At 34.1% G+C, this 54,322-nt stretch overlaps 2 protein-coding genes, 1 long non-coding RNA gene and 1 other non-coding gene across 8 annotated transcripts; all 4 read left to right on the plus strand.

Annotated features, from left to right (window-relative positions):
- Positions 1 to 1,608: 1,608 nt before the first annotated feature.
- LOC132642168 (protein VERNALIZATION 3-like) lies at positions 1,609 to 4,155 on the plus strand. The gene is made up of 3 exons (XM_060359432.1): positions 1,609 to 1,994; positions 3,426 to 3,466; positions 3,937 to 4,155. The coding sequence occupies exons 1-3, from the start codon at positions 1,879 to 1,881 to the stop codon at positions 4,140 to 4,142; spliced, it is 363 nt and encodes a 120-aa protein (XP_060215415.1). The 5' UTR covers positions 1,609 to 1,878; the 3' UTR covers positions 4,143 to 4,155.
- An 18,337-nt stretch (positions 4,156 to 22,492) lies between these two features.
- On the plus strand, positions 22,493 to 26,371 carry LOC132640065 (uncharacterized). Of its 5 annotated transcripts, XR_009582153.1 has the most exons (6): positions 22,493 to 22,899; positions 23,138 to 23,204; positions 24,414 to 24,721; positions 25,161 to 25,337; positions 25,842 to 25,884; positions 26,048 to 26,371. It is a non-coding gene; the product is annotated as an uncharacterized LOC132640065 (long non-coding RNA). The 5 variants fall into 5 exon arrangements; XR_009582152.1 differs by having other exon boundaries at positions 24,414 to 25,337; XR_009582156.1 differs by lacking the exon at positions 24,414 to 24,721.
- LOC132643106 (small nucleolar RNA R64/Z200 family) lies at positions 23,692 to 23,777 on the plus strand. Its single transcript, XR_009583549.1, has one exon. It is a non-coding gene; the product is annotated as a small nucleolar RNA R64/Z200 family (small nucleolar RNA).
- Positions 26,372 to 33,358: 6,987 nt separating the features above from the next.
- Positions 33,359 to 37,068, plus strand: LOC132640067 (protein VERNALIZATION 3-like). Its single transcript, XM_060356491.1, has 4 exons — positions 33,359 to 33,611; positions 34,392 to 34,453; positions 35,701 to 35,741; positions 36,485 to 37,068. Exons 1-4 carry the CDS (start codon positions 33,417 to 33,419, stop codon positions 36,706 to 36,708), a joined length of 522 nt encoding a protein of 173 aa, XP_060212474.1. The 5' UTR covers positions 33,359 to 33,416; the 3' UTR covers positions 36,709 to 37,068.
- The last annotated feature ends 17,254 nt before the right edge of the window (positions 37,069 to 54,322 follow it).

Below are 54,322 nucleotides of genomic sequence, written 5' to 3' on the forward strand. Positions count from 1 at the left end.
GCATGGGGAAGAACATAGAGATTCCCACATGTGGATGGAAGTTCTACATACCTTAATTGCTCCAAAACTTGAATTAAAGACTTGGATTTTGGAGAAGATTTCCTAAATCTTGATTCTTGAATCTTGAGATGGGTTTTCTTGAAAACCCTAGATTAGGATTGATGATTTCTTGTTTAGATTACAAGGATATATGTTAGAATTGAGTTGAAATAATTAGAATGGACTTACCTTAGTGTTCTTGATGTTGGAGGAGAGTAGGAGGTCGTTCTAGGGTTTGAAGAAATGAAAAATAATGAGTTGAACTGATATGGATGAATATATACTGTCCTGTGAAATTGCAATTTACGTTCTGAACAGTGCTGGTCGTAAATTCAGTTTACGGGTCGTAAACGGCAATACGTATTTTGCAATACGGACTGCACTGCGTCTCTTCAGTAAAATGGCCATAACTCTTTGCACAGATGTCCGTTTGACCCCCGTAAGATACCGTTGGAAAGGTATTTCAATGCTATACAACTTTCATCAAGGAAGTTTTCCCAAATTCCAAACAAGTTTTGAAATACGGGCCGTAAAGTAAAATACGGTCCGTATTTAACCATATGACCTCAAAATGTCAAATTCCAGAATGTTCAGAAATTCTTGGTTTCAGTTTACGGGCACTGTTCATGGTCGTAAATTGGAATACGACCACTGTTCATGGGCATAAACCACCATATCACAACTGAACGGAAAAATTTCAATTCCCACATTCTTTATCTGATGTTCTAAGTCTAGGATCGTGGTCAAAACTTTCGTTAAAGGTACGGGGTGTTACAATTATCTTACAGAGAATCACCATAAAATGAGAATAAGGTGTTCTAGTAGTAGAACGCCATAAAAAGGTTTAGATTCTTGGCACCACACAATATCAACAGACTACTCATATAAATTGCCATAGCTAGCCCTCAATTTGATCAATCAATGCAATACCTTTGAAAAAGAAAAAAAAAAAAAAACACTAAACTATCCCATTATATTATCATGTCAAGAGTACATCCATTGATACTTGGTCGTGTGGTAGGAGATGTTTTAGATCCATTCACAGAGTCTGTTGATCTTAGAGTTGTTTACAATAATAGGGAAGTCAACAATGCAAACGTGTTGAAACCTTCTCAAGTTGTTATGCAACCTAGGGTTCATATTGGAGGGGATGAACTTCGCAACTTTTACACTCTGGTAAATCATACTTGCTCACTCTGTCTTATTTTATGTGGCTCTAATACTATTTGATGAGTCAGGTTTTAATCCGATCACGATGATTTTTACATACTTCCATTAATGTTTTGAATTATTAATTATTTCGCTTATAGTACTTTATACTTGCTCGCTCTATCTTATTTTATGTGATGTTATTATGATTTGGAGAGGTAAAGAAATTTTTCCCCGATCACAACGATTTCAAATGTTTTTTTAATGTTCAGAATTATTAACTATTGCAACTTATAAATTTCTGAATATGTAAATTTTATTCTTAAAACTTTAAGAATATATGTCTAAACTCACAGTCTCACACCGATCTTTAATAAGTTTGATGCCGGTATGTAGTGGCGGATCGATCCACGTGCAATGAACGGGATTAATCATCCCCTTTGTCGAAAAATTTATATTGCATGCGCCAATGTAGTTAAAACAATTTTATGATACATTTATAAAGTTTTGAATCCCCTTAACATAAGAGAAGTTTGGGTTTAAATTCAAGGGGTGATATTTTTGGATTTTTTTAATTTTCTTGTTAGAATTTCTGACTCCACTACTAATTATTATTCTTACTTCAGATGACAGCATAAAATGGAATGGAGGGATATACACAATAGTGTTTAGTTTTGTTTATTTTTCTTAATGTGGAATGTTGTGATGACATTTGTGCTTTTTATTTTTTATTTTTTTATGAAGGTTATGGTGGATCCTGATGCTCCAAGCCCAAACAACCCTAACTTGAGGGAGTATCTACACTGGTAGTCTACCTTAATTAGTTCATCATGTGGTCTTTTAATTTTAGGAATCATTTAATTAAATTGCTGACATGGCCTCTTATGTGGCATTTTAGTGGACACAGTGGACAAGCCTGGCCCAAGCCATTGGCCACGGTGGACAGGGGTTAAAAATAGGGGCAAATATTTCAACTATTGCAACGGTAGGGGTATAAGTGGGCTAATAGTATAATGGGGGGTAAATATGAACCTTTTCCCAAAGTAGAGGGGTAAATCAGGCCTTTTTCCCTGAGAAAATACAACTTGATATATAACTAATCAGTATGGATTTTTTCAATCAAAAATCCTCATGAGTTTGCAAATTCGAGTACCCTTGTCATATATTTACGGGAAAAGGTTTAAATTTGTCCATGTACTATATGAAATTGATCTAATCCTTCATTTATACTTTGATCATCCATTCCTACACTTGTCGTTGGCTAACTTATAGGAATTTCGGATACACACAAAAAGCAATTACAAGTACGCGTTCAATTAATGTAAATACTAAGTAACATAAGTTAATAAAAGGGAAATTTTCAAAAGTATACAGCCCAACATGAAATATTATGTCAAAAATCAAAGTATGTCATACATTTTTAATGAAATACTGATAAATCCATAGGAAGTTTGAGATGCCTATTAAAGGAAATATCATGCTTTTATATAAAATTATAGTATAAAATAATAGTACTCAAAAGAAATTAAAAGAAAACTAATTAATGCTACTAAAAAGACAAGAACGACTTACATTTTATTATTAAAAAAATAAAAATAAAAATAGATTTTTCATGACTCTTATGTCATAAAAAGTGTAATCAAAATGTACCGCATAAGAATCCTAATGTATGTGCAAGACACATGTACTTCAAGAACCCATAATTGTTCTAACATAAAATCATAATGTCAAGTCAAAATATAACCAAAACATGTGTATTTTAAACCCTATAATTTCTCTCATAACGCAAGTGAAACATATATATGTTTAATCAATACATATATATATATGTTTAATCAATATACCAACATCAGTCTCAATGCATGGTATATGACAAAAGAATCTTTACTCAAAGGTCTCGGGTCCGCGTCCTATATATAAAAAAGAATTCTTACTAGGAAGCACTTTTTCCTTTAATGGATTTTATGTGGCATGAATCCGAATTAATCTCGGGCCCCAGTATATCTAGGTACCAGACACCAAATGAGAAACAAAAAAAAAATAAAAAAGTGTGGCATTGTACTAGTTTCTTTTTCATAAAAAATATATGTTTTAATGCTCATTTAAACTGTTCATCATCATAATATCTCTCTCTCTCTCTCTCTCTCTCTCTCTCTCTATATATATATATATATATATATATATATATATATATATCTCCATTTTATTCTAACACTTGCTTTAATAATATTTTTTAGGTTGGTCACAGATATCCCAGCAACTACAAATACAAGCTTTGGTAAATCACCTATATTTTAGATAATGACTTACCTCATTTGTACAAAAATCCATTCTGCATTTGTTTGTCAATTCCACAAACATATATTTCCCGTTACGTTCGATGCGATGACGTTATAAACAATAACTGCAGAATCACATCATTTACAAAATATTATTATAATAATAAACATTTTTACCTCATTCTTTATTTTGTCGCAGAAAAGTCACTTTTCACACTAAAATTATTTTGGACAGTTATGTGAATCTTCCGACACTCAACTCCTTATTAGGTATTTATATCAGTCCAGAGAGTACTACTCACTATCAATGGGTTTGGAGCAATTTTCTTTAAGGTCTGGGGTTATGTCGACACGTGGACTGTTATAAATGCCAAATCAGGAGTTGGGTGCTGAAGAATTCACAAAACCGGCCAGAATGATTTTTCCTTATTTATTAAGTTCTTGGATCCCTAATGGGGTTCTTATACAGGCAAAGAAGTTGTATGCTACGAGAGTCCAAGACCTTCAATGGGAATTCATCGGTTTGTTCTCGTGCTATTTCGACAATTGGATCGTGAAACTGTGTATGCCCCAGGTTGGCGTCAGAATTTTAACACAAGAGACTTTGCTGAGCTTTACAATCTTGGTTTGCCTGTAGGGAGAGTGGTACCGGTGGACGTCGCACATAAAAATTAATTTTTACCTTTATATGTTTATAGTAAATAAATTTTTTTCTACTGTGTCGTCGCAAAATTTTAGTGATGTTATAAGATTCAGTGGCGACATCAAATCGAAAGAGTGTTACAAGAAGATAGATATACACTTTGCTAGCAATAATGTGTGAAATTTCAATACAAGGAGTCTAATCACTACTACAAGAATCAGAATTTCCGACAAATTTTTCGTCGAATTGTACTCGTCGGAATTGTTTTCAACGGATTTCCCATTGGAAAATCAATGTCCGTGGAAACTTTAGATTTTTCTAGCAGCGACTATTTTTATGTAAAAACCAATAGATGATTGGTGTCTAGTTCTAAAGGGGCTCTCTCATGCTATGATTAAGATATATTGGTTAGCATATGATAATTGTATGGCTTGCAATAATAATATTTTTGTGTCACATATTAATAAGCCTTGCCCATTGCGTCGTTCACTGTCTCCGTCATTAAATAGTTACTTGATTAATATGTGGTTACTAGGTTTTTTGTAAACCGAGTAATCTCTACACACACATATATATTATTTTACTATATTAGAAATGGGAGCTGGTGTACGAACATGGACAAACAGGGGCAAACCTAAATCAACTGATTTAATTTTACTTTTCTCAATTGCTCCCTTTCTCTCTCCTGTTAATTAAAATTTTATGGAAGAATGATAAAAAAAGTTAAGAGCAGTATACTTTGTAGTCCTTTAGAGCTAAACTTTAAAATCTCCATATGGTATTGGTTTTTTCCATCATGTACAATACATTCTTTCTTATTTACTTCTGATGGACAACATTAGTAAACACCATATTTCAATCCTTTATAAGTTGTAAATTAAAGAAATATGTTTCAAATATGTGCCATTTGTTCCTATCTGTCTTTCTGTTAGAGTAATTTACTATTGTCCAACTTTTTTATTAACAAAAAACTAAATCAAATGCATGATTTCCAGATTTTAACCTATAAAATTAATTTAACAACTATAAACTATTTGAAACAGGTATATATGAAAACAAAGACAGCGTGACTTTTGCCGCGGAAACCCTCAAATACCATTTATATGTGACTCTTTCTAATTTTTATTTATGTGCATTTTTAACTTCTATGCAATTTTCTTTTGCCAACAGAGATTTATTCATCCATCTTTACCATGTAAATGCTTATTGATATTCTGAATGGTCATATCTCAGTTCAAGGTTTGAAGTCGAGCTTTGCATTTTGTGTTCAGGAAGTTAATTATATTTCAGTTGCTTACTTTATCTATCCTTAAATGCTAAAATTGCAGAAACATGGAGTATTTCATTTGGTTAAGTTGTGGTGTGCGAACACGGATACATTGGGTATTTCAAAAAGTTTAAGGGTAAACTGGTAATTATCATGTCCTTCCAGTGCGACACGTGTGGCACAAATAATTCTTACAACCCACTTGTAGTGCACGCATTTAATATTTGAAATCTGCAAGAACCATCGTCTCTGTTAGTATCTCACCTCTATTTGGTTGCTTGGTGCATTTTCTAAATACATTTGTTTCAGATTTATAGCTGGGAAAATTTGTTATACACTGAATGTCATATGGTAGCTCAATCTGTTTTGAACTAGAGCAAGTAACTTCTATTTCGCAATGGTAATGGGGAAGTTACATTTGTGCTCCACGATTTTACCATATAACATGTATCTGTGGGGATGAAGTATTATTAGTGAAGCAGTGGTGATTGAATTGATTAGCAGAAAAAAATAAATAGCCACAAATATGTAGCTTTCATATATTCTTTGTTGCATCTACCTGTTGGGAATAAAATAGACCCGCAAAAATAATATTTACTGTATTAGTGATAAACGCGAAACACTAAGTTATGGTTAAGTCAGCAAGAATAAAATGAAGCAATAATGACACCAGAATTTTACGTGAAAACCCTTCTGAATAAGGGAAAAACCACGGTCAAGAGGAGCAACTGATATCACTATAGCAAAGAATTTTACACTGTGTAGTAACGAGTACAAATACTCCTAAGACCACTACACCCTCAAAAGAAATAACACTCTTTTGATTTTCCCACCTCACTACAATATCACTCACACTCTATTTTTCTTCACAGACTATTTTCTTACACAGTCTATGGTATACCTCACTTTGCTCTCACTCAGATGTATTGTCTGAGATTTTTGGTGTATATCGAATGAACCATAAGCTACCTATTTATAGGAATGAATTGCTCCTCCTAATGTCATCAATGACATCACTTTTATGCAAAAGTCTTCACTTGCAGTCTGAATATATCTTTGGCCAATCAACCAAATCTGCACACCATTGAAAATCTCATACCAAAAGGAAGAAAAACAACTTCCTGTATATGGGGCTGGACCCCACAAATCTCCCCCTCCAGACCTATCTACCTAAAGGAGGCTATATTGGGCTTCTAGTTTGAGTATATCCCGACAAGTTCCTTGCATAGCTCGAACTTGTCTCTTAGTACCACCTTGGTCAACATATCCGAAGGATTCTCAGATGTAGGGATCTTTTTGACCTGCATAGATCCGTCCTCTATCTTTTCTCGAATCCAGTGATATCGCACATCTATATGCTTTGTTCTTGCATGGTACATGGAGTTCTTGCTCAGGTCTATTGCACTCTGACTGTCATAATAGACAACATACTCCATCTATTGCAATCCAAGTTCTTGAAGAAATCTCTTGAGCCATATCATCTCTTTGCCAGCTTCAGTAGCCGCAATATACTCCGCTTCAGTTGTAGACAATGCAACACACTTCTGCAACTTCGACTGCCATGATATAGCTCCCCCTGAAAAAGTAAACAAATATCCAGTAGTGGATTTTATGTTATCAAGGTCACCTGCCATATCAGAATCCGTATAGCTCTTCAAGATTGGATTTGATCCTCCAAAACACAAGCATTCATCTGAGCTTCCTCTTAGATACCTGAGTATCCACTTCACAGCTTCCCAATGCTTTCTCCCTGGATTTTCGAGAAATCTGCTAACAACACCGATTGCATGAGCAATATCTAGTCGAATGCATACCATTGCATACATCAAACTTCCGACGGCAGAGGAATAAGGAATCTTGGCCATTTTATCTTTTTCCTCCGTTATTGTAGGACGCATCTCTTTGCTCAGTTTTAAATGACCAGGAAGAGGTGTGCAAACCCACTTAGCACTTTTCATATTGAAGCGCTCCAGTACACGTTCTGTGTACTTTTTTTTTGCGCCAAATAAAGCTTTTTTTCATCTCTTGAACGAGTAATTCTCATGCCTAAAATCTGCTTAGCATGACCCAAGTCTTTCATTGCAAAAGACTTACTCAATTGTTTCTTCAACTCGTCAATCTTGGAAGCATTCCTGCCTACAATCAACATATCATCCACATATAGCAGGAGGATAATAAAGTCATCATCAGAAAAAATTTATGCAAACACACAGTGATTTAAAGAAGTCTTCTTATAGCCTTGCTCCCCCATAACAGATTCAAACTTCTTGTACCACTGTCTGGGAGCTTGCTTCAATCCATATAGACTCTTCTTAAGTTTGCATACAAGATTTTCTTTACCTTTTGCCTTGAAGCCCTCAAGTTGTTCCATATAAATCTCCTCTTCTAAGTCACCGTGAAGAAAAGCAGCCTTCACATCCATCTACTCAATCTCCAAATCAAGACTAGCAGTCAAACCAAGAACTATCCGAATGGAGGATATTTTCACTACAGGAGAAAATATTTCGTCAAAGTCAATACTTTTCCTTTGACCAAATCCCTTAACAACCAATCTAGATTTGTATCTGGGCTTCAAGCTGTGTTCTTCGGCTTTAACTTTGAACACCCACTTGTTCTTCAAAGCTCTCATGCCCTTAGGCAATTTCACTAACTCATAAGTATGGTTTTCATGCAGAGATTTCATCCCATCTTGCATGGCTTCAATCCATTGATCCTTGTGCTCATCTTCCATGGCCTCCTCATAACATTCAGGTTCTCCCCCATAAGTGAGTAATACATACTTATTAGGTGAATAACGGGAAGAAGGAACATGCTGTCTAGTAGACCTTCTAAGTGGAATATCTGACTCATCCACGACTTCATGAGTAGGAGCATCTACCTCATCAATAGCAGCATCGTTATCATTATCAACATGCTGATCTTGAACCTGATTCTGGGAATCACCATCGTCATCGAGCCCACCAACGTCATCAACATTTGTATGAGGGACTTGATCAAGATTAACTAAACCTTCAGAACTTGAAGATTTTATCTTCTCCGTTTTTTTAATATCTTTAATGGTTTGATCCTCCATGAAGATAACATCACGACTTCTCACGACCTTTTTCTCAATTGGATCATATAGCCTGTAACCAAACTCATCAAGGCCATAACCAATGAAGATGCACTGCCTTGTCTTGGCAGTTAATTTTGACCTCTCATCTTTAGGCACATGTACAAAAGCTTTGCAACCAAACACTTTTAAGTGGTCATAGGAAACATCCTTGCCATACCAAACTCTGTTTGGAACATCACTTTGCAAAGCAACCACAGGGGATAGATTAATAACATGTGCAGCGGTCAACAATGCCTCACCCCAAAAGGAATTCGGCAACTTTGCTTCAGAAAGCAAACATCTAACTCTTTCCATCAAGGTCCTGTTCATCCTCTCTGCTAAACCATTAAGTTGAGGAGTCTTAGGAGGAGTCTTCTGGTGTCTGATACCCTGTTGCTTGCAGTATTCGTCAAACGGTCCACAATATTCACCATCGTTATCAATACGAATACACTTCAGCTTCTTTCCAGTTTCTCTTTCAACTGAAGCCTGAAACTGCTTAAAGACACCCAACACTTAGTCTTTAGTCTTCAAGACGTAGACCCAAAGTTTCCTTGAGCAATCATCAATAAAAGTAGCAAAGTAAAGTGCACCACCCAGAGTCCTTGTCTTCATTGGACCACATAAATCTGAATGCACCAACTCAAGCAACTCTGTCTTTCTTGAAGGAAGATGAGACTTGAAAGAAACTCTATTTTGTTTTCCAGCCAAGCAGTGCTCACACATTTCTAATTTAGCACTTTCGAAATTTGAGAACAATTTCTTTTTTGCTAGAACATTTAGTTCTTTCTTGCTAATGTGGCTAAGCCATTTATGCCATAACGTTGAAGAGTTATTGCTCTCAACTGCATTCACCATATCAACACAGGTAGAGGCCGTAGTTCAGTATAGACCACGACGCTTTTCGCCACGAGCCACAATCATGGAACCCTTGGTGAGCTTCCACTTTCCAACACCATTGGTACTGACATATCCCTCATCATCCAAAACACCAACAATGATCAAGTGCAAACGAACATCAGGTGCATGCTTTACATTGTTTAAAACTAGTTTAGTTCCAATACCAGTTTCCAAACAAATCGTTCCAACACCAGCCACCCTAGATACAGTCTCATTCCCCATACTAAAAGTTCTAAAGTCACTCGGAGTATAGGATGAGAAAAATTCCTTCCTTGATGTCACATGAGATGCGGCACCACTGTCCATAACCCAGCTTGACTCATCACAGGTAATATTTATCAAATCCGCATCAAGGATAGTAATAAGATCTTCTGTAGTGATGGTGGCCACACGATTGCCATCTTCTTTCTTTTCCTCCTTATGTCTATTCTCCTTTTTCAAAATCCGGCAGAACTTCTTTGTGTGCCCTTTTTTCCCGCAATGATAGCACTCAATATCTTTAAGTCTGCTTCTGGATTTACTTCTATGATGTTCTCTATTTTGAGAACCATGATTCTTGCCTCTCCCCCTAGTGTCAGTCACCAAGACATCTGATGAGGAGGAACCTTGAGATTTTCTTCTCATCTCTTCATTTAAAAGACTGCTCTTGGCAAGATCCATAGAGATCACACCATCCGGAGCATAATTTGATAATGAAGTTCTAATAATTTCCCAAGAATCTGGTAGGGAACCAAGTAGAAACAAGCCTTGAATTTCTTCATCAAAATTAATGCACATAGCAGATAACTGGTTCATGATCCCCTGAAAAATATTCAGCTGATCTGTCATTGCGGAACCATCGTGGTATTTTAAACCCAGCATTTGCTTTATCAAAAATATCTTGTTGTTACCAGTTTTCCGAGCATACAAACTTTCAAGATGCTCCCATAGGGTCCGAGCATGTGTCTCCCCAGAAATATGGTTCAACACATTATCGTCAACCCACTATCTAATAAAGCCGCAAACCTGCCGATGCAACAAATTCCACTCTTCATCTTATTTATTATCGGGCTTTTTAGTGGCAAAGACAGGTCGATGAAAATTCTTGACATAGAACAAATCTTCCATTTTGCCCTTCCAAATGACATAATTTACGTCACTCAAAGTAACCATTCTACTAGTGTTGGCTTCCATCGTTTATCACAAATACAAATACTATTTATTCAGAGACCAAAGTAATTCTTTTCTGATGTGGAAGTTCAGACTGTGCTGCAACCACAGAGCATACTCAGACAGAACTTTGGCTCTGATACCACTTGTTGGAATAAAATAGACCCGCAAAAATAATATTTACGGTATTAGTGATAAACGCGGAACACTAAGTTATGGTTAAGTCAGCAAGAATAAAATGAAGCAATAATGACACCGGAATTTTACGTGGAAACCCTTCTGAATAAGGGAAAAACCACGGCCAAGAGGAGCAACTGATATCACTATAGCAAGGAATTTTATACTGTGTAGTAACGAGTACAAATACTCCTAAGATCAACACCCTCAAAATAAATAACACTCTTTTGATTTTCCCACCTCACTACAATATCACTCACAGTCTCACACTCTATTTTTCTTCACAGACTATTTTCTTACACAGTCTATGGATACCTCACTTTGCTCTCACTCAGATGTATTGTCTGAGATTTTTGGTGTATATCGAATGAACCATAAGCTACCTATTTATAGGAATGAATTGCTCCTCCTTATGTCATCAATGATATCACTTTTATGCAAAAGTTTTCACTGGCCAATCAACCAAATCTGCACACCATTGAAAATCTCATACCAAAAGGAAGAAAAACAACTTCCTGTAAATGGGGCTGGACCCCACACTACCAGCATGTCGCGGATGGTACTTCCTATTTTATGGCATTGACCGATTTTTAAATTAGACCTATATTGTTTTGAGTTAATATTTGCCTATTTCATATCCTTTTAGAGGAAACTGAAATACTGCTAAAAGAAGCTATTAGGCCTAACATTGAGTTGGTTAGCTTTTGCTAAAGGCAAGTTTCAGTACCTTTAAAATTGCCATCGAATGAGAGTGAAAGCTCGTAAAGAGGTAAACTAATATTTCATTAGTAAAGAAAAATATTACTAACGATTACTAAAGAGTTCCCATCAATATGGCTTTTTCCAATTCCCTGCTGGCTAATTGTACTACTATTGTTCTAAATTTTCACTTCCATAAATGTTGCTGGTATGAAGTTTAATTATATACTGTCTCAATGATTCTACTATGTAAAACTGACATGCAGATATGAACATTCTCCGCAGTTTTAAGACTCTCAATGTTTTCATGCGTTTGCCCAAAGCTTTTGCCTTTCTTGCGTTGCACTTCGGCATCGCCAATGGTGACAAACGCTCCTAAGACATCTAGCATTTTGGGATTTGGCTGTCATAACAGTTTTGATGTTAACTTCAGTGTGAAGGACAGTTTGATGATCATAGTGCTAACTTCTCTGGGTGCATTATTCTGGCCCTAACCGTCTATGTACTTTTTGTCAGGTACCTCATTATTGGACTAATAGTTTGGTTCAGACAAAAAGAATCGAGAATGGATTACATGATCCGTACAGTTTATTGTTTCAACAAAGAAATCTTCAGATCTAAGACACAGAAATCTCAAAAACTATTGAACTTAGGAGTAGTTAAGAAGTAGGACTAGGAATTAGCAATTGTACTAGTGGAAGACATAATAGGCTTTGGCCCTTGTGTTAACCAATTGCAAGAAAAAAAAGTAAGTCTCCATCTTGAACAACTATTTTCCTCTTCCTCTTACCCGTCTTATGCGTTTGTTTTGCTTTTGGCTTGAATTCTGAATTCTTTTTAAAGTTTTTACATTTTAGTTTCGGTCTTATAGGGATATTTGAATTTCTTTTCGAATTAGTTATTGAACTCTATTTAGTGTAGTTATAACTAAATCGACGGTACATCAAACACTTTTTCAAAATAATTACAACACCCTAGGCCCGTGCCTGTGACTGATTTTAAAAATTTTACATATTTTTTTGTTAATACACACATCACTATTTGGGTTTATAGCCTTTATACTTTATTGCTAGCTTCAACTACTCTTTGCTTTTTCACCACCATTTTGAACATTAACTTTCTGGTGAGTTCCTTAATTTGTTTGAGCTTTCCTTTTTCCGTAACTCTTTTAATGTATCTTTATTTTGCTGAGTAATTTCTCTTTCATTCATTTTTATCAAATGACAGAGTTCTCCGAAAGAGCCCGGTGTTCATCATCCATCAATGTCGCCTCTTTACTACTGACTCCCAGAGAAGGTGCGCATATGCTCATTTGAGTATTTTGTGAATTTTTTTTATGATAAGTGATTAAGGGGGCATTTGTTTTCATTAAGATTAAGACGTCTGAATCTGAATACAGATCTGAATTATTAAGATGTTATCCATACGTCTGAATATTAAATAATTGAGACTGATCGGAATGAATATAATTTTATTTTATTTTTAAATTAATAAACATAATCAAAAGAGGGAAAATATCCACTCTTAACTAGTGTCGGACACGATCTCATTGCCGTAGTCTTGTACATCCACCAGCAGTGTTCAGGAAAGCGGGCGCTTCACCGCTACGCTTCGCTTAAAGCGGTGAAGCGAAGCTTTGTCGCTTCAGGTAAGTGGAGCGGAGGCTACCCAATAAAGCGGACGCTTCTGAGGCTGAAGCGTACGCTTTATGTTGTGGGCTGTTTTTTGAAAGGACAACTTTAATAAAATAATAAGTCCAGGTCAAAATTTTAATAAAATAATACTAGAAGGTCAAATCTTAATAAAATAATAAGTCTGGGTCAATTTTAATAAAATAATAATTGAAGGTCTAAATCTTAATAAAATAATAAGTCTGGGTCAATTTTAATAAAATAATTAGTCCAGTTATTTGAAATCCTCAGACTTTGAGAAATTTTATTACTCACAATCAGCTAGGGTTTTGCAGCAGCTCTTCTTCTCCACTTTCAGGTAATTTCTTTCCTCCTCCTTCTTCTTCTTCTTCTTCTTCTTTCAAGCTCTTTTCTTTGCTCTGTTTTTTTCTCCAGGAAAGCTCTGTTTTTTTCTCGAATTCTAGGGTTCTGCTCGACTTTTCTTCTTTCTTTCTTTATTCTTCTTCTTCTTCTTCTTCTTCTTCTTTCAAGCTCTCTTTTTTGCTCTCTTTTTTTTCTTCACATTCGTTATGTTTTTTCTTTCCCGAATTCTAGGGTTCTGCTCTGTTTTGCTATTTTTTTGGCTCTGGTTTTGAGGGAGATTCTGATTTCACTTTCGGTGTTGTTGCCGAGGCAATGGGGGTAGAGGAGAACCAGTATGGTTTAAGGGGGAATACTTCAAGCCAACATAGGAGGGGAAAAGAAGTAGCTACAAGTCATTCCCTAATTGATGAAGTTGAAGAAGATGATAATGAAATTGAAGAAGATGTTGAGCAATATTATGATGATGTGGGAGTACAAGATTTTGACAATCTTGTAGAAGAATAAGAACTAGATGTCGAACTATTAGTAGCTTTGATTTTGTTTGTCCTATGGTCTGGAGGATTTTGTGATATCCACTTTAGTTTTTTATTTGAACTTTTAGTCTATGGATATCTACTTTAGTTTTGAATTTGAACTTTTGCTTATATATATATTCTCTATTTATTTTGCTATTTTTTAAAAAAAATTGCGCTTCACCTCAATGAAGCGGGCGCTTCGCTTCACGCTTCGCTTAAAGCGTGAAGCGGGACCTTGTCGCTTTTTTCTGCTTCACGCTTTCCTGAACACTGTCCACCAGCATAACTGAACTTTCAGACCTCCATTGAAATCAATCTTGAGCTCCAAAACTCAAATTTCAAAGAAAAAGAAAACAGATCCAATTATTTTTCCAAATCCTCAAAATCCACCCCCTGCCTACTGTACTATCAGGGAACCCATAATTTTTGCCGTCGTAACTGAACAAGAAACCATCACCGTCAAGGTGGTGGTGAAACGATTATCAATGCGTTTTCCGGAGAAGTTCAAAGGTTTTCCAGATCTTGTTCATGATTGTTTCCATCAGATGATCAGTAATTATAATCAATCTAGCATTGACTCATCGGCTTGATTTTCTTGTCAATGGATTTCCCTTATATATTTTTCTGGCGAATGGTAGTGTGATGATTAGGAAGAGGAAATAGTAACTAATGGAAGTTAATATAAATCATTGCTGATGAAGAGGTAGACGTGAAATGAAGATGCAGGTTATTAGTAGTAGATGTAGTGCTTCTGTAGGGTGATTATCGGAGAAGAAAACAAGTTTATAATAATTATATTTAACATTAAAGAAAATAAAAGAGCAATTGTCTGAATGGTTTCCAGACTTCGTACAAGATCTGATTCGGTCAGATGTTTTCAGACGTATTCAGTGGTTAGATTTGGTAAAAAAACAAATGCACTTAATGGGCTTACAGCTGAACCATTCAGATTCAGACCTCCATTAAGTGCAAACAAATGAGGCCTAATACTATAATTCCTCACATTGTGGGATTTCACTGGGTATGTTGTTGTTGTTGTTGTTGTTGTATTAATACTACAATCAGATTGTGTAATTTTGTACTTACTGTTGACACCCAATTTTGTCCCGCCTCTCCTCCAAAATATCTGTTTACGCTTCTAATATTTTTGATAACTTTAAAAAATAATTATTTATATTTTACTATAATTATTAGCTTTTATTAATACCGGTGTTTCATTATTCTATTGCAGTCACTAGCTGTTATTTTTTTTTTTGTTACTTATCCTTATCATTATTATTATTATTATTATTGTTATTATTATTATTATTATTATTATTATTATTATTATTATTATTATTATTATTATTATTGTTACCAGTATTATTATAATTTGCATTATAATCATTTCAGCATTTTTTTACCACCTTATGCATACGCATCGCAGTTAAATAATAGCGTTTATTTACTGATATTATCGCACGACTATTATGACGTCATATAATTTTATTTTTTATCCGAGCACTAATAAATACATACGTTTATATTAAAAAATATTTTGGTACACGTAATATATAATTAATTAAAGTAGGTCTTTTACTTAAATTTAGAAGCCCAAATTATTTCTTTCATTCAGCCCATATTTTAATTCATCTAACCCAAACCCAAGCCCAATCAACTTATAAGCATTTTTCGGACCAGCCCATATTTTTAAATCAGCAAACCGGCTAGCCCATATTTTTAACTCACCCAGCCCACATTTTCAGTCGACCTAGCCCACTACCCGGTGACCCAACCCGATTCCCTCAAAACAAATGAAACCACTAGGGTTTCTATCCCTTTCATCCGCCGCACACCCTCCTCTCTCTCCTCCTCCCTCTCTCTCCCCCCTCTCTCTCTCTTTGACCGACGCAAATAGCAAAATCACAGGGCCCCTTTCCTATAAATAATCGGTTTTTCCAGTCATTTTGGAACAAGTTGAGCAGCCGCCGTAAAATCCCCAAAATATAAGTTCTTCGAGCCGCCTGGAAATTCCTTTAAAAATTAGAGTCCTTTTTTAGCCGCCTCAAAACCCCCTGAAAAAGAATCCTTTTAGCCGCCTAGAATCCCCTAAAATACTAGTTCTGTTAGCAGTTGTAATATTATTTTAATACCGAGTCAAAAATCTAAATTCCCTCTTTTTGCTTCCTTTTGCCCTGGGTATTGGTTCGAATCTATACAAACTCGGAGTTGGTAGCATTCGAGTGGATATCGAAACCCCCGCACCCTGTTCGCTGCACCCGAAGAAGGTAATTTCCTTCCTTTAAGTTATTTTCAGTATTTGTTTGAACTTTTGAAACTGTTTATGCGATTTGTTTGCCTGGTTGTATTTCAGTTTTGTTTGTAGTTATTCTAGTTTTGTTAAGCATGTTTAGTCCTGTTTAGTTTAGTTTTTTGTGACTGTTTTAGCTTCATATGCAAGTTTAGATTAACCTTGTGCTTTAAGTTTACCTTTGTTTGCTTGTATGTCATTGGATTAATCATATGTTAGTTTAGACTAGATGATCTGTTAATCATGTTTGTGTGCATTAGCCCTTTTTTTATGATTAGTTAGCCTGAACAAGTTTATTTTGGTTATGTTTTGATTTAGCCATGTGTAGTTTGGGTCTGCAACTACTTTGTTATACTATATAAGATTAATTTATCTAGTCACATTCTAGGTTAGCCTACAGCCTGCCTAAGTAGATCTTCACATGCTTAGTTTTCTACCAACATAGTAGCTCAAATCCATTATTGTCCTATATGCTTGGTTCTGGATCATGCTATTAAGTTTATGGTTTCATGTGTTCAAGTATTATGACCTGGGCTCGGATTAGGTGTTTTAATTGCTTAAGTCTGTTGTAGGTTAGCATAACCCTCGGAAGTTCATTGACACTTGCTTGTGCTCAGTTTTAATTGGTTTCAGTCACCTATGATTTGTTTAAATGAAGTTAGTATGATTTAACCTGTTATTAGTATAGTCCATAGTTCTTGTTCGATATTGGAGTAGCTTGGGAATGCTATGTTGGTTCTGTTAGCTAAATCATGGTTCTATATTGACTCGTAATTTATGAAAATATGATTAGTTTAAACTTCAATAATGTAGAGGATTTTGCTTAGTCCATTCCAGTTTGCACATGTCACTCTAAATTGGTCTTTTGTGGTTAAATTCGTGTGATGAATCACCTGCAATTTTGTGGCATATTTGATTAAGACATTCTGCCTAATACTTAGGACTGTAGTTGTTTTACTTGTATCATGTTGCACCTCTCCCTTCTCCTCTGATATGCTCTTCTGTTGCTAAGCACTTGGCATATGCCCTGTTAAATGTGGATCCAGTGTGCAAATCAGGTTGTTTGTCTGCTGAATGTTGTCCCCTTTTTTTTAGCGCTTTTTGTATGTCTTGAAATGATGTCTTAAGTATGTCAACAAGTTGAAATTTGCTGCTGTTTGAGTATTCTGTGTCATCATAGATAGGGTATTACCAAATAGTTTCTTAAGTCTAAAATATAGGTTTGGTTGGGATCAGTACGTTTAGTTATAATGGTGGTCTTTTCGCTTTTTTTTTTTTACTCAGTTTATTGTAGTGACAGATCCTGTTGTCCCCTGTTTGGTTTATTCATGGCTGGTTATTATGTCCAAATCCTTTTCTTTGTTTAGCATGTTTAATGTGGGTGCTTGGCATCACTGTTTTTCCCTGTTTTAAATTTCCATGACTAGGCAGTGTCTAATTCTCATCATTTCGGGTATGTCATAAGATGTAAAGACCCTTAGTTAGTTTGCTTAATCGGTGCCAACTGATTCGGAGATAAATCTCAGTTCCGTACACATATCATGTTTCTCGAACCTATTAACTTTTTTTTACATTATAAGTATACCATGTTTGATTATGTGTATATTTATGTATATTACTGGTATATTTTACTGAAGTACGTTAATGGGGAGGTTAGATTGGTCATTATGGATCAAGCTTGAACCCTCCCCGGTGTTAGCCATGCTTGGGATTCATGAAATCCCTTGGAACTTGTGCAACATCGGGAAAACGGGGGCAAAAGCTTTCCAATAGTAACCTTCTACACATCCTTACGAATGTATATATGGAGTATACTCAAATATACATAATATATACATAATCCACTGGTCTATTTTGAATTTACCTTATATATATTTAGCCTTACTGATTATGCACTAATCTTTTTCCTTTCATTTTATGCATGACCATCGCATACGAGTCTGAGGGACTCGTCTTCTTCCGCATCCGGTGTTGGGCTAAAAGCCCAACGCAATTTCTCTCGAGTCAGCCTCATCAGCCCATCCGCAGCAATATATGAAAAAATGAAAAAAATTGCTGGGCCGAAGCCCAACAGCAACCAGATTGCAGCAGTCCTATAAAATGGGATAAAATGGGCTGAGCCCATTTAATTTTATTTGCTCCTTATTTTGTGCATTTAAGTTGTATTGTATAACTAATACTTGGTTTGTTCTCTTAACTTAGATGAATTCTAGTAAAATTAATGGGTTAGCTTTAGTATAATGGGTAGTTAATTTAAGAGAGAAACTCACCATTAGTCCCATAGATTTCATTCCCTTTTTTTAAGTTAAAAATTATTTACAATATCTATAATATTTATTTTTACTAGAATAATTGATTTTCAATAATGAGAATACATGTTTTGAATTAGAGAATTACTTTTTGTTTCTTTATCATCTTAAAGATTTGAAATACCGTGGATATGTAAAACATGAATTTATGTATCACAAGTTTGATTTAATCACACATTTTTTTTAAGTATAGTTAAATAAAGTTAATTAAAAGAGAAAGAAAACTCACTTCCTTTTGCAACCCATTTATAAAAAGTAAGTCTAGATTCTCTATATAACCATACTCATATAACATAATTTTATTCAAAGTTCAAATTTGCTAAATCCTCTCTTAAAAAGCCATCACTTATATGCAAACTATTATATTTTCCGCAAGTCTTATTTTAAATAGTATTATTTTCATGTAATGCCTTAGCAACATTTATAAGTCTTATTTAAATAGCATTATTATTTAAAGCCTTATCAACATTTACAAGTTTTATTTTAAATAGCATTTGGAGTCTCCTTTTATGCCAATTATTATATTTTTTACAAGTCTTGTTTTAAATAGCATTTTTTTTATTTATAGCCTTAGCAATATTTATAAGTCTTATTTTAAATAGTATTATCATATTTTCCTTTAAAACCTTAGTAACATTTACAAGCCATTTTCTTAGAATTTAAATACTATATTTGCATCTTTTAGCATTAATTAATTAACCTAACTTTGGACGGTAACCATATTTAATGGATTCTAAAGGATGTCTAACCCCTTCCCTTTAGGATAATCTAGAACCCTTACCTAGAATCACTAATTAAGTAGACCATTAACGGAAGTTTAGTTTTAACTTTGCCTTAGTTAATAAATTAGGTGTCCTAATTCACCATTAAATTAATTAGGTGGCGACTCCTTAAAATAAAACAAAAAGGAATCACCAATATGTTTTACTCTACTTTAACCTGTTTAAATGGGGTAAAACACTTACTGTATATGTTTCAGACTTTAAGCTTCTGATATGATGTATGTCTTATTTTCTTTTGTATTGACATAAATAAAGGTAGTTGTATTTTTATGGCTATTTCGATTTTAATTTGAGATATTTTTCCCATTTATCTCTCTTTGTTATGAAAGTATGGCTGTTTTGTTTGTGAGAGCTAACAAAGTTGTCCCAATTTATCTATCTTTAATTATAATGATTGTAGTTCCAGGAGGTTGAAAATATGAAAACGAAATAAACCAGAGTATTTTTCGTATTATTTATTACTTCTTTTGTTTCAATTTATGTGAACCTATTTCCTTTTTAGTCCATGCCAAAATGAATGGCCTCTTTCCTAATTTGGAAACAAATTCACTTTATGAAATTATTTACAGCCACACAAATATTCAAGACTTATTTTGAACCATAAGTTTCAAGAGTTTCACTCTCTCTTGTGGTTAAACATATAGAAGAGTTTGATTATTATATAAGAGGGTATATGCCTTACTATTTTTAGGTAGGTCTTGTTTTGCAAATCTACACATAATTTGCTCGACTCAGTCAAACTATAGAGGAAAATAAGCAACTTAATTGTCATTATCTCACTATGCATCTTCTGGAAATGTACACACCTTTAATACGGTAGGGAATTAACTGCTCAAATATTATACTCCATCCGTCCCAATTTGTTTGACACTTTTTACTTTTTGAGAGTCAAATGTTGTTGGAATTAAACCAAGATTACTAATCCAAAGTTGTTTAGGATTGGTATTTGGTATTTTATTTAATTCATAGTTAGTTAGGATTTATTTGTCTAGTTCATATTGGAATAGGTTTTCTAGTCCTAGTCTATTTTGGTTTCTAGTATTATAAATAGGGATGCTATATCACATATTTTATTGTTGTGAGATTCAAGAGTTTTGAGTTATTAAGTAAAGTCTTCTACCTTCTCTCTCTAGTTTGATAAATTTCTTCTATATAGTCATTGTTGAGTCTTCCGCTTGTGCTTATATTATTCATTTGAGTATTTTTATTTCCTTCAAATTGGTATCAGAGCCTGTGTGAGATCCGATCAAAGTCTCGTGTGAGATCCGACACATATAAAAGAATATGGATATTCCCTATTTACCAAATTGTCCCGTTTTTGTGTTTGATGGAAAAAATAATTTTGAGAGTTGGTATCAACAGATGAAGAATTTCTTCAATGTTGTTAGACTATGGTCCATTATTGATGAAGGGTTCATGAAAATCCCAGAAGGCACAACATTGACTGGTGAAGCAGCTACACAATTGGAGAAAAATATGCAATTGAATTATAAGGCATTCTATTACCTCAATAGCAAAGTCCAATTGCATGTATATAACAAATATTTGCATGCAAAATCAGCAAAAGAGGCTTGGACAATATTGGTGAAATCATATAGGCGTGCTGCAGATGTGAAGAGAGAGAAACTGCAAGAGCTTTGGAGATAGTATAAGTTGGCCCAGATGAAACTAACAGAATCTGTCAAAGAATTTTTTACAAGAATTATAAAAATAGTTAATGTTATGAAGGTCAATGGAGAAGTATTGGAAGATGTTAAAGTTGTTGAGAAGATATTGCAGTCTCTAAGATTAGAATTTCACATTAAGAAAACAGATATTGAGGCAACCCAGGATCTTAATACGTTGAGAGTTGATGATCTAGAAGATGAATTGGTGGCATATGAGATGTCATTGAATCGGCAAACACATGAGATAGTAGATGAGGCATTGCAAACAAAGGATGAACCAAAAGATAAAGAAGAGTCATCAAATCTGGCAGAAATAAATGAAGAAGGCCAGAATACAGAAATTATGAAGAAAAGAAGAGAAGGTAGAGGTAATTTTTGTTGTGGTATAGATGTCTTTGATTGCAACTCAGAATCCAATAATGTTCAAATTGATTTATCAATGATTTCTGGGATAGCTAAAAAGGATAATTTGATTGGGACTGATGCTCTTTCGGTAGAGACTACTAGTGTTTTAAGTAATGAAATATGTAATAAATATGATTGGTCTATACAATGTAGGGCTATTGAAAAAAGAATAGAAGTACCCGCCATTATCACACAAAGAAAAATTGTTTGAAGGTATTGAAGCTGAATCTAGTGATGAAAAAAGCAAAGGAGTTCATCAAGAACAAGTTTTTGATGATCTACCCAAAATTGAAGCAGAAATAATTAAGGGTCCAGATCCACAATTGACGTGCATGATTCTGGATATTGAAGACAGAATCAATTTTGAACCATTATCTGAGATTGTATATTTTGAGGAGCTTGAAGAAAAATTATTTGTTGATGATACTGCTCTACCACCTATTGAAGAGTCAACTAGAGTCGGATGGGCACACAAGACCAAGTACAAAGCAAGTGAAGAAGAAGATGATTTTAAATCAAGACAAGTTATTGAAGGATACAAAAAGAAGAACAAATATGCTCATGATATTTTGAAGATGGAGAAAGCCAAATTAACTTTGAATCTTGTTGAAGAGAAACTGAAGCTGACTAAAGATGGCACTCGCAAGTTTGTTGATGCTACGTACTTCAGGAAATTGTTCGAGAGTCTGAGGTGGTTGACTTCTACAAGATATGATATTGTTAATGGCACGCTCAAGGTTGAAGATCTTGGTTTAAGGGAGGCAATGTTGGAATTAAACCAAGATTACTAATCCAAAGTTGTTTAGGATTGGTATTTGGTATTTTATTTAATTCATATTTAGTTAGGATTTATTTGTCTAGTTCATATTGGAATGGGTTTTCTAGTCCTAGTCTATTTTGGTTTCTAGTATTATAAATAAGGATGCTATATCACATATTTTATTGTTGTGAGATTCAAGAGTTTTGAGTTATTAAGTAAAGTCTCCTACCTTCTCTTTCTAGTTTGATAAATTTCTTCTATATAGCCATTGTTGAGTCTTCCGCTTGTGCTTATATTATTCCTTTGAGTATTTTTATTTCCTTCAAATATTCTCAACTACTTGAGAGTGAACAATAAAGCTGTTCAGATACGAAGTCAAATGTCTGAAATATATCTTAGCCTAAAGCTTTACTTAGCTTCTTCTCTTTGTTTTCTAACAATATTTGTATTATCATATATTTTGATGGTTTGGAAAAAAAGATAACTCATACTTGATGGTATAAAGATTAAGAAAAAAGTTAGCCTCAATTTCTCCAAGGATGTTGCGGTTTAAACCTAGAGTTATCATTTGTTGTTTATGTAGTAATGAGAAACTTAAGGTGTGAAACTCCTGCAGGGAGCATTATGCTGAACCAAGCAAGCAGTGAAGTAACTTGTGTTGGCATGTCGTCATTGGCTAAGAGGTGTGTTCTAGCTGTATGATACATGGCTTACCAAAGATTACTGGTTTCAGAGGCTCAATAAGATTTGTGGTGCATTGCCATTGTGTATCACATACATGGTATGTTTCTCAAACAGGAAAGGTATCTATTGGCTTAAGAAAAGACGTTTTTGTTTTAATTAATAATACAATCCAGTTATCTATTCCTCTATATTTTACGCTGGACAGACATCACTATTTAGTTTCTTTGTATGCAATATATTGCGAAATTTTACTTGAATGCTTATAAGGATTTGAATTTGATATAAGTTTTGATTTTGTTTTTTGAATTTCTTTGTGCGGTTTGTTGAATTAATAGGTATGTGTTAAAAAAGATTCGATTAGCTCGACAAACAGAACGTTGCAGGAGATCTACTCATCAAGAGGTAGTACATTGTGTTGTTTTTCAATTTTGTTTTGGTTATTGTTTTGCCTTTATGGCCTGTTTCCTCGAGCTTTTGGGAAGTCAAAAATATTTATTTTATACAGTTGAGGTGTTTGGTTGACCTTTTAAGAAATTTTGTTAAGAAATTTGTGCATTTCTTTTTTACTCTTGCCCATGCTCTGGTTAACATTTTGATATTGGCTGCAAAATTTAAAACCCATTTGGATGGACTTATTTTAAGTGGCTTTTAAGCATAAGCCGTAAGTTAGGAATTGTAGCTTTTGGCTTTTTAAAAACAAGTGCTTAAAAACACTTTTTTACTTTATCCAAACACTACAAAATGGCTTAAAAGTTGTTTTGGCTTAACACTTAAAATAAGCCAATCCAAACGGGCTCTTAATATATAACTTCAGTCAACTATTCTTTAGAAAAGGTAGGTAAATTTTCTCGAATAAAAGTGTTTTAATGTGTTTTTTGTGTATTTGGTTGTTTTGCTGTGATGAATTCATGAAAATTTCACGTCAGACTTCACAGAGAAATCTATGAGAAGATATTCATGTATCCTGAGCAGAAGCACTTGATGTCCAGCCTTTGATAGCTTAAAATTTAGTAGTTTTGTGAAGTGTCAGTCAAATCCTACTGCCAATGTTGGCTGTCTGCAACTTAGTGTGTCTAGGATTTTGATATGTGCTAAATTTACAGCGCCCACATTATCATTTTGGCTATTAAAGCAAAACTACCATACTCTTTAAGCCTTGGAAAATAAAAGTAAAAGAAAAATGAGAAACCCATCAGGAAAAAGTCATTTGATGAGTGGATATCCAATTGAGGGATCTTCAATTTGATTTCACATCCATAGAGACGCTCAATATCTAGCAAGCATCAGCCACAATTTTTTAAGGATACTTACGTTGACGAATTTCGTGATTCATTAGTTAAATGGAAGAAGGCATAAAGGTGAAAAATTAAAACATGACCGGTTTCAGGTCCTAATGAATAAGGTCGATATGCTTTGCATGGATTAGCAACTATTTGCAACTCATCTAAAGTTCTCCTTATACTAAGCATGGTAGATGCTAATAGCTATACTGCAAATTTTCTTAATTTCCTGCATTGTTTTAAAAGTAGTGTATTCTTGGAGGATCTGAAAACCAACCGAGTCTGACTCACGTTGGGCTGTGTCTGCTATTGTGTATTTGGACGCTAACAGGAAAGGAGAATGAACGCAGCAGTAAGAATTTATACTCGAACCAACTTAAATTGTACTCTGAGCAAGGACAAACAGGTGTACTCCACCTCTTGCGTGTTCATTGTTTAAGTCCCCACGTGTCCACAACGGCTCGTTTGTCCTTTCATCAGGCATATACCACTGATCTCATCTTTGATTTCTTTATTTCCCCTCAATCCAGTGCCCACTTTTAAGATATCATTCTCCACTTTCACTATTCTTTAATTTCTGTTGGCTTGGTATATTGGTTTGCACGTGCATGTATCTATATTTGATTGTTGGTGGCTAAGGTAAGCTTTCGATGTTGTTGATTTTGGAACCTTTTCTCATCTTCTCAAGTTATTCATGATTAATTCTCTGTTTTTTGGTTCTTAATTTAGTTGGGAGTCATCTTTTTCACGTTTTTCATGTTTTCTTGGTGCGATTTGATATTCAACTGTCGGAGATACTTCACGAACCTTATAGTTTACTTCTTCTTAATTCATTGTACCAAGATTAGTCAACATATTTACAAATCTGAGAGGGGAAAGTTTGAAGTCAATTATATATACAAATCTGAGTTGGAAAAGTTTGAATTTAACAAGTTGGGAGATCCATTAAGAAAAAAATTGAATCTTCTACACGGCTTTTATTGCAACCTCCATACCACCGCATAGACTAAGGTGTTCGTATCGTCAGTCCTGATAATTCTGAGGAATAATGATACCTCGACTTGACATGGGAATGCAGATAACCTTCTACACATGGTGATAAAGATTTGGTTCAAGCATGTATCCTTTTGGATAACTTCTTCAATGTTAGATTTTGTTCGGGTAAATGAGCATGCTCGTAAAGTCTTTGCAGGAAGGATGGTGGAGAGCCCTCAGAGTTAATTTTTGAAGCCAAGTCATGAAAATATTTCGCTTTGTGAGTATTTGAAATGCTTCTATTGCCTTCTTTTCAAAATGCTTAACTTCTAATGTATTTTTCACATGTTGTCATTGCTGACTGTGACTGAATATTAGACAGCCTCTTTGACAGTTACCACAAAATATCCCTTTAAGTTGGGTTAAACCGAAAGTTGATGATTGACTTAGTTCTCTCTATGAAACCTTACATACTTAGCCTACCTGCATTTAAATTGCTCAGGTAAGGAAATGGCATAGTGATATGTGTAATACTGCAACTCAAAAAAATAAAAATAAAAATAAAAGAAACCATAAGAAATGAATGGTGTGATTGAATCAGATGATTGTGAGTTTGTTGAAGTTGATCCTACTGGAAGATATGAAAGGGTATGTTATTGTTTCTAGTCCAATTGTAAATTCTTGGAGTTGAGCCTCTTTATGAATTTGTTTCACTTTTCTGTTCTTTTTCCCATTTTCCCTCATCATATTGAGTTTTCATTTGCTTCCTTTTTTGTTTTTGTAGTGCAGTACAATGAAATTCTTGGTAAATGGGCTTCAAAGACAATGTATGTGCGTCAATTTCTTGGTTTGTTTCTGCAAAAATTGAATCTTTACATTTTTTGCATATGGAGTACTAATTCAGAAGGAGGCATAGCATTTATCTAATGTAAAATTTTCTTTTTAATTTGATCTTTTTTCTTTGTTCATTTTGGGCTAATTTTTCTGCAGTTATAAAGCTTTTGATGTGTATGAAGGGATCGAAGGACCATGACATCAGGTGAAGCGACCGACCCCTACGAGGGAGTCGATAAGGTCAACATAGTCAAGGTTTTCGGTATGATTCTATATATCTATTTACTAAATTCTCGAGAATGAAATTATACAGGGTATTTTTGTAGAGATGGACTCTTAGAATCATGGATATTGCCTTTTCTATTTTCTTTTACCCTTTTCATATGTAAATGAACTTGCATTAGCATTAAAAGATATATTTGAATTCTTTTCCCCGTGTCTGTGTAATTGTTAATGAAGTGAGAATATAACTAACTTTTAACTTTGGTGTTGTACATATTGCTATAGTTCAGTTCGGGTGCTGTTCACGCCTCTTATTAACAGACTTAGTTTTCCAACTTGAAATGAGCACGGGCCATACCCATCTAGTATATATATATATATATATATATATATATATATATATACATATACATACATGCATGCATATGTGCCGGTGTGTTTGTGTTAAGCTAACGAATAAAACTTGATAAATTATTGTACTTGAGTCGTTTGGTAGGTAGCCAAAATTATCCCGGGATTATAATCCTGGGACTAATTTATCCCATCTCTTGGGATAAGAAGGGATATCCCATCTCTTGGGATGGGATGCATTTTATACCTTATTTGGTACAAGGTATAAATTTATCCTGAGATAAATTTATACCTTCTATCAAACATGGTATAAAAAATTAGTGTTGGAATATCCCAGTTTATACCATGCACCAAACGACCCCTTACTTAGGCAACAAAATGATTAGTCAAAACATGTGAGAGTTCCGGGCCAGACAATAAAGTTGAGACTCATGAGAAGCGGGACACAGAGGATACCTGGGAGAATGAGATATATATTCAATGTAGCCGGTTGTCGAAAATCGCCTAAAAAAAATCATGAGAGTGTGAGAATAAAAAATAAAAAATAGGAAACAAAGACATATGGTCGTTGGTAATATTAAAAGAAAAAAAAAATCTGTCAAAACTTGTTTCAAATCCCAACAGAACTTCATCGGTCGAAATATCACTTCCATGTCCTCCCATATTTGAGAATAGTGATGGCCAAATTAATTATAATATTTAATTCAGTGTTTGCAAATGATTAAACATTTTTTATGGCTAAACGGCGCTTAAGCAAAATACAAAAAAGAAAACATAACCAATAGGAACACACGAAATATAATAAAATAAAATAACAAAAGCATATATAATACTCACAAAAGTAAGCCAAGTCGTTTGTATTTTACATGCATAGATCAGAGTCATGATTCGAAATTTATGAGTTTCTACAACAATTTCAAGTTAATATTACAATAATAATTGAGTTTATATAAGTATTTATAGATATAGTGAATGTTTAATATATATACAGAGTTTGAATAAATATTACTCTCACCCTTCGGACGTTAGTCGCAACTGTTGCTTTCTTTACATGTCACTCGGATCGAACCCAAATGTCACTTTTAATTATTTTTTTAGCCTATTTTTAGGAAAACAATAAGCGTTAAATGAGTTCGCCCATATTCGAACCTACATTGTCACCACATGTTGCACGACCTTAACCACTGAGCTATCTCTTTCATTTGCTTCACTGTATTAAATTTTATTTATTACACATATTTAACTTATATACTTGTATTTTCGTCACTGCTACGCTATCAGTAATCAGTCCGACACGATATTAGCCCTTAGTCATCATTAAAATTTTTGTTGGCGTTTATGTTAAGATAATGGTGTCCCGCCGTCTTAAAATCCTAAGTCCGCCTCTGTACGTAGATGCAAGACAAGAACTAATCCATCTAGTTATGAATATTCTTAGCTACATCAACTCTTTCTTCCTAACTGAATAGGATTCCCCAATAATACAACATCGAACATAGTATTGGACCATCACATGACATGATAATAAAATACAAGTTGTTCATTATATAATCAATGGAGAACAGTGACTGGTTGAAGATTCCTAATTTAGATATGCCAATTTGTAGTGGAGAATCCATTGATAAAAGCTTTGAATGAGAATTTTTTGTCTCTTGTGAAGATCAATGCCACTTCATTTGTTCCATGATTATGATTTTTATTCATGCCTGTATAATATTCCTAATCATTTGGACTACTAGGTTCATAATAGAATCAATGATTGTGGATACCTAGGACCACTGTGGTCCTAGACTTATTCATTTACGAAAAGTTTTATTCTGAGTGAGGCAAAGCTGTTACTCCCTCCGTCCCATAATAAGTGTAATTTTAGCTAAAAACACGCATATTAAGAAATTAATAATGTAATGTGAAGTATACCAAATTATCCCTATATAATAAAATAAATTATTTTTACCTTTTGATTAGAGCATGCATAAGAAGTAAACCTTTTGACATTGGGAATCCAACAATATAAATTTACTATGTGGCTTTTTTAATCATCATTTAAATGTTACTTTATTATTTAAGGGTAGAATTGAAAAAAACTAGCCAAATTATGTCTTGATTTCCTAAGATGACACTTATTATGGAATAATATTTTTTAGCTAAGGTGACACTTATTATGGAACGGATGGAGTATTAGTTGTGTGAGGGGATTATTTAATTACTTTTATAATACGGGACCCATCAATCATCTCACACCACCTGCTCCCATTTTCTCCAATTCACAGTCTTTCTCTTCCTCGTTTCCCTAGCTCTTCTCTCTCCTCTTTTTGCACATTTTCTATTTTTATCAAACTTGGGAACCAATTTTATTATATGGAGACCATAATTCTTTAAGACATTTTGAGTAAATTTTATCGATGGTCGTCTAACTTTAAGAATTTTGAGTAAATTTTATTATATGAATATTTTTTTATATTTTTATTAAAAAGGTCATTGGATTTTAAAACTTAACAAACATTTTAAAAAAAAATTCACCTAAAAATCATCCAACTTTAAAATTTACAACACAACTATTTTCTTTTTTATTGTCATATAAAAGTCATTCAACATTGGCCAAGTTAACTAAAAAATAAATTTTACCTGAATTTTAATATTTTGTACAAAAAATATTGCATGGAGCTTCTAAATAAGTTAGTTAAATTCAAAATAAATTTGAAAGCTCCCCCAATAGTTTGCATCATGACGCTAAATTAGTTGTGGTGTGCAATATTACATTTGCTTTCCTTATTTTGATTTCTTGTGATAATTTTAAGTCATTATCATTAATGTCAAATAATATGATTTGTGTTGTGAACTTGAAGTTCCCACATCGCTCGCACACGGGATTGTGTGCGTGCTTATAAGCAGGGTCTGAAGCCTTTACTTGAAGACGCGTTTTAAAGCCGTGAGGTGCGCCAAAGCGGACAATATCTACAAGCTGTTTATAACACGTTATCAGCACGATGCTCGCGATGGGAGGGTGTGTTGTGAACTTGAAGTTCCCACATCGCTCGCACACGGGATTGTGTGCGTGCTTATAAGCAGGGCTTGAAGCCTTTACTTGAAGACGCGTTTTAAAGCCGTGAGGTGCGCCAAAGCGGACAATATCTACAAGCTGTTTATAACAATTTGACTATTTTTCCCTTACTAATGTACTCATTTGTATAGTAAATTTCATAAACACCTATTAAAATAGAAAAATAATTTTTATATGATAAGCTTTTTAGTTGGATGGCTTTTATGTAATAAAAAAATAAAAAAAATGATTTTTGTGGGATAAACATTAAAGTTAAACGACAGTTATCGTAACAAAAAAAAAATAAAAAAAAATTGTATTATAAGTTTAAAATTGGATGACCACCGATAAAATTTATACCAATATTCTTCCGTTTACTATCCAGGTTTTTAATTCCCTCAAATTCCAAATTTTTTTACCTACCATAATTTTTGTTCTCAAATAATAAAAATAGAGAAAAAAATGATGATGAATTTATTACTCATCAAAAACAGCGGCTGAATTCCATACCAAAAAGATAAAGGAGAGTTAAAGTATGGCAAAGGAAAAAAAAAAACATACGTCTTTGATCGCTCAAAAGTGGGCTTACATTAGTCACTTGTCAATAAAGAGATGCCTCACACAAGTATGAGTTGGCATGTCTCACACATAATAAAAAAATTCTTCAGTTACCATGCTTGTTTGTGACTGCTAGAATTTTGTCAGAGTTTAATTTTTACACACGGACAATATAAAGTATTCTTATATTATTAAATTATTTAACAAACAATTGCAAGTAATTATCCATAATAAGTTCTATCAATATAATAGTTTGGAGAATGAGACATGTAAACAAACAAATGTGGCTTGGAAATAGAATATCCAAGAACAAAAATTAGAGGAAAAAAAGGAATTAAAATAAGAATAAAGTGAGAGGGTCATAGGAGCAAGGAGGATACAGGCCAGGAATTGATCTCTTAAATTTTATAAAATCTAAAAAGAAAATGCTGAGCACTAAAGCGATGAGTCAAACAAACTTATAAAACTGAGAGAATGAATTATTTGAGGCCTTACAAATGTATGTAAATAGAATCTCACCTTTTCATGGTCATTCTTGCATCCATTTGTTGCTGGATCTATAACTATTTGACTTTCGACTTGAACTAGTAGACTGAATTTTAGCTTGACCAAGAACGAAGACATACATCTTTTTTTTTCTCTTTTTTTTTTTTGGAGTTTTTGGTTTGAGGTGGAGCTTTGAACTCGACCGGCAGAAGAAAGTCGAGAAAGCAAACAGGAAGAGCACTATCCAAACATATAATTAATTGCAACTATATTAAAGCTATCACTACCTCAAGCATTAAAATAAAGTCATTATTGCTATGTTACTAACATAGAGAGTTATTTTTTCAAAGTGTAGAGTAGTACACATATATATGAGAATTGTGTGCATGCTCGTATCATGCAAGTTGCAATATAGATGCATTATGCATCTTTTCCATCTTTTAGAATTCTTTTAGGTATACACTCGATCGGTCGATTTCTTCAAATTATTCCTTTGCCTATCTTTCACTGTCTAATGGTTTTGGTCATAATATACTCTTTATGTGTCAACTCTTTCATTTTTTATTCAGGATTGACCATTCTTCACTTATTGCTAACTAATATTCACCGATAGTAGGACTAATAAATTCTTATTTAAGATACAAGTTTCACCTTTGCCTTATAAGGCTTTGGTTGGAAACTCATCTAAATATATAAATGTTCTTCTATGTTTAAAATCGCAAATTCGAAAGTCTTCCGTTTCTTTTTAAACTCCGTTTTAAGTCAAACTATATCAAATAAATGATTCAGGCTATTACACTCACTTTCGTATTTCAAATTGTTCAAGAATGGAAGTTCTTATAAGCGGTTAGTACCTTTTTCATTATCTACCAACTAAGAAAAAATCAGTATTGTAATAATTTAAATGACATTCAACGTACATCAATTATTTGAGAGAATTTATAAGTGACCAAGTCTAAAGACAAGTTGTTTAAAAGGTACATCAATTTTGGTGTTTAACGTTGCATCAACAAGACTTTCGCGTTTTAATTAATTATATTTATGTTTTTATAAATTGTAAAGGAGCAAAATTAAACAGGATATTAAGATATTGTCAACTTCGTTTGCAAATTGATCTTATTCTGCTTTTGACTAAATAATATTTGATCAAACTCTAGAAATTTGGCATTTATTACTACTTCTCTAGAGTTGAAATATTAGGTGAGATCTTATACCTATGGTTAGACGGGATATCTAGAGCTGACATAGATGAGATCTTATTATTTATGTCTCTAGAGTTGAAACGAATGATCTCGAATTCTGGATAATCAATCAAACTATCATGGTTAATTAGTGATTTAATGAGGCGAAAATATAAGTTAACTAACCATATATAAGTGATAAAAGTGTGTGTATATATGTGGAAACACGTATCATGCATATAAACCTCCGAAAAACATGAACATGAATTATTGGAGCTAGCTCAACAAACAATATGAGCCTGACATATATATATATATATATAATTAATTTGGTGTAAACACTTGGTGTGTAAATTATTTTACTGGAGGAAGCTAAGAACTACAAATATAGTCCTTGTAGAACCATCAAAATTTTCTATAAGAACCAGGACCTCTAACGTGATATAAGAGTGACAATTGTATTTAAAATCTTAAATTATTAAATAATGTCAATTTTATTTATTAATGATGTCTTCAACAATCATTTATTAGAGCTTGAAGCTGACTTTTAAATGAAGCCTTTTTTTTTATTCCTCTTAGAAATTAGAATTGTCTAAATTATTGGTAAGCGTGCCAAACTTGCTATACAATTATATTAAGTGTGAGATTTAATTAATTGCGTAAGATTCCCCTCCATTGTAGCATGACCAATGCAGCTTACATATATAAAAGTGTGTGTACTATACGTTCGAAAGGCAAAATGCGACCCAAATCCAAACATACGAAATTAAATTTCAAGATTGAGAATTATGTCAATATGGCATAACTTAAGCTAATAAATTTAGTAAAATAAAAAAAAAGAGGTCGTTGGATCATATTTGGCGGGTGTGTTATGACCCCTTATTTAATCTGACCATCTTGGCGGGCTGGATCATGACCCGTTTATTGGCCTTCTTAGCCGCCAAAATTTCGCCGGGCAAATCGCAGGAATGCCCTTATTTTGGGGTGGTCTTTAATTTTTGCCCTCAAATTGGTGGTCTTTAATTTTTGTCCTTCGCCTAATACCATGAGGTTTGTGGTTCGAACCCCGGCTCAGTCAAAAAACAAATTCGCAAGGCAAAGTTTTGTAGCAAAGTTAGGCCTCAGGCAGAATTTTGAATGCAAAACTCTACCGTAAGGTAGAGTTCAAAACTCTGCCTGTAGGTAGAGTTTTTCATTCGAAATTCTGCCTGCAGGTAGAGTCTTGCATTCAAAATTCTGCCTGAGGTATGCAAACCTCTGCCTTGCGATTCTAAATCTCTGCTTTGCGAAATTCCTTTTTTTTTACTTAGCTGATGTTCGAACCCAGAACCTTGAGATATTAGGCGAAGAGCAAAAATTAAAGACCACCAATTTGAGGGGCAAAAATTAAAGACCCGTGTTTTTGAAGGGTAATCCGCACCAAAAAAATGAAATCTCAACCCACACATTTGTCACCTGGACTTGAGAATTGAGATGCATGCATGTCTTCTAGAGTTCATTATCTTACAAAGGATCACCATAAAGTGAGAATAAGGTGTTCTAGTAGTAGAATGCCATAAAAAGGTTTAGATTCTTGGCACCACACATTATCAACAGACTACTCATATAAATAGCCATAGCTAGTCCTCAATTTGATCAATCATTGCAATAACTTTGGAAAAAAACTAAACTATCTCATTATATTATCATGTCAAGAGTACATCCATTGATAGTTGGTCGTGTGATAGGAGATGTTTTAGATCCATTCACAGGGTCTGTTGATCTTAGAGTTGTTTACAATAATAGAGAAGTGAACAATGCATGTGTGTTGAAACCTTCTCAAGTTGTTAAGCAACCTAGGGTTCATATTGGAGGGGATGATCTTCGCAACTTTTACACTCTGGTAAATCATACTCGCTCGCTCTGCCTTATTTTATGTGGCACTAATACTATTTGGAGAGTCAGATAGGTTTTAATCCGATCACGATAATTTTACATACTTCCATTAATGTTTTGAATTATTAATTATTTCGATTTTAATCCGATCACGATAATTTTTACATACTTCCATTAATGTTTTGAATTATTAATTATTTCGCTTATAGTACTTTATACTTGCCCGCTCTATCTTATTTTATGTGATGTAATTACGATTTGGAGAGGTAAAGAAATTTTTCCCCGATTACAACGATTTCAAATGTTTTTTAAATGTTCTTAATTATTAAATATTGCCAATTATATAGTTTCTGAATATGTAAATTTTATTCTTAAAACTTTAAGAATATATGTCTAAATCCACAGTCTCACACTTATATTTAAGAAGTTTGATGCTGATATGTAGTGATGGATCGATCCACGTGCAATGAACTGGATTAATCATCTCCTTTTGTCAAAAAATTTATATTGCAGTTAAAACAATTTTATAATACATGTATAAACTTTTGAATCCCCTTAACATAAAAGAAGTTTGGATTTAAATTCAAGGGGTGCTTTTTTTGGATTTTTTAAATTTTCTTGTTAGAATTTCTGACTCCACCACTAATTATTTATACTTACTTCAGATGAAAACATAAAATGAAATGGAGGGATATACAGAATAGTGTTTAGTTTTGTTTTATTTTTCTTAATGTGGAATGTTTTGATGGCATTTGAGATTTTTGTGCTTTTTTTTTTTTTTATGAAGGTTATGGTGGATCCTGATGCTCCAAGTCCAAACAACCCTAACTTGAGGGAGTATCTACACTGGTAGTCTATCTTAATTAGTTCATCATGTGGTCTTTTTTTTTTTTAATGAGATCGAAGGTTTTGTTTTACCAATCACAAGAACAAAATATGAGAAGAACTACTTTTTTTTCTTTTTATTATTGATGGGAACTAGCTCTCATTTTTCCTAATGACATAAGAAAATACAACTTGATATATAACCAATCAGTATAGATTTTTTCAATAAAAAATTCTCATGAGTTTGCAAATTCAAGTACCCTTGTCATATACTTAGGGGAAAGGTTTAAATTTGTCCATGTACTATATGAAATTGATCTAATCCTTCATTTATACTTTGGTCATCCATTCATGCACTTGTCGTTGGTTAACTTATAGGAATTTTGGATGCACATAAAAAGCAATTACAAGTACGCGTTCAATTGATGTAAATACTAAGTAATATAAGTTAATAAAAGAGAAATTTTCAAAAATATACAGCCCAAAATGAAATATTACGTCAAAAATCAAAGTATGTCATACATTTTTAATGAAATACTGATAAATCCATAGGAAGTTTGAGATACCTATTAAAGGAAATATCATGCTTTTATATAAAACTATAGTATAAAATAATATTACTCAAAAGAAATTAAAAGAAAACTAAGTAATGCTACTAAAAAGACAAGAACGACTTATTTTGTTATTAAAAAAAAAAAAACATGACTCTTATGTCATTAAAGATGTAATCAAAATATACCGCATAAGAATCCTAATGAATGTGCAAGACATATGTACTTCAAGAACCCATAATTGTTCTAACATAAAATCATAATGTCAGTCAAAATATAACCAAAACATGTGTATTTTAAACCCTATAATTTCTCTCATAACGCAAGTGAAACATATATATGTTTAATCAATATACTAACATCAGTCTCAATGCAAAGTATGGTATATGAAAAAAGAATCTTTACTCAAAGGTCTCGGGTACGCGTCCTATATATAAAAAAGAAATCTTACTAGGAAGCACTTTCCCCTTTAATGAATTTTACGTGGCATGAATCCGAATTAATCTCGGGGCCCCAATATAGCTAGTACCAGGCACCGAATGAGAAACAAAAAAATAAAATTGTGGCATTGTATTAGTTTCTTTTTCATACTTTTTTGGCTGTTTTTATATGTTTTAATGCTCATTTAAACTGCTCATTATATATATATATATATATATATATATATATATATATATATCCCCATTTTATTCTAACACTTGCTCTAATAATATTTTTTAGGTTGGTCACAGATATCCCAGCAACTACAAATACAAGCTTTGGTAAATCCTCCGATATTTTAGATAATGACTTACCTCATTTGTACTAAAATCCATTCTGCATTTGCTTGTCAATTACACAAACATATATTTCCCGTTACGTTCTATGCGATGACGTTGGAAACAATAATTGCACAATCACATCATTTACAAAATATATACTCCATTATATAATGATAAGCATTCTGGTAATAATTACTTTCTTTATTTTGTCACTGAAAATTCACTTTTCTAAAACCATTTCACGCCAAAATTATTTTGGACGGTTTTATGAACTTTCTGCCACCCAACTTCTGATTTGGTATTTATATCAGTCCACGTAGACTGACAATCCCAACACCAAAATGCTCCCTCCGGTTAAAAAAAAAGTGTTCACTTAACTTTTATTTTTTGGTTAAAAAAGAGTCTACTTATCAAATTAAGAAAGAATTAACTTTATTTTTTCAGGTATGTCCTTATTAAGTGTTAAGTGATCAAATCCCAGTACCTATTTAATTAGGAGTAGTTTAGTCAAATTACCTATTTTTACCTAGAAGTTAGTATTTTCTTAAGGGGTGTACAAATGATTAAGTAGACACTCTTTTTAAACCGGAGAGAGGAGAAACTTACCCGACCAAAATGATTTTTCCATATTGTGATTTTTCATAAATGCCAAATGAAGAGTTGGGTGCCGAAAAGTTCATAAAACCTGCCATTATGATTTTTCTTTATTAAGTTCTTGGATCCCTAACGCGGTTTTTATATAGGCAAAGAAGTTGTATGCTACGAGAGTCCAACACCTTCAATGGGAATTCATCGATTTGTTTTCGTGCTATTTCGACAATTGGGACGTGAAACTGTGTATGCCCCAGATTGGCGTCAGAATTTTAACACAAGAGACTTTGCTGAGCTTTACAATCTTGGTTTGCCTGTTGCATCAGTTTACTTCAATTGTCATAGGGAGAATGGTACCGGTGGACGTCGCGCATAAAAATTAATTATCACTTTTATATATTTTTAGTAAATAAAGTTTTTAGCAATATGGGTCGCAAAATCTTAGTGATGTTACAAGATTTAGGGGCGACATCAAATCGAAAGAGTGTTGCAGGAAGATACATATGCACTTTGCTAGCAATAATGTGTGAAATTTCAATACAAGGAGTCTAATCACAGCTATAAGAATCGGAATTTCCGACAAACTTTTCGTCGAATTGTACTTGTCGGAATTGTTTTCGACGGATTTCCCATCGGAAAATAAGCATCTGTGGAAAATTTTGATTTTTCTAGTAGTGACTATTTTTATGTAAAAACCTATAGATGATTGGTGTCTAGTACTAATTGGGTTGTCTCATGTTGTGATTAATATATATTGGTTAGCATATGATAATATAATTGTATGGCTTGCAATAATAATTTTCTTGTGTCACATATTAATAAGCCTTGCCCATTGCGTCATTCATTGTCTCCTTCATTAAATAATTACTTGATTAATATGTGGTTACTAGATTTTTTGTAAACCGAGGGACATTTTATCAAAATTAGATATGGTTTTGAAGTAAAATCTACATATATATACATGCATGCATACATGTGCGCCGGTGTGTTTGTGTGTTAAGCTAACGAATAAAACTTGATAAATTATTGTACTAAATTAATACTTTAGCAGCAAAATGATTGATCAAAACATATGAGAGTTTCGAGCCAGACAATAAAGTTGAGAGACTAATGAGAAAAGGGATGCAGATACCTGAGAGAATGAGATATTCAATTAATGTATGCGGCTGTCGGAAATCCAATCATGAGTGTGCGTTAAAAAAAAAAAATGGAAACAAAGACATATGGTCGTTGGTTATAGAACAAAAAAAAATCTGTCAAAAATTGTTGTTTCAAATCCCAACAGAACTTCGTCTGTCGAAATATCACTTCCTTGTCCTCCCATATTTGTGAATAGTGATGGCCAAATTAATTAATATTTAATTGAGTGTTTGCAAATGGTTAAACATTATTTATGGCTAAACGGCGCTTAAGCAAAATACAAAAAAGAAAACATAACCAATAAGAACACACGAAATCTACATCTATATCTATGTCTATATATAATATAAAGCTAGGCAAAATAGAAGTGACGTGGCACTTCTCTTTAGTCAAGAAACTCATTCATCTTTTTCTCCTTTTTTTTTTTGAGTTTTTCCTCATTATTTCCCTCTTTATCTTAATTTAAAAAGCCTAAAAATATCTACATAATTATCCAGTTAAAGCGGAAAGCAGTTAATAAAATGAAAGATGAAAAGTCATTACTTTCAAAACGTTTTCCTGAATGCATTACTTTGAAAGATAAAAGATGAAAAGTCATTACTTTTCCAAACATTTTCCTCTTATTTAACGGCAATAAGGTCAGTAACTGAAAAAAGATACTCACTAAAATAATAATAATGGATAATCACATTCTTGCACTCTTGCATCCGTTTCATACCAGGAAAATTATCTGTGACAATTAATTATAGGCAAGAAAATGACCTGCCATGGTAGGCCAAGAGACTAACTTTAAGTCTTCTTAATTACAATAATTAGGATATTTATTCTTATAATATTTAGGAAATTCACTCTAATAATAAGATAAATAAGAAATAGGAAGAAAAAAAAGATAAATAGGAATGGAGGCCATAGAAAGATGTCACATCACCTTGTCTATGCCTAATTTTATATTATATATAGATTACATTAACCATCTTCCTATTATTTATCCCATTACATGAACCCATCAATGTTTTTAAAAAGTACGTTTCATCTTTACAAATATAATAATGAAGAACCAATTTTTAACCAATGTCATTGTTAGCACTAATTAAATTCTATAGAAAGTGATGCAAAAGTGTCCGTGAAATCTCCATCAATGACACGATGGTCGAAAGCGGAGGCTGCTGCCAACTCCTTCAAATGGAAGTAGTAAACAAGAAGATAAGGTGAGGATAATAAGATAGTAAATATATCATAATATTTAGAAAATGTTGTTATCCGCTACTGCTTGAGCTATTTGTATTCCATGGCAGACTCAGTGAAAAAACTCAAACAATCAAACATGTGGAAGTGGATGTAAAGGTCTGTGAAAGTACGCTCCTAATATTGTATAGTTGTTTTTTTCATTAACTATTTGTCTGTTAGTAGTATAAAGTGAAGAGCATATATCTCTTATTCTCCCATTTTACAGTTTGTCGAGAGTGATAGAGATGTAGACATCCAAAGTCCGGTGCAGAGTGACACCTTCACTGTCTGGTATTTTTCTCCAAATTTTGCCATTGTCTGGTAAAATCTATTTCTTCACATATCAGTTTATTTACGTATTTGTAATATTCATCAAGAAATTAAATTTCAATCATATTGGCGGTTGTACCAGATCTTTCTCAGCTCTATTTTTCCTTTAGCTCTATTAAACTTTGAAAATAAACCTTCCAATCATAATATTTACGTTTGATATTTCAATTTGAATTTCAGGAGAATTGCTGATTTTCCCAGTATTAGGACGAGGTTATTAAAAGGAAGCAGACTAATTGTCAATGCTTTTATGATGATTTTAGTGAGAGACAGCATAAGTGATCTACGATGGTAAATGAAATATCTAGCTTGCCTGGTACCTTTTATAAATCAAGAGTTCAAGGAAAAATTAGGACCTTTGGCATGTGAAAGTGCGAAACACCATAGGCAGTGTCAATGGTAAAGGAAAAGATTTAGGCTGCCTGAGAAAATAAAGGTCAATTTACGGTCCCAACATACAAGTACTCCAAGCTTGGTTTCCATTATTACATACAAGCGAAAAATAGAGGACACGCATTTCAATTTTCTTATTTTAAAAGATTTCTGATTTAACTTCATTCTAGAGAATGAAGGAATGTACTCCATTAATAGCTGCCTTTACGTTAAATTATGGACTCATAATTTTGCTGTTATGTAAAGCAGTACAATATTTGTCAATTCAGATTGTTACGTGTTTAAGAAGCAGTACTTTAAGTGCAAAAACTGATTTGTAAATAAACAATTATGCCGAAGAAAAGCTATTCAATGTTACATCTTATAGAAAAAAAAAAAAAGAAAAAAAAAACATGAAGATAAAGATTGAAAGGAAAGTACGATGTAATTCTCATAGAAGTAAGGAAATCAGTAGTAATTATTTGGAACTTCTTTTCATTTACAAAAAATAAAATTAAAGAGTTAATTAAATTTAGACGACCGCCCGAAGTGCAGGCGAATGTACTAGTATAATAAAATTAAAAAACAAAATCATATATAATACTCACAAAAGTAGGCCAAGTCGTTTCTATTTCACATGCATAGAGCAAAGTCATGATTCGAAATTTATGAGTTTCTACAACAACTTCAAATTAATATTACAATAATAATTGAGTTTATAGTAGGTATTTATAGATATTAGTGAATTTTTAATATATACATAGGGTTTGAACTTTGAACAAATATTATTAAGTTCACATGAACACGTAACTAAAATTGTAGATCCTCCTTACATATGCAAGACAAGAACTAATCCATCTAGTTATGAATATTCTTAGCTACATCAACTCTTTCTTCCTAACTGAATAGGATTCCCCAATAATATAACATTGAACATAGTATTGGACCATCACATGATAATAAAATACAAGTTGTTCATTATATAGTCGATGGAGAACAGTTGCTGGTTGAAGATTCCTAATTTAGATATGCCAATTTGTAGTGGAGAACCCATTGATAAAAGCTTTGAATGAGAATTTTTTGTGTCTCTTGTGAAGAATGCTACGTCATTTGGTCCATGATTATGATTTTTATTCATGCCTCTATAATATTCCTAGATCATTTGGACTACTAGGATCATAATAGAATCAATGATATTGTGAATCCTAGGACCACTGTGGTCCTAGACTTGTTCATTTACCATGCTTGTTTGTGACTGCTAGAATTTTGTCAGAGTTTAATTTTTACACACGAACAATATAAAGAATTCGTATATTATTAAATCATTTAACAAACAATTGCAAGTAATTATCCATAATAAGTTCTATCAATATAATAGTTGGGAGAATGAGACAGGTAAACAAATGTGGCTTGGAAATAGAATATCTAAGAACAAAAATTAGAGGAAAAAAAGGAATTAAATTAGGTTGAAGTAGTGAAAACACTCTTAAACTTGGCACGAATTGCAACTTTAGTCACCAAACTATTGATGCACTTCAAGACAACCCTAATCTTGGCTAACTGAATTTTTATCCACCCCCGAATTGACATGCCACAGCAAGTGGAATGCACTCGCTGTCCACTTGGCATTTTCGTCTTATGTGTCCTCCACGTAGATAAATTGTTTTTGAAAAAAATGGTAAAATTGATGTAACACCCCGTACCTTTAACGTAAGCTTTGACCATGAGCCTAGACTTAGAAAATCAGATAAAGAATGTGGGAATTGAAATTTCCCTGTTCCGTTGTAAGATGGGAGTTTACGCCCATGAACAGTGATCGTATTTCAGTTTACGGTCCGTAATCCAAGTCGTAAACTGAAACCAAGGATTTCTGAGCATTTTGGAATTTGGCAATTTGATGTCAAATGGTTAAATACGGACCGTATTTCAGAATACGGCCCGTATTTCAAAACTTATTTGGAATTTGGAAAAACTTCCTTCATGAAAGTTGTAGATCTTTGCAATACCTTTCCAACGGTATATTATGGGGGTCAAACGGACATCTGTGCAAAGAGTTATGGCCATTTTACTGAAGAAAGGCAGTGCTGTCCGTATTTCAAAATACGGCCAGCCAGTATTTTGAAATACGGCCAGTATTTCAAAATATGGCCCGTATTTTGAAACACGGCCAGTATTTAACTGGGCCGAAAAATTAATTTTTCCAGAACAGTATATATTCGTCCATATCAGTTCAAATCATTATTTTTCATTCCTTCAAGCCCTAGAACGACTTTCTACCCTCTTCCATCATCAAGAACACCAAGGTAAGCCTACTCTAATTATTCCAACTCAATTCTAATACCTATCCTTGTAATCTAAACAAGAAATTATCATTCTAAAACTAGGGTTTTCAAGAAAACCCATCTCAAGGTTCAAGAATTCAAGATTTTGGAAATCTTCTTCAAAGCTCAAGACTTTTCTTCAAGTTTTGGAGCGATTAAGGTATGTAGAGTTACTATCTACGTGTGGGAACATCATTGTTCTTCCCCACGCCTCATAATCCATAAATTATGATTCTCTACTAAAACTAGGGTTTCTACACCATGTTCATGACAACCCTAGATCCATGTCCATGATTATATTATGTATGAATTGCTATTATTCTATCATTGTGTTCGTAATAACTCCATATGATTATTGAGAATTAGTTCGTAATCCATGAAAACCCATATCTTATATTCCATGGGTTCTTGCAGGCATGTTTTTAAATAAAAATGATTATTTCATGAATATCCTACATGTCTACAAGTTTTCGTGCAACTATATTATATAATTACTTTCATGCTATGATACAAGATACATGCATACTAAATACAAGTTATTTCATGAAACCATGTTTACAAGTTATTTCATGAAACCATGTTTACAAGTTATTTCATGAAATCATGATTACAAGACAAGTACAAGTTAATTCACGAAAATCATGGCTTCTTAGCCAATTATATCATGTTCATGTTTTTGGGAGTTGCACGAATTACCGAGAAGGCTCAGATAGCCTGAAACTACGTAGCCACCGTAGGACAAGGATCGCTCCGCCCAGTTAGGACGATACCTTAATTTCACACTGAATGGATCCATCAGGCACGTTACCACTTTATACCCTGGCAAGGTATGAAGGCTCTGCTGGTCTGGCGAGGTACCAGACTCCACGTACCCACGTGGTGATATCACATGTCGGTTTATGAAATGCTCTCCCTACTTATCATGTTTTACTTATGTTATATATATATATATATATATATATATATATATATATATATATATATATATATATATATATATGTGTGTGTGTGTGTGTGTGTGTGTGTGTGTGTACTCATGCTCATGTTCATGTCCAGGTTTTCAGTTTCAGTTCTTAACATGTTATTTCATGTCCCATGTTATTTCATTCAGTTGCTTTACATACCAGTACATTCAATGTGCTGACGTCCCCTTTTATTGTCCGGGGGCCTGCATTTCACGATGCAGGTACGTATTTACAGGACGCCGTATCTGCTCAGTAGGATTTGCTCGTATCAGCTCATTGGTGAGCCCCATCTCATTCGGGGTTTAGTCAGTTATCTTTATTTTACTAGTCATGCATTTAAAGGTATGCTGGGAGGCCTTGTCCCAGCAAGTATGTTTTCCAGTCAAAATTTACGATTAGAGGTTTCATAGACTAGTCAGTTTAGTTATGTTAGACATGCAAGGTGTTTATCCATCTTTGGCTCAACTCATGTTATTTCCGCATTTATGATTTAAACAAGTATTTCATTAAATTATTATGACATCTCATGTTTTATAAAAGCTCATCACGTTCATGCTATATTTCCGCTCATGTATGCCTCATGATGATTTAGCAAGCCATGTGGTTCGCTCGGTCACATGCAGTATGGCACCGAGTGCCGTGTTACGCCCAGACCATGGTTCGGGGGGTGACAAAGCTTGGTATCAGAGCCCTAGGTTCAAGTGTCTTAGGGAGTCTATGAAACCGTGTCCAGTGGGGTCACTTTTATATGTGTGTGGCGCCCACACATATAAACAGTTGACCACCAATACATTTAAGATTGTCTCACTTCTTTCAACTCTAGATCGTGCAATAGAGCTATGTTCTCAGAAATCACTCGGACTCGTGTGTTGTTTCCCGTTCTACCGAATACGCCACGTCTCAATGGATGAGAAAGATATAAATCTAATCATTATCGATGTGTTTCTTTCAGATGGAGTCATCAGGAATTATTCTAATTCGTGCCATGAAGCTTAAAGCAGTAAGTAACATTCTTTTTCCATCGAATTCTGAACGTATCAAATGTGTAAGCGGCAAGAAGGAAATTCGAGACCCAAGACTTGCCAAATAGTGCATGGTGTGTTTATCAGGTGTTAATACCATTTGAAAGACAAATTTCGGTATGGTAGCACACGTAGGTTATATAACCTATAGGGTAAGTTTATTTGGACTCTTTGACCATGAAGCTATAGTATAAGGGTGATGGTTCATATTTAAGACCCCACGAGGTAGCATGTTACGAAGTTAACCACAGCAGGCATAAATTGTCCACGGTAGTTTTGAGCAGAGGAATAGCCTAGGAGCCAACCACTTGTAATACTAGAAAGTCTCGATTTTTTCTAGGATATATATATTTTTGCCATATGATCTATGCACATGACTAGGAAGGGACTGGTGCGATAAGAAAACCACGAGCAGACGACATTGAATTTTTACGGATAGTTTTAAATTATTTAAGCTTATTTAGATCAGACCTAGAGAGAATGATGTTAGTAAGTTACTATAAGAAGCAAATATTACTATGAGATAAAAGATATGAAAATTCCCCCTTAGGTTATGTGATTAAGTATTTATCCCTGATGTGCATAGTATGATATAATTTTGAAAGTCCATAGGGAGTTTGAGGTTAGTTGTTCCAATTCCTTGTTTAAGACAGATGAAATTTCCCTAAGTGTGATCCATGTCCATAGTTCATAAAAGATAGTATACAACCCCAGAATAGAGTCAGATAAGGAGGAAAAGTTAGAAATAACCTTATGCTTCGCTTTAGTACTCAGAGAACAATTAGAGAATATGATGCTATCAAGTGGTTAACAGAAGCATAGCAAGTAAGTTTGAATAGATACAGTGAATTAGAAATTTTCAGCAAAGTTAGTAGAAGTACGATTTGAGTTACTTAGTCAAGTTAGCACTACTAAGTGGGTGACTGTCTGAATACACCGAAGGCGTGTTAGAACCCAAAGGGTTTAAGTTAAATTTGAGGTATAGAAATTGGTGAAAGAAGAAAACCATCTAAACAGTAAGAGAGCAAGCTACAGAAGAAAAGCCTTTAAGGGTTATCAGAAAAGAGTTTTCCTCAAGACTGGCAAAGCTAGTATGCCAGTTATGTTTCCCAGTAAGTAAGACTTGCTTGAAGTAAGCTGAAGAAATGAGTCATCAGTATGTTAGAGGAAATCAGCAGAACCACTAGATGACCACTTATCGCTAACTTAAGGGATCCACAGGCTTTAGACGTCTACTTTTAAACTAAGGGGGAGATAATATGATAAGGCGTTGATATAGATGTTGTGTTTCGTAAGTTGATAGGCATCAGAGGATAATGTCAGAAGATCACAGTTTCATGTAGCCAAGATAAGGTGCATAGAAGACGATTTTTGTTATGGCCGTTGGGATCAAGTACTAGGTACTTATGTTATGAGATAAAGTTCTAGATCAAATAGTGGGTTTTAAGGGTGTAACGTTTCCAATTCCAGAATAATTCATGCACTATGTAGTACCAATGCCCAAACGTACTCTACACATGCCTAGCATACCTATCTTATGCCCTTGTTAAAGCTTTACACTCCATGTTTAAGATACAAGAATTAAGACTCCATACGATAGTAAGATATGCAAGGGAATGTTCTTTCATGTTTCTCACGTCAGGTTGTACTCATGTCCAAGGTTAAAGACTGCATTCATGTCTCACGTATCTATCGTGCTTTTATACCCATGACCACGTTCTATCTTCTAAGTGCTTTCCAAATATGAGGTTGATTTTGATAATGATTTAGGAGAAGGTAACACAATAGTTTAAAGACTAAGAATCCTATATAATGTCCACATGGTCCTTGAACAAGGGAAAAATGCCTTAGGTAAATGATTAATTTCAACTCCAAAGATATGCTACCTGCGTTCTCACGTACTCGTGCCCACGACCGACTTCTTTGAGCATCCACATATAGAAATAGCATAACAGTGGGGTTGGTAGGTAATGATAAGAGTAAGTCAAGATGGATGTCCTACCCACGATTCTACGTAACTCATGCTTATGTTCCTCTGGCTACTGTTTTAAAGCAGCTCGCAGCTTGGCACAAAGGATGCCATTTTCTTTTCCGAAGTACCTATGCCCTGTTTAAGTTCAAGGTAACTTTCTACCCATGTCTTAGATGCTTGAGGAACGAGTTATACATGCCTATAATCCATTCTTTCATGTGTCTTATTTATAACAAGGGCGTTTACTCACGGTGATAAGAGTAAACTATGTTGAACCATGTCCTATTCTTTCGGTATATCTAAATCCTAAAGGTAATATTTTATCCATGCCTTACGTCTCTGAGTACCCAAGAGTTAGCCTGCAGTTGTACTCCACGCAAGTCACACTTATGCCTTAGTCTTACTTCAATGCTCATGAACTCAAGTCCATACGCCGTGGTATGCAGATACTCATGTGACCGCTATGTTTTTCATGTACCCATGTCCCATGTCATGCTATTCACGTAATCACGTTTCATGCCATATGAATCACGTTCCCATGTACGCATGTTCCACGTTACGTCCTCCATGTACAATGCACCATGTCATGTCTGTTCTCTAAAGCAAAGTATCCCATGTGAATAGTACTAACAATTCCTTTTCTCTCAGTTTCATGTTTCCCGTGTACATGTTTCCATGTAATCACCTACTCAGTTGTCATGATCCATGACCATGTTCCTATGTGACCATGTCAAGCTCTTATGTTTTATGTCATGTTGCTTTCATGTTCATGTATTCAAGCCATGTCCAGCCATGTTCTTAACCATGACCCATCATTCGAGGACGAATGATCCCAAGGGGGAGATATTGTAACACCCCGTACCTTTAACGTAAGCTTTGACCATGAGCCTAGACTTAGAAAATCAGATAAAGAATGTGCGAATTGAAATTTCCCTGTTCCGTTGTAAGATGGGAGTTTACGCCCATGAACAGTGATCGTATTTCAGTTTACGGTCCGTAATCCAAGTTGTAAACTGAAACCAAGGATTTCTGAGCATTTTGGAATTTGGCAATTTGATGTCAAATGGTTAAATACGGACTATATTTCAAAATATGGCCCGTATTTCAAAACTTATTTGGAATTTGGAAACCCTTCCTTCATGAAAGTCGTAGATCTTTGAAATACCTTTCCAACGGTATATTATGGGGGTCAAACAGACATCTGTGCAAAGAGTTATGGCCATTTTACGGAAGAGAGGCAGTGTTTCCGTATTTCAAAATACGGCCCGTATTTTGAAACACGACCAGTATTTAACTGGGTCGAAAAAATAATTTTTCCAGAACAGTATATATTCGTCCATATCAGTTCAAATCATTATTTTTCATTCCTTCAAGCCCTAGAACGACTTCCTACCCTCTTCCATCATCAAGAACACCAAGGTAAGCCTACTCTAATTATTCCGACTCAATTCTAATACCTATCCTTGTAATCTAAACAAGAAATTATCATTCTAAAACTAGGGTTTTCAAGAAAACCCATCTCAAGGTTCAAGAATTCAAGATTTTTGAAATCTTCTTCAAAGCTCAAGACTTTTCTTCAAGTTTTGGAGCGATTAAGGTATGTAGAGTTACTATCTACGTGTGGGAACATCATTGTTCTTCCCCACGCCTCATAATCCATAAATTATGATTCTCTACTAAAACTAGGGTTTCTACACCATGTTCATGACAACCCTAGGTCCATGTCCATGATTATATTATGTATGAATTGCTATTATTCTATCATTGTGTTCTTAATAACTCCATATGATTATTGAGAATTAGTTCGTAATCCATGAAAACCCATATCTTATATTCCATGGGTTCTTGCAGGCATGTTTTTAAATAAAAATGATTATTTCATGAATATCCTACATGTCTACAAGTTTTCGTGCAACTATATTATATAATTACTTTCATGCTATGATACAAGATACATGCATACTAAATACAAGTTATTTCATGAAACCATGTTTACAAGTTATTTCATGAAACCATGTTTACAAGTTATTTCAAGAAACCATGTTTACAAGTTATTTCGTGAAATCATGATTACAAGACAAGTACAATTTAATTCACGAAAATCATGGGCTTCTTAGCCAATTATATCATGTTCATGTTTTTGGGAGTTGCACGAATTACCGAGAAGGCTCAGATAGCCTGAAACTACGTAGCCACCGTAGGACAAGGATCGCTCCGCCCAGTTAGGACGATACCTTAATTTCACACTGAATGGATCCATCAGGCACGTTACCACCTTATACCCTTGCAAGGTATGAAGGTTCTGCTGGTCTGGCGAGGTACCAGACTCCACGTACCCACGTGGTGATATCACATGTCGGTTTATGAAATGCTCTCCCTACTTATCATGTTTTACTTATGTTATATATATATATATATATATATATATATATATATATATATATATATATATGTGTGTGTGTGTGTGTGTGTGTGTGTGTGTGTGTGTGTACTCATGCTCATGTTCATGTCCAGGTTTTCAGTTTCAGTTCTTATCATGTTATTTCATGTCCCATGTTATTTCATTCAGTTGCTTTACATACCAGTACATTCAATGTGCTGACGTCCCCTTTTATTGTCCGGGGGCCTGCATTTCACGATGCAGGTACGTATTTACAGGACGCCATATCTGCTCAGTAGGATTTGCTCGTATCAGCTCATTGGTGAGCCCCATCTCATTCGGGGTTTAGTCAGTTATCTTTATTTTACTAGTCATGCATTTAAAGGTATGCTGGGAGGCCTTGTCCCAGCAAGTATGTTTTCCAGTCAAAATTCACGATTAGAGGTTTCATAGACTAGTCAGTTTAGTTATGTTAGACATGCAAGGTGTTTAGCCATCTTTGGCTCAACTCATGTTATTTCCGCATTTATGATTTAAACAAGTATTTCATTAAATTATTATGACATCTCATGTTTTATAAAAGCTCATCACGTTCATGCTATATTTCCGCTCATGTATGCCTCATGATGATTCAGCAAGCCATGTGGTTCGCTCGGTCACATGCAGTATGGCACCGAGTGTCGTGTTACGCCCAGGCCATGGTTCGGGGTGTGACAATTGATTATTTTTTTTATATAAAAAATCTGAACCAATGGATTTTTTTTAAAATCTGGAAAATTTGTTTTTTTAAAAAAAATGGAAACTAGAGTTTTAATTAAAATATCTAAAGAAAATGGATTTTTAAAAAAAAAAAATGAAAGCTTGATATTTTTTTAAAAAGTGTCCTAAAAAATCCAGATTTTCATTATTCTTTTAGGAGACTTCTTTAAAAAGAACTAGAAAACAGTTGATTAAAACTGGAGTTTTATACAAATATGGAAAAACTGATTTTTTTTTAAATGTGGAAAACCTTTTTTTTTTTTATAAAAAGATAATCCCAGTAAATTAGATTATTTTTTAAATCTAGAAAAAAATTGTTATTTTTCCACTTTATTCTTAAAAAGAATCGGTATTCCAGATTTTAAAAAAGTCCATGTTTTTAATTAAAAATTCAATTTTCTAGTTTTTTCTCTGGTTTATTCAGTTTTCCAGATTTTAAAAAAGTCCAGGCCTTTTAATAAAAAAAAACCAATTTTCCAGGGTTTTGCACATTTTTTTAAAGAAAAATTCAGTTTTCTAGATTTAAGAAGTTCCAGATTTTTTAATAAAAAAATCCAGTCCGGATTTATTTTAAAAAATGGGTTTTCCACATTTTTAAAAAAAAAATAGTTTTTTCTGATTTTAAAAATATCCACTTTCTAATGGAGGAAGGGGATGATTTAGATGTTGGAATAGGAAAAAAAGTTAAAGGGAAATGTAAAAAGAAATTGATTCTTCTTGCTTAAAGAAAAAACAAAAAAAAAACTGATGTGGAAGCTTCTCACGCGCGTGTAGGAGTTTAGGCACACTTGTTGTGCCATGTATCAATTTGGGGGTGAATTAAAACCCAGTTAGTCAAGCTTGGAGTTGTCTTGAAGTGCATCAATAGTTTGGGGACTAAAGTTGCAATTTGTGCCAACTTTAGGGGTGTTTTAGTCACTTCAACCATTAAATTAAGAATGAAGTGCAAGGATCATAGGAGCAGGATACAGGGAAGGTATTGATCTCTTAAATTTTATAAAATCTAAAAATAAAATGAATCAAACAAACTTATAAAACTGAGAGATTGAATTATTTGAGGACTTAAAAAAGTATGTAAATATAATCTCACCTTTTTCATATTAATTCTTGCATCTATCTGTTGCTGGATCTATAAGTATTTGACTTTCGACTTGAACTAGTAGGTTGAATCTTAGCTTGACCAAGAACGAAGACACATCTTTTTTTTTTCTTTTTTGTGGACTTTTTTATTTGAGGTGGAGCTTTGAACTCGACCGGCAGAAAAAAGCCAAGAAAGCAAATAGGAAGAGTTATTTTTCCAAAGTTTAGAGCAGTGTACACATATATATGAGAATTGTTATTGAAGGTTTTCATATCTTGAAACAAGAACAAAGATGATGTACCTGTTAGCAGCGGATGTTTTGCACAAGATCACCACAAAAATTGCCTCAAATCTGACTTCGTCTCACTTGGAAACAGAGTACTTTTTCACGAACTAGATGTGTTTTACTTCTCTCTTTTCTTTACTGTGTGTTATTCTATTCTGTGTATCTATGGAGAATGCTGGAGTATTTTTCCTATATAAAAGAGGAGGTTATGTTTTTACGGTTGATAAAATGAAAGAAACCAACACCAGCACATTCCCATAATCTTATCCCACTATCACGTTTCTTTTTTTGTGTTGGTAACTTCTCAAGGACTTTTTACTGTGTTGGTAACTTCTCAAGGGAAGCTAATTTTCATCTTATCACTTCAGAATAAAAAACCGGGCCGGGTCAGTCCACATGGGCGACCCGCGACCCATAACCAATATCAAACATCTCCCACTTCGCACATGGTGGACTGGACTCAAATCAGTACCATGTCAATAACACACATAATTCATACTGACAAATAGTTCGTACGACCTGCGAGCTTCAAGAGCTATAGCATTCCAAACCTATTAAGGTTGTACAAGAGCTCCACATAGAAATCCAATCACATACGGAAGGGATTCACTACTAACACAAGGATCTTCTTACTCGCAATACCCCAGACATCATTCGCTACTCCAGTAGCTAATTATCCGATCCCTCGTCCTCTAAAGAGGTGAACTCAAGTTCATGTTTAACTTTATATCCACAATTACACTTGATACCGTATGGAAAGTGCAATGGCCGGCCTATGAATAGAAGTTAAATTAATAATTTTAATTGTCTTCCCTTTCTACTCGAATCTGTTTGTTTCAAATTAACTGCTTTCCTAGACATGCACTGCATTGCCGAATCACTCATGGCTATTAGTAACATGCTAAAGTAGCAACACTGATTGAAACTTCAAGAAACAGTCAAAGGTCAAAGGGTATTCCATTGAAAAGTTAATGTAACTTTTCGGGTCTCACACAATGAAGAAGCAGGGATCCATTCTCCATTAACCCATTGGTCTCTTAGCACACGTGGTATGAAACACGTGCTACGGTGTTCTCACCTTATATTGGCGCGTGTGTCTCATTCTTTTACTCATTCAACACCGTACAAATCTTGATCTAGACATCTCCAAAATGTCTAACCCGAGTTTCTCTCTTCAATGATCCTCAAATCCATCTTCTTAGAGAAACTCATATCTGGCTTACAAAACAAGTCATAAAATGGTGGTGGAACTTATCTCTTCACGTTACTCAAAGTAAGAGGCGATTTCTCGTGTGAGAGAGCCAATCTCACGACTTGTTCGACACACTTCATCAATAAAATTACAGCATCACATGCATATAAGATATGAACACAAATTCAAGAGTCACATGTTAATGAAAATATTTTAACAACCAAGTCATTTTACAATACAAAAATATAATCATATCCTACGCAAGCCTAGAGCCATAATATGTTTCTCAAATAGGTCTCTAGATATTGCCTTTGTAAAGGATCGGCTATCATTTCTCGCGTAGGTATGTATTGTAAAGTTACTTCTCCACTTGCTATTGTGTCTGTCACGACCCAACTAGGGGCCGCGACGGGTACCCGATACTTGTACCGAGCACCCCTTATCTCGTATCGTACTTTTACTACTAGGTGGGCCGTATAGACTATACCGTATCTTTTTTTCTGTTGCTTAACGCTAACATTAATGGCATAATTGTAGACATGGACTTATAAACTTTGCTAGCACATTATACAACGACGAGGACCACAAAAGTACAAAACATCTTACTGTACATATTTGTCTACGAGCCTCTAAACAAAGTACATCTACATATACAAGAAGGACCGGTTCTACCGTGCCCGAATATGTACACAAAAGTAGTACCAAGAAACTGAGGCTCCGGAACAACTGGAGCGCTGCCACAGTACTGCTGATGGATCTTCTAAGAGTCAAATCTGTCTACCTGTTGACCTGCACGGCATGAAACGCAGCGTCCACAAGAAGGGACGTCAGTACGAGTAATGTACCGAGTATGTAAGGCATGAATAATAACATACAGAAAATATAGAACATGGATAATGACGTAAAAGAGATATAGCGCATGTCATGAAGTAGAAACATAACCTGTACGTATAAGTGCACGTTGGCGGATACCATGCGTGCTTAGCGCTGCGGAACGTGCAGCCCGATCCATATGTGCATATACTATAACGTATTGCTGCGGCACGTGCAGCCCGATCCATATACATATAATACTTTGCTTTCTTGGAAAACATTTCTTTTCATATATATATATAACATAGAACATATCATATTGCCGAGGCGTCGGCTCCGATCCATTTAACCATATATCCCGCGTCCGGGACGATATCATGTACCATACTCCAACTGATCAGGTGGCTATGTGTCTATAGCGCCTTCTCTTTCCCAATCTTCCCCATATACATGTACATATACTTATAACATATAAGCAGCATGCATTAGAGCCCAAAGGAAATCATGTCCGTATCGGAGTGACATAAGGTCGGTAGTCTCCGATTATCTTATGGAATAACCATGGTCACTTTGTCTCGCCTTGGAGGAACTAGTACTATAAGGCAAGACTATAAATAAAGAGTAGTATTAAGAGAAGACATATAATAAGATCACAAACCTCATAAGGTGTCAACTTGTATTCTTGAAGTCTTTAGAAAGTAGAATCATGTTCAAAGAAATAAGATTGAGGATTAGGAACTAACTCTATTTTCTCATGTTCATATTGAGTCCATAATTCGAGATTTTCAACTATGAAATCATGTTCGTCATAATCATCACAAAAATATTCTCATTAGAATAGTTACAATACTTATCGTTCGATAAACGAAACAATTAAGAAAATCCAGGAATAACGGGCCCACCTCGGGTCAAATGAGGTGGCGTACACGATTTACATACGTTACATTTCATGACGTCACTTGTGAGAGTTTTAAGGTAGTCGGGTCCTATTTGTGCAAGTTCTAGAAGTTTAGGCAATTTTTCAACATTTCATACAATATTTAATTCAATTCTACTGAATGAAAAAGGGTCAACTTCAAACTCAGATTTCTAGGAATAGGATTGTCCCCGAGGCTCGTATCCACCCTATTATGTCTAAGACATGCCAAAGAAGGAAGGGTGAAGCCTTACATACCTTTTCCGCTTCATACACGTCTCCAAAATCAAGTTTCAAGTTCGCCAAAATCTACAATTTGGTCACAATTACCAAATGTTAATTGTAAGGCTTTAAGATTTCAATCTTAACCAATACTTGTCTACAAAAATTTGGGCAGCATCTCCCCTATACATACAACATCCCCGAGATTTAACTCGGCTCAAATATCAACAACTATACCAACAACAATATCAATAATCATCACAAAACACAATATAGCATAACTAGTCTCCTTTCCAACATAGTGTAATAGTTTTCATTCCAACTTCACATTTTCAATTCAATACCAACATTCTCATATTCATTTACTAATCAAGATCACTCCAATACAATTCGGAACATTTCATATCATTTTACAAAATATTCACAAAATATACAAAATATACAAAATATACAAATTTTCCACCAAATAATAATCCATCCAAAACTTCTAATCTTCAACATACATATTCATAACATATTTCCACCTTCCAATTTCATCAACCATAATCATAATTCACATCTTAACAACTTCATTTCCATAATATCACAAAATCATTCTAAAGTGACATAATCTTCTACATTCCATATTTCCAACTTTCACCAAATTTATTCAACTTTCATTTCCAAAATAAATTTCACCATAACCACAACTAGAATACAACATAAAATTCAACTCATATTATTTATACAACAATATACATATATGTCCACTTACATATATGCACACCCACTTTGTAAACTTCCATATTTTCATAAATTCTACTCATTTCTACATACTACAACATAAACCAACCTTCATAACATAATAAAAAGGAATTAATTCTTACCTTTCTCTCTTTTCTTCCTTCTTGGCTAGGACTTGTAACTCACAAAAATATGTGGGTTTTTTGCTCCAATGACTACTCCACCTTGCTAAGGACCCTTTAATTGGTAGAAAATGATTTTTGAAAAAA

This window comes from Lycium barbarum, chromosome 5 (genome assembly GCF_019175385.1).
Source record: "Lycium barbarum isolate Lr01 chromosome 5, ASM1917538v2, whole genome shotgun sequence".
Classification (NCBI taxonomy): domain Eukaryota; kingdom Viridiplantae; phylum Streptophyta; class Magnoliopsida; order Solanales; family Solanaceae; genus Lycium; species Lycium barbarum.

Bases quoted from the DNA above. Each gene is read 5' to 3' on its own strand.
- LOC132642168 (XM_060359432.1), top strand. From the start codon at position 1,879: ATGTGGAATGTTGTGATGACATTTGTGCTTTTTATTTTTTATTTTTTT. The intron at 1,995-3,425 runs GTAGTCTACCTT...AATATTTTTTAG, and splicing joins TTGAGGGAGTATCTACACTG to GTTGGTCACAGATATCCCAG. The intron at 3,467-3,936 runs GTAAATCACCTA...GTTCTTATACAG, and splicing joins AACTACAAATACAAGCTTTG to GCAAAGAAGTTGTATGCTAC.
- LOC132640067 (XM_060356491.1), top strand. From the start codon at position 33,417: ATGTCAAGAGTACATCCATTGATAGTTGGTCGTGTGATAGGAGATGTT. The intron at 33,612-34,391 runs GTAAATCATACT...TTTTTTATGAAG, and splicing joins TTCGCAACTTTTACACTCTG to GTTATGGTGGATCCTGATGC. The intron at 35,742-36,484 runs GTAAATCCTCCG...GTTTTTATATAG, and splicing joins AACTACAAATACAAGCTTTG to GCAAAGAAGTTGTATGCTAC.